At 45.6% G+C, this 72,089-nt stretch overlaps 1 protein-coding gene across 3 annotated transcripts; it reads right to left on the bottom strand.

Annotated features, from left to right (window-relative positions):
• Window positions 1-22,299: 22,299 nt before the first annotated feature.
• Window positions 22,300-66,635, bottom strand: GPR50 (G protein-coupled receptor 50). Of its 3 annotated transcripts, none has more exons than XM_063346629.1 (2): window positions 66,329-66,635; window positions 22,300-27,276 (listed from the first exon to the last, which is right to left on the bottom strand). In XM_063346629.1, exons 1-2 carry the CDS (start codon window positions 66,501-66,503, stop codon window positions 26,408-26,410), a joined length of 1,044 nt encoding a protein of 347 aa, XP_063202699.1. In that variant the 5' UTR covers window positions 66,504-66,635; the 3' UTR covers window positions 22,300-26,407. The 3 variants fall into 3 exon arrangements, with proteins under 3 accessions (XP_063202699.1, XP_063202698.1, XP_063202700.1); XM_063346628.1 differs by having other exon boundaries at window positions 65,873-66,457; XM_063346630.1 differs by lacking the exon at window positions 66,329-66,635 and adding an exon at window positions 61,073-61,346.
• Between the last annotated feature and the right edge of the window lie 5,454 nt (window positions 66,636-72,089).

The following is a 72,089-nucleotide window of genomic DNA, read 5'->3' as shown; positions in this document are numbered from 1 at the left end:
GAGTGAAGCTGCAGTGAAGAAACATAACTTCCATAACAACATTATTCCAATAAAGTTTCTTTTTCAGCATTAAAAGGAGGTTATTCTTTTCACAGTACTTGTATGCAGGCAGGCAAGCACTGCAGCCCAGATGGAGACAAGCCCCACGCCATTTCAACATCTTTATAAATGCACGGGAGCCATTTACTTACCCAGGACCTTGACAGGGGCTTGCTAAACAAGGGGAACAGCTTCACATGGTTCTCACCACCATCTGGCAGTTTTGGAAAGGCAGACACAAAGACCAAGTTTTGCAGGGCCCCAAGAGCAGCTGGCTTCAGAGCTGACCTTGGTGGAGATCTCCAGGAGTCAGCCCTCCCTCCACTGAGCTAATTCACCAATAAAGCATCCCAGCATCTACAAGGAGACTTCCAGCCCAAACCACCAAACACGCACAGGAGGTGCTCAGGCAGCCTCCCACTGTCTTGCCTAATTTCAGCTGATTGCAGTCATTTCACTGCTTTTCCTCAATTTTGTCATTCTCTGAGCCCACCTGCACTCTCCAGGTGCCGTTGCAGCACCCCAGACACCTCACACCTGCATGTGCCCACCAAGGCGAGGGGCTGCCCCAGGCCGCTCCTCTCCCCTCTCTGTCCTTCCATTTATTCCTCAAGTAACACATTCAAGTGAGAGCTGGGTTTATAGCCCTGGGTTTTTGCAAATGGGAAATGTAAGCTCTAATGAGGGAGAAGTAGGAATATTTTTGCATCAAACAGCAATTACTGAACACGCTGCCTTCTGAAGATTAAAAGGGTTTTTAAAAAATAATGAATACACCTGGGTCTGTGCATTCAGTTGAGTCTTAAAACTCAAAGAATCTGAATTAGCCTTATTTCCTCAGGGAAGATAATTTTTTAAATGTAGTTGATACATTTTAGAGACTCAATCTGTCACCTGCAGTGCTGTGAACCAACTCCAGAGACTTGCACACGAAAGGGTGGAAAAAAATATAAGCTAAGTGAAACATCCTTTCAATACCTCATTTCTGCTTGATTGCTCTTAGAACTCATTTCTGGTTGATTGCCCTTAGAAATACAGAAAGTAAAGAGGTGCAAAGAGGAAAGAAAAGCAAGAAAATCTTCATATGTCCACTCTTACTACATATGCACACATCAGTATTTCCTCACATGTACAACCTTCATTACTATTTGGATTTTAATTAGTTTCATGTGGTTAATTGCACAGTCAGTGAGGCACAGAACTCCATAGCATGCTGGTCATCAGAGACATTAACCCTAGGGTTATCTGAGAAAAGAGGTACTGAAAAAATATTCACCTACTAGCATTGCAATAAAAGTTATAAATAGGCTTTATCTGATGCAGAATCAAGCGCGAAAGAACAAACTCCTCTTACAACTAGAGGGACACCCTGTGCTGTGCACATGGAGCAGTCCCACGTATCTTATCCCTTGGCCTTGAAAGATCATTTCTTCCTAAAGAGATGTGCGTGCTGTAAGTCACCCTGCACCACCAACCCCACAGCCTCCCTGCCTCTCCTCTGCCACCTGACCCAGTTTTTAGGGTGCCACAATATCCAGAGCAAGGACATTGCTGTTTGCCATTACATGCTTTCTACACTTCAGTTCTCCTTTTGCAAACTGCAGACCCCCTGGCCCTGGACCACCCACACACCCCTAAAGGGGTTCTCTTCCTTACTGCAGCACCCACTGATCTTCCCCACGCTCCACCTGCAGGATTCGGTTCTGCCTCTGCCCCATCCCTGTAAGTGGCACAATTTTTGAAAGGTCAACTTTCCCGTGTCCAAACCATGACACGGAAGTATATAGCTGTCACTGCCATCTGCACTTTGAGCTTCAAGTAGTCTTAAGCATGGTGGGGTCAGGCCAAAAAGTATCCAGACTATAAAAGCCACAGACCCTAGGAAGTTTCCTCAACCCATGCACACAAGCCCAGTCTTACACCCAAGCCTGTTTGTAAGCTTCCCATCAGGACACTGTCTATTAGCTCAAACTTGAAAACTGGTAGAGAAAAGCATCACTGCTTTTCTGTCCAACCTCCCTCAAAAACCTTCTCTGCTCCAGCCCCCACTGCAGTTGAACTTCCCCAACTTTTCCCCAAGTTACTGGTTTACTTCCCAAAGCAGGTCCCACAGCCGAGGAGTGAGGCAGCACCAGCTTGCCTCAGGGACACCCCAACTCCTCAGCTCAAGCTTGCTGTTGCAGGGCAGGCTGGCACACTTGATAGCCTGTGCTCCTGACGAAGCTCGTGGCATCACATCAGAGTATGCTGCTGTGACCTTGCAGGGAGCAGAGAACAGCATGAAGAGCAGGGCCAAGCCACCACTTGCCAAGACATGTCTGGGTCTGGCAGGAGGCAATGCTGAGGAGCAGCCCTGGGCTTGATTTGGTGCTGCTACAGGTCACACATACTGAAACTCTCCAAACACCTCACTCGACAGGAAACCAGATGAAGACACCTAAACCAACAACAGCCACAGCTTAAAGTGCATTTTCTTTCGATGGGTTTAATAAAGCTCTATCATTTAGTTGTTTCAGTGGCTGAAAAGGCATCAGAAACATCACCTGGCCTGTCACAATACACAGCTGCTGTAATTACTGTGGGGTAAGTAGACAGAGGACTGCAGGTTCAAAAGAATCCTTGAAAGCTCTGCAAAACCCCAACACCACCAGATTTACAAAACCTACTTGCAGTCAGTGTTCTGATGCAGCCATTTCCCTAAGGTGCAGGCACCTATAAAAGCTGAGAAATGTTCACTTCTCCTATGACAGACAGAGATATGCAAGTTTGTGGTCTTAGCACAGCTTTTTCCAGGGAAACAGTGTTTTAATTTAAGGACCTTGGTTTTTTCATCCCACAAGCCCATATACTGTGCTGCAGGCAATTAACATTGGGAACCTCAGTTAGTAATGGGACACTTCTCTAGGTTACAGCACAGGAGCGCTGTGCAGCCGTCACAGCTGTGTCCATGGGACTGGGTGTACACACACACACTTTCCTTGCTCTCTCTTATAGCTAAGTACAATTTAAGCAAGGAAGCCCACCAACTGCTTTGTGGTTACACTACATCATCTCTGTGCTTTGGTCCAAACAGAGCCAAGTTACTTCACACAAGCTGAGCTGTGGTAACCACATGTACTTCTCTTACTCAAAGAAACATGAAAAGTCACTGTGTTGGGGAGAATTCCTCACAGAACCATGCCAGGATAAGATAGAGAAGCTGTAGCGAAGCTACAAGCTAATGCCAGATCTCCTTCCTCCCACTCTGATACTTTTAGCTGTAGGGCCATCTGGGAAGAGGAATATAAAGTGAATTTTAACTTGCACTCACAACACAAGCATGGTTGAAAACTAGATTAACTGTAGTCCATTTACATTCACCGGAGATGTATCAACTACTAAATTAGATTGATCACCACTCCATCTCCATCACTGCTGGTCTCTGGTTGAGCCCAGGGAAACAACCAGTAGAGCCAAATGGGAGAAAATTGAATGAAGTTTTGTTTGTATTTCTTCAATAATTTTTAAGGAACAGACCGAGAGACGAGGCCACACTCTGAGCTTCCAACCCCTTGTGGTGGAGAAGCTGCAGAGAATTAGTTTGGAGAAAGTTTGTCCAAAATTTTGAACCATGATTAAGATGATGATAACCTCATTAGCCCAGCCAACCAATTCCTACCAAGTCTGACCCTTAACTGCATTTCAGTAGAACACAAGGATCTTTTATTTAATCAGTCTCAAAACAAGACAGCCTGTACATTTCAGAAAACAACAATCATACATTCCCCAGATATCAGGTCCAGAGGATTTCCTTTACAGTCTTCCATATACATATTTTTCTTTTTTCACACGGCCAAGTTTTCCTGTGAGCAAGGTGAGGGTTCAGATTCCAGGTCTTGAAAACAGCACCAGGATCTTTATCTGAGACCTAAGCAGGATTTGCTGTTGGCCAACAATAGGCACAGCCATACATGTGCCATTAATTACCACAAGCAGTTAAAAGCCTTCAGAAGGGGTCTGTCTCTGCTCCTATGCTTGTTCCTGTCTATTTTGGGCTGAGATTGAGGCAAACTCCACAGAGAAATTGCTCAGGAGAAAACCTGCACAATGCCTGCCCCTCCTTCCACATACGCAGCCAGTAGCTGCCTTTGTCTGCTCTCTCAGCTGGCTTCCTCCACCACCATGAAGCTGGGTCCACACCTGAGAGCAAAGGCATTCGCCAGCCTCAGAGCACCCAGAGAAGGGTCTTCTCAAAGCTTCCCTGAGGATTAAACCTCACAAATCAAAAGCATAACTGTCACTGAAGGGAAGGAAGGGAGAAAAGACAATACTTCTTTTACTCATGGACTAAGTCACGCACACAACTGCACCAAAAACTGTTCAGAGATGTCTCAAGCCAAGAAGCCCACACTTTGTTCAGAAGTATCTGGTGAAAAAACTTTATGCAGATTTCCCAAGCCAGACTTAACTATCTCAGACACCTGGTGTGCAATCCCACAGTATGGGTCAGGTCAGAGCCCTCAACAGTTTGTGGGTGACCTTGTGCAAGTTGTTCAACCTCCTGCTTCACAGTCCCAAAAGAAAGAGAAGAATTTTCACACTGCTTTCTTCAGGTAAACTAATTCAAGCTTGTGTCTGACACATGGTGCCTGCGTGCACACATGCAATGGACGTACCCTACAAGGCATTCGCATACAAATTCTGCTCCTGTTACTGTTATTAAAAAGTTGTTTGATCTATATACGCTGTCTCTACCACACAGATCATGTGTACTCTGCAGAAAGAGATCCTGCAAAATTCCAGACAATGGACAAAGGTGATGCATGTTTGTGACGTTCAGATGCAGAACTGGCCAAAATAACATTTATTTCCACCACAACAGAAATGTATGTCTATGCTGACAACTACCATAAAAAAAACAGACCGCTTCCTGATGCTTAAATTCCTTGTAGAAGAACCAAGGGACAAAAAAGCAAAAATAGAACAACAAATTGTGTCACTGTTGATTTACACTAACCTCATTTTTGAATCACTAGGGCATGATCCTTCCCTGCTGAGCCCAACTTGATCAAAATGCAGTCTTTAAACCACCACTTCTAAATCAAATGTCCATAATCTAGCTGTGCAGCATGCAAGTGAATACTGTGTCCTTTGCTGAGTGATTCAGGGGTTAAATATGATGGGTCAGTGTAGCTTTCCTTCAGACACAGCTTTCTAGCATTAATAGCATTTCTCAGAAATATTTTGTTGATTATTTCTACATGTCTCTGACCCTCAGCCATATCTTTATTTTTCAACTGCCTTCCCCCTTGCTACTGCTCCATTTCCTTCCTAAGTTTTCAACTAAATCCAAGCTATTGACGTAATTCAGGCATTCAGAGGGCAAAACAAAACCCACCCTTGATCTTGATCCAGAAGTCTTTAAAAACCAAACTGAGGTCAAGCTGTCAGGATTGCTCGACTGGCCGGAGGACCATGTGGAAGGAGCAGCCAGGTGCTGAACAGTTTAGGACAGCAGTACTGTTTCTTAGACTACAACAGCTTCTGCAGCAGTACTAAGGGCCTCAGCAGCTGCCAGCACCAGTTGCTAAAGAAGCTTTCTCAGTCTAACATAGCAAAGAGGGATTTCACTTGTGTAGCACTTGTAGAGATGAGCAAGAATAAGAACTCAAATGCCTCCCACTTCAAAAATCTATGTGTGAATTGGCCTTAAAGGTTTAAGCTCTCCATTTCCAGACAATACTGTCCCCCCCTTCATTTAAAGCAAAAGAAAATCTACCCTCAGGGACCCCCCATTTGACATTTGTAAGATATCAGCACTACAGCCATAATCTAAACTGATGCTAGATTTTTGGTTCAAATACTGCTGGTCTCTGCTTGTGTCTTCTAGTTTTGAACTTTCAATATCTGGCTTCAGAAAGACACATCCCTGGTGTAAATATTAACAACATTCTACTTTGAACATGATTTGAGCTGTTACACAATGAAAGCTTGAGATGTCTGCCAGGAAAAACACCAGAGAGCAAGAAAAGCGGTAGCTAGTGTTAAGAGGGGATCAGAAAATTTGTAATTGAACAGTAGTTAAAAAATAACAGCACCCAACCCACATCATAACTACACACCCCAACTTGTAGAAGACGTCATGGTACAAAACGTTTAATATTTTCTTTACTAGCACAGTTACATATGCCAAGTTGTTTATAAAACAGCAGCATTTCAGTAGTCTCAGATGTCCAGTATTATTTGCAAATTATCTAAGCCTGCAATATTTTCTGTTTTAATAATCTGTCAGTCCTTGCTTCACTACCTTCAATAATCACATGCAACACCAGCAGAAATATTAACCTTGAAAGCTGCATGAAGTGCAAAAGTGGACTTGTATTTCAGCAATTTAACTCCACTTTACTCAATGCAGTTAAATAAGCTATGTGATTTCCATCTGCTTTGTGTGACTGGCAGGTAATGCTGGACAGATGTTAGAACAGATCTTTTCTGCATCTGGTAGATGGATTCCCTGTTCCACCCAGGCACGAACCAAGGTCCTAAACAAGGTGCCAGTACTTCTTTGGGAAAAAAAAAAGCTGATAGTAGGTAGGCTGAGCTCCGCTCAGCAGGAAGTAGAACTTCAGGAATGAATTGTATGCAGTTTTCAGGAATGACAATAATTCAGAAATTTCATAGATTAGGAAATTGAGCCAAGGAAAATGCTCTTATCTGCAATTCCATGGAAAAGGGACAGTTTCTCCTATGTATGTCTTAGCAGCATCTTCCAGTTACTTTTATTGAGGCTGCATAAACTAGCAATCCAAGATACACATTGAGCATGCTGTTAGCTGGCCATGTTACAGCCCATGGGACGCTTGCCAGTACTCGTTCAGAATAAAGCAGTCAGCGGACGCAGCTTCAGGCATATCTGTTTGCATCCCAGTATGACTTGTCAACTGGATTGCACTACCATGATGGGGTAAGAGATTGGAAAAAAATTGTCTCAGGAGAAAACAGTGGTCCCACAAAGTCCAGATATTACCTCCAGCATTCAGAGGACTAAAAGGCATCCAGGCCCTTTGGCTTGGTACAGAAGCGTTTAGCTCCCCACAGGTCACAGTTGGGCTGGAAGCAGTCAGCAGGGACAGGCAGCTTGTGGGAAAACCAGCCAGACCACAGCCTGCTCTGCCTCTGACACAGCAGCATCTCCCTCCATCAATCCCCCTGACTGGCATCGCCAACAGCTCCATTCATCATTTGCTTGCTCAGGCCAAATAGATCCCAACCTTGTACCATGTGAGAAACCAGTCCCTACTGTGTTCCTTACCCCAGCTCCAACCCAGATGATACTGAAAGGACAGAATTTTTGTCATAACTTTCACTTGAGATTTCACTCTTAATCAAAACAGGTTTCTCACCAGTTGGTTTTAATGTGATATTAATTGCTTTTATAGTAGTACAGGCTCACATCACACTCTTAACTGCTGCCAAAGCGTGAAAAGCACTTACTTCCCATTGATGAAACTAGGAAAATATGAATGGAAGATTGGAAGAACCGAGATAACTCCCTGAACTCTGTGCTCACCAGTTTCAAAGATGTAAAGCAGCAATCCTGCACTGTCACCAGGAAAAGTTTTTCCCCACTAAGTAAGGCTCAGGTCTTTACCAACGATTACAGATTGATATCACCAATCTCTTGGTGATCAGCAGCACAAAAGTCATTTGTTGTACTACTGTGATTCCCTAGAAATGGGTCCAAGTCATAGGTGGCTTCACTTAGGACTGAATGAGCTCCCTAAAAGTTACAAAGACTACATTTTTAGCAGGATTTTTTTTCTCATCAGCTCTGTACTCAACCAGTTTAATCTCCTACTGGTGCTGGAGCAGTTTGTCTGGTATGAGTATAGAGGCCATTGGGAAGATCCTTACAGAGCCATCAATCTGCTAATGTATGTTTCAGAGCTATTTTCTTTTTCTCCTGGTCCCCAGTGCCTTTTACCAAATATCTTACCCCATGAGGCTCAGTTGTAGCATTATGGTTATGCTCAAAGGGATGTGTGTTATTAAGTACCTAGACACCTCTTTCTGAATTTCATTGCTGCTTCTCAAGAGGCAAGAATGTGGATTCATGCTGGCTGACTTCAGATACTTCAGTTCTGCTTTTTCACAGCCCTGACAGCATCCGACACAGGTAACTTAGGTGGTGGCAACAGCAGTGACTCACCAGAACAGCCTAGATCCACTCTGGGTGCCTGCTGCACAACTAGACAAGCCTCATGTCCCAAGCAGAGGGCTCCTCCTGCAACTCCAGAGCTGGGACCTGATGTCCAGAGAGAGGACTGCAGATCAGTGTCCCCTGACATCTCCCACAGTCTAACTTTAGTCACTTCCTGGTCACCACTTTGCCTTTCGAGACATCCAATTTTCCACACGCCTCATTGTGACACATTTCACTGTTCCAGACCTAAACTTTAGGAACTTCGACTGGAACCAGCCCAGCCCTGCATCTGGCCTTCATTCCTCATTTGTAAAATGCAGATATCCTGTTCACACCACAGAAGTCCAGACACACAAAAAAATTGGGATCCATTATTTGCCTTAAGCAGATGGCCACAATAATGCCCTCTGAGTCTCATGCATCAAAATGGGTTACACCAGCCCGCTCCGCTGGAGTGTCATGGAGATTCTGTAAAGTGTTTTGTGCTCTGAAAGGCTTGTCTACAAGTGTTTTACTTTTAGCCCACAAGCATGAATTCTGTTTTAAAATTTACACAGATATTTGAAGTTCATTCTCAAGCTACAAAGCGCCAACCCATTTCAGCCACCACAATAAGCTACAAGGGTTCAGGAAGAAAGAAGGGTTTTAATCTTTAACTTTTTTTAAAGCCATAAAAAAAAATCAAAAGCCAGAAGAAGAGCAATGAATTTTTCCTGAGTAATACTCCATTATGCCAAGATGACAACAGGGTTTGATTTGGGGGGAGTAAAAGGTAATGGCTTTCTTTCCTAGCAGCCTTTACTTCCCAGGTAAACAGTGCTGGCAGTAGAATAAGAAAAGAAAAAACCACCCATTGACATAGGCAGTGTTCCAGCACTCAGTAACTCACTGGGCACTGTAGCTCACAGTGTTGGGTCCAGGGGTGGCTTAAAGAGCGATGGCCATGAGAAAGAACCAGGCTTTTGGAGAGCAGTAGAAGAGTCTTCCCAAGACATGGGGGGGGGGGGGGGGGGGGAATAATTTATAAATAGTAGCATCATTAGCAGTGAATACAGACTGAAAAGGAATACAAGGCATTAATAATCATACCACAAATGTTCTTTTAATACATGATCAGTGTATATTTAATATATCCTCATGTTTATAAAGGTAGATGCATGTTAGGGTTGCACTGAACACAAAATGTCTATTCACATAGGAAATAATTTTCTTCTTGGAATCTACTTGTCTCACCATCAAGCAAATGCACCTCATCAAATAAGTGTAGGCACTTCTTTTTGGGCCATTCAGCAGGAGTACACCATCAGCACAATACCAGGATGCACTGGAAATGGTGAAGTGCTCTGTGAGGGAAGAAAAACAGATTCAAACTGAAAAACTCCTTAGGTTTTTATGATAATTAGGTGCCTGAACCACCTTCTGCCTCTCAGGGAGGAAGGGAAAGAAATAATTATCAGCCATCCAAACTTCTTGCTATACAAAGAGGGCTCCCACACTACTGTCAACTATGACAACAGCCAGTACTCTGTGGGCAGCGCCTGTTTTATTCCCCTGCCAAAGAGCAACTGAAAGGGGCTGGTTTCACCAGTCTGCCTGTACTGGCATGGGCAGTGCTTATGTACATTACAAACTATGAGGCTCGAGCCAAGGCCCTCCTCCTGAGCAATCTCTAGAGCACTTTGGAGAGACAGAGCTGATGACTACCAGTCTCAATGCTTACATGTGCAATCTGTAAAGATCAGCTTGTGGGATCACATCTGGCCAAAGACAGTCTGCCAGCAGACACCCCTAAGCCATCTCTTGCCAGGTGTGGCACAGCAGCTTTGAAAGCAGGCTAGGAGGGTGGGATTGGTGTCCTTCCCCCATGGGCAACAGCTCTGCTCTCTGAAGCATGGGATGGCTGCCTCCTGCCTCAAGAAACAGCAAAAGCAGAACAGGAGTCTTCACTCTGTGCCCATAGATTTCAGTAACCAAGTTTCAGTCAACTTCAACCAGAATGGATTTATCTTAGTCAGGTTTTTTTTCCCCTCCAATTGAAATAGGTGACATCAATTTGACTTGTCAGTTTTAATTAGCATTTGCATTATGTTCTGCTCTGAAGAAGTTGTTCTGTTGTGACAGACAAGGGGAAAAAAGCCTAATACATAACTCAAACCTAGAATTTAGAATGTCAACATGAAAGGCAAAACTAATTAAGATGCTTCACAGGAGATCCCGGTGCTTCCCACAGACACCGGTGACATGATGCTTGAGACAGGCATTCTGTACATTCGTATATATACAAACACATCCAAACAGTCAGGGATTCACAAAATGAAAACTGACATCAGTTAGTACTAGCAATGGAACAGAGCCCAATACTTGCAGCTAAGTTCAAGCCTAATACTGGGTATTGTTGCAAGAATGCAGCAAGAATCAGTCCCTCTTTCAAATAACAGAATGTGGTGACCCAAGATAAATACGTGAAGAAAGCTTTATCAGGAGCATCTAACAAATGAAAAGCTGATGCAAAAGTACAGATTCCCCAGACCATATTTGGTTCATATCACCTGCTGTAGTCAGTCAGTATTACATACAGATACCTCCAGCGACACCAACAGAAATACAAGCATAGTTTTTAAAAAGTGTTAGACTTATTGGACATTTCAATTGACTCTGAAGCAAGATGACATCAATTGGTTTTTTTTTCAAGTTAGAGGCTTCAAAAAAAACTTACAGGCAAAGTGTGCAACCAGGGCAAACCCATGTGTAAGTGGCAATCATTTTGTTTAATATTTAGTGCCAGTTGTGATACTGCAGAGCATTGCTGGAAGCAAGAATGATGCAGAGCATCGAGGAGCATCACTGGAAGAGTCACTGTCAAAGCATGCTTGGGGGTTCTTCACAGGGCTTCTCCAATACTCAAGAGCCTCTCAGCTCTTACAGCAGGAAGAGACACAAAAGGTAGGAGCCATCTTCAGTCCTAGAGCAACATTCAAGGTTGCAGTTGGTGTTGGATTGTTTTTCCACTGACCATAATTTGTTTAGACATAGCAGCTTTATTGAAATACAACAGTGAGATAAACACATTGAAGATGAGAAAAAGCTACCCAAGATGAAGAACAGTGCAATAAAGACATTGACATATACAGGCAAGTTTCCATTTTGACTGGAAACCAAGAGAAGAACTAGAACAGCCTTTGCGGGGCTGGAAAAGGAACACCCTTTTTGGTTTTAAGACAGAGTTTGTTCTGCTTATGATAGTTTGTGTGACATAGCTGCCTGCAATTATGACCAGCGGGGACACAGACAGGATCCTCCATGACCAAGATTGTCCCTTACATGCTCCTCCTGCCAACGTCAACTGCTTGCTTGCACTATGCATAAGTTTTGGAAGGAGTGTTGGGGGAGGGAGAGGAAGAAGGAAGAGAAGGCATTAATATTTTTAAGACAATTCCTCTGTTTAGCAGGAAAACAGCTATTTATGTGTTTTACAGGTAAGTTACGAGGCTTTTGGGAATCAAGGTTTGTATTGAAGTACCAACTGGCCTTTGATTAGAGCAGTGTAAACACTGCGGCCGTAATAAATCACCAAAATCAAAGCTGAACTGTGCCATGAAGAGGAGATTTCAGAAAGGGGATTTGTTTTGTTTGGGTTTTGTTTTTTGAATAGCTGTGACCTGATCAGAATCAGATTAGCCAAAAAGCAATTTATTTTTTTCCTTAATATAACAGGGAGAAGTGTGCAGACAAGAAAGGTAACTCACAAAAAATTGAAGCATTTGGGTTAGAGAGGCTGGAGTATTTCAGTGGAAGAGACAAAGTGTTTTGGCACATCTTCCTCTTCTGTCACCATCTCTCCCCTCAACATCCCACTGTGTTAGGACCAGGGCTTGCCAGAGGGAAGGCACACTCAGTGACATTGCAGGGCTAAACCACCACAATTCCTTAGTGAAAGCTATCTGCCTACCTCAATGGACCTTGCCCCTGTAGAAACCACCAGGTTTTATGCCTCCTGCCTTTTCTGAAATGCTCTTTCCCTTTATCTAGATTTGATTACAGCGCTCACCAAACGAGTATTCAGGCCACTCCAGGGATTTAAATCTCTCCTCCACAGAGCTACAATAAACTACTCAAATTCAAATATAGACTTACAAGTTTGAACACAGTAGAGACAAGACAGGGACCATTAAGCATCTTTTGCTCATAGCCAGAGCAACCAGCTCCATCTCGTTTGTCAGATGGGGTCATGCAACCCTCCAAGATTAGACCCCAAAGATTAACAAGGCAAGGCCTCTGAATAACTCTGCTGGGCTACATGACCTGTATTCCGGTTTCCCTCTAGGTACCTACATTATTAGTAGTTGTGTGCACAAATACCTCAAAACGGAGTTGTCCATCACCGAGGATGGGATTTGCTTCAGCTTCCTACAAAGTTAACAGAAAGGCTTCCTACTGTGTCTCAACAGCTCCATGTCCCATGTCGTATTTACAAGAAGAATTTGCACCGTGATGAGGATCAAGCACAGCATGGTCCCATCATTTTGTTTTCAAGCTCTAACTGTGCAGAACAACTTCACATGAATCAGGTCCATGCTACCAGTCTATAGGTCTGTTTCCAGAGTTAAATTCTTTCCTTAACTCAACACAAAATAAAGGAGGCTTAAAAAAAAAAAATCTCACCAGGCTCACATGAACACATCTACTTCACCATGAAACATTGATGTTTATACAGAGCATGAATAATTTAGCTTTTCTGATCTTTTTGAAGAGTCTAATCTCACTGAATGTTACAGGACATATAATTTATATTATTTAAATAGTAGAGGAAATAAAAAATGGTTTCAACTCTTAACCTTATCTAATAGTCAGCCTTAAGAACAGCAAAGTACAGTAATTGCTATAATGGCAGTTTGCCCAAGTTAAGTCTTAATAACATTATAATTAAAAGGGTCTTTTTGGCTCTTATTTTTAAGATTGATTCACCCTAAAATGCAATTTTTCACCTCCTCACTCTAAATACCTGCTTGGTATTTCTCAACTTTTCTTGCACTCAGCTTTGGTGGAGGAGTCCCACAACAGCGAGTCACCTGGTCACTGATGCTCCAGGTACCCCCTCAATCCGGAACTGGACAGATACAGCCAGTGGGACAGAAGCATAGACAAGGAAAGACTGAAGCAGTAATCTTGGCACATTACAGTCTTTCCTCCAGACGCTTTAGTCCCCATTTCTGACCACTAGACTCCCAATCCTGTTTTTACCTGTCAAGAAGAGACCTAAAAATAAACATTGGATGAGCACTAACTTGTCTGGCTGACTACCAAAGCCTTTTCTACAGGTTTTCCCAAGCAGTGCTGTGCACTGCAAAGGACTCTGTGGCCAAAGTGCAACCCACAGGCCAAGCCATCTGTCTCAAGCCAGGGTGATGGTGCTTCTGGCATAAGTGACTGAAGAGCTCTGGACTGACCAAGCACGTAGATCCCATGACCAGGGAACCCTCAGAGCAATCACTGTTCATCTTCAGTTTTGCAGACTTTATTGATGTTACTTTTCCCTTTTGACTTATACTCTCCACTGTTAACAGAATAGAGGATATAAAACAGAATACCTTCATTTCACTTGATTTAATAGCTGATTTAACCAGCTTGTTACTAGAAATAAGTCAAATGAAAAACTGATTGCATTTCCCTTTACAGAAAGAAATACCATCACGTTAATTATTCTTTACTGGCATAGTGCTAATATTCCAATATCTCAGCTAGAGCCAAAGGCAGTGGGAGCCAGGCAGGTGCTCAAATATCCCCATATCCCCAGCTTAGTCCAGGACTGAGGTGGTCTCTTAACTCAGGCCCATGTTTCTCAGGGTTCTTGCCTTACTCCGTTGCAATATATCCTTTTAGGGCCATATTTGAGCACTGAAACCACCCGTGCCCCAGTGACAGGGTAATAGAGAAGCAGGTATCTAAGGCACATTGCAAAGAACCAGGGAAGTCACTACATGAGCTGCTTTCCTGAACCTGGAACTAATAAAGACCAGGCACAGGGATTAAGCAGAATTCCACACAGCTGACTACTGTCCTAAAAGCAGTTAAATCATTTAGGAAAGGATGGTTACAAATGCTCTAGATATCTTTCTGAATAATGAAACCCAGCAGGTAATATAACAAATATTTAATATCACAGTAGCTGTGAACTGTGTCTGCAAAATATTTACCCCTAATGTGTCCTGTCCCATCTACACAAAATCTATCCCAAGTGAATTACAAGCAGTAGGGATCTTGGTCTAGTTGACCAACTGAAGCACTGAATGCTATTTTACAACTAATTGTGACAAGTGATAAAATATTGTTCTAGAGCACAAGTTATTATACCTCACTTTTGACAGACTTTCACTCTAGGTTAAAATATGTGTTTTCTACAGAAATGCATCGCTAACTAGTTCACACAACCTCCTACGTTTCTTCAAATTGAAAGACTCCAGCAGTAGCAACAATATTACCTGTGTGTATATATATTAATGCAGAATCTCCAATTTCTCTCTCTGAATAGAGTCATCCATTAGATTTAAGAATATCCAATTCAGACACAATGTAGTCTGTAGTTTTGTAGAGTACAGAAATGAATTTTTAATACCAGAAGGAATCAGTATAGTGAGATAGACTGACCTCCAGCCTCTCCACAGGCTGTAACTCCTGCCTCGCCAGCCCTTTAAAGAGCTGCTGCTTCTGCACGTTAACTCCAGCTAAATCCTTAGACCCATGCCAGCTGAATATATTACTTCCCCACCCCACCCGAGACATCATGGATATTGTTAGTTTTGTCTGCACTTTAACTCTTGGAGCAATCTAAGATTGTTCTTTTATGTATTTATACTTGTACCATTGAATCACTTTTCACTTCCATTTTTTGTTCCCATTAATGTAACTTAGAAATTAGGAGTTGGAGTCTTTCTAACTGTTAAGAAAATCATACTGGATTTGGACCAGCTCTCCTCCTACACTAGTGTTACATTAGCATAAACACAGCTTTCAGTGGAATTAGTCCTGTTCACTCCTCTGGGAAACAAAAAGAAAAGGTCACTCCTACTGTTTTCTACCTACTAAACTTAGAGTAGGGGTTTAATCCACAAATACATATGTAGGACTCAAGCTCTGGAGGGAGAATTACTCAATGTGGCCAGATAGTATTGCAGCAAATCTGATAATGTTTCATTACGGCTAATCATTTTCACCAAAAAAAAATGGCTCTTAAGATACCACAATGCCTCCAATACACCAGAATTAGATAGTACACATTAATATGAACGACAAATAAACTAAAATAAAATCAATCCTACTTCTGCATTAAAACAACTCAACAAATACAATGAGAGAAATTATGAATTAGCTCAACTGGACTCCAATGTGCTGATCTTTAGACATTTAATCAAATAAAACATGGCACACAGATCTGGTCTGTCTTTCCCCCGCTGCTTTTGACTGTTCCCACAACACTTGCTCTGTGACAGACAAAAGGACCCTACTCCTTTTAAGGCTGAGCAGATCACAACCCCATTTGGGTACTTGGGGATGCTTTTGGCCACAGTGTTTGGCATCCAAGTGTCCTGCTAAAAACTTCCCCCTGTTGTTCACAGCTACTTTTGACAAGTTACCATCCTCCCAAGCAAACCCATATCCAACCTACACGTGAAGCATCAATAGCAAAGTGCACATATTCCTGCCTTTCATAGACCACATTCAGGGGGAAATCACGAGCTAGAAGATCAGATCAAAACTCAATTGTCCTTATTTCTTTGTTGTCAGTGGTTTTCCACCACATGGGGTTTGGGTTTGTTTTTTTTCCTCCTATCTCCACACACAGAGAAGCAAATCAGTAGAAAAAACTATCAGAGGACTGCAGCAGCGTAACAACCTGTTAGCCAGTACCCACGCATCCTGTGTTTCGTCTCAGGCCAATAAAATACAAGGAGGTCTGCAAAGCCTTGTTGCAGCTGACTTAACTCAGTCCTCTACACTTCTAAGAATGATGTTCACCTTTGATTTTCATTTCAAAGGTCCTGCTTCAGCAGGGTTAATGAGAAAGAAAGAAGTGATATAGCAAATTAAGGCTTAATCATTGTGCAATTCCCTTCGATAAATGTTAATTGTCCCATCCTCAGTGCTTTGCAGTGTAATTAACTATACCTCTGTACCAAAGGGAAAAAACATAGCATGCTTCATTTCAAGGTCACAAAACAAGTGAGAAAGAAGCAAGAACAGCGGCAAGATCTCCTGACTTGTCACCTCTACTCAGTCCCCTGCTTCAACCACTAGGCAGCATCCACTCTTCAAGTTGACACAAAAGATAGAAAACCAATGTCAATGCCAGGAACTAACTCAAAAGCTATGAGAACAGAGACTGGAAAAAGGGAGCCTTTCCACATTGATCATATGAAGGAACTGCAGTTTAAATCAGTGTTTGACATGCAATGTTTGACAAATAGGCTTGTATACAAAGTTATCTAGCTCTTTTTACATATGCTTCTAAAAACTACAGCAACTATGGACTTAAAGATTTAAGCACCACCTCTGAGCTCAGCTGTAAATTATTCTTTGCTGAGCTACTGCTTATCCTAATGTCCCTGCCAAAACAAAAATAAATTCTATTAGACATACCATTAACATATTTAGTATCAGTACGAGAGTGACACAATTCACTAAAACCAAAATACCTCAAAATGCTGGCTGCTACTACCCCTTTACAGCTACTAAAGTGCCTTAATGAAATTCTATCTGGCTGCAAAGGGAAAATATGGATGGATTTACACATTCTAGTCCATTTAATTAGCAGCTGGGAGGTTTAATGGCTAATAGTAATTTCTGTTAAACACTGAGCCATACCTCTCATATGAAATCTCTCAATTCAGACAGCTGCTTGTGATTCATTTTACTTCAAAGGCTCAAAGGTGAATTTCAGATGCAACTGTGCAGTGAAGTCTGAGTTATGACCAAATCAAGAGACAAACATCCAGAACTGAAGAGACCTATAAAAATTGTTACAAGAAGGCTATCCCAGTCTGTAATAAGTACTCCATGCTGCAGCCCCAGATGACAGCACAGTTTCAGAGAGCTACAATTTGTTCCTTATCTAAAAGCCCGATTATCACACTCCACAAAGCATGAAGATTGAGAGATTGTGCAACTACTATCCCAGCTATTATCACCAAACATGTTCTTCCAAGCTAACTTGGTGCACCTTCAAAGAGGTCGCTTGTATGTAACAGTAAGTCCTCAAACAACAATACCCACAAACATGCTCCAAGGCAAGCAACCAGCTACAAGCACTTGCAAGGTGCCGCCTCTTAGGGCAGGAGCGGTAAAAACTATTCTTTGCTTTCCAAAATTTCAGCATCAGAGAATGGAGTGGGAGAGAGGTCTGGCATCTGGAATGACACAGTCTGTCAGCCTGAGGACCCACAGCTACAAAAAAACCCTCTTTATTTCCTTCTTGGAGTAAAGCCTGCCCAAACATCTCCAGTTTACAGATGGGATCAGAAGGGGAGAAGCATCCCCATTTTTGATTTCTTACAGAGCGAGGTGCACGAAGGCACTGAGCAGTGCCTATTCCTGCTACAGAGCTGGACTCATACAGACCAGCCAGCAGGACTTGCCTTGCTTTTCATCTTCTACAAACTTCACATTTTAAACATGCTGAGCGCAGGAACCATTCAGTGTCTGTACTATCAACCCTCAAATTCTTTTTCTGTGCAGCCCTAAGAACATGCCAAAAATAAACTAAGGTTTCCATCACCTACTGAAAAAGCAAGGGAAAAGCACGTGCATAGCCGCTAAAGCAAAGCTCATATTACACCCTCCAGTCACTAATACACAAAGTGCAAATCCCTGTATTCCCTGATATTTCTTCAGTAAAAATAAAAATACCAGCCTTCCTCCACCTCCAGCACAAAAAAGACTTTTTCCTTGTTGCTTGTAGCTTATTGATTTTCAGTTCTTCAAGTATAAGTGAATCTGCGAGACTTCACCTCTAACCACCCTGCATGTGTTTTTATGTTATAGAGCAGTTTCAGGCAGTAAAATGTCAAAATAAACAAGATAAACAGGTAACTGTGACAAGTTTTCCCAAGGGCAGAAAAACATTATCAGCAGTTGCTGATTTTTCTATCTGTTCTGAAGTACTCAGGAGAAAAATCAGAACTTTCATATAGTCAATACTTCGTAAGTTATGATTGGTATTGATTCCTTTAGGAAAACCCAGGCTGTGCATGTGCGTGTATATATATATATATATATGTCTCTATACAATGAGGAGAGCAGTATAAGTAAGATCTATGCTGGAATTCAGGGGGCTTCAGGCCAAGGCACAGCTCATTTTCCTTCACCTGCCTATTCCTCTGTTTCAGTGTTGGCCCACAGGTAAGGGGCTGCTGACCTGGGCTCCTACAGATTAGCCCTCAGTATTGCTTGGAAGACAGAGAAGTGGCAATGGAGAAGGAAGGAAAAAGTTAATTTCTGGTGTAGGGCACAGCAGGGGAGAGTCTTGTGTGGAAGAAATTGCCCTCAGGGTTTGCAGATAAGGGCTGTTCCTGGCCCTGCCGCCATGTTCATGCATGGCTTGGTTACGACTGGCTGAAGTTGGGTTTAACCTGGCTCATTGCCTAAATATTTACAGTTTCTCACACATCCCAGGCTGAGCTGGGCATACTGGGGCTCAGTGTCTTTAGCACAATCACAAACACAGCAGCTCGGCAGGGCCAGTCAGGCCGTGCGGTGGGCACTGCCAACACAGGACAGCAGCAAGGACAGGTTTTTGCCACTGAAAAAAGCCCCTTGTTGTAGCCTTAATTCCTGCATCACCACCAGCAGGGTAGGTAAAACCACCGGAATAGAACAATCCCTGTTTTTCCACAGGAAACGTCTGCTTTCCAAAATGTGTTTTGACTTCCTAGCAAAAAGAGCTTTCTACCAAGAAAGCCAGCCTCCCCTGCCTCAGCACCCCCCCTCTCCCGGGGCAGGACAGCCCCCTCCTACCTCAGCAAGGTGTCTCTCATGGCCAGGTCTCACCAGTCCCCAATGCACACAGACGTGGGCCCAGTTTTGCAGCACCTTTGAGTGCTGAAGCTCTGCAGATCCTCAAGGGCCCTGCCAGCAGTCGGGGCAGGCACAGTGGCCCCAGCACAGCACCTTCCTCCTCTCCCAGCCATACTCTGCCAGGGGAGAAGGGAAGAACCTCTCCTGCGGGCAATTTAAGGCCGTGGAGCTGGGTGTGACACAGCCCTGCACAGGGGCAGCTCGTCAGCCCATCAGCCCCATCTAATCCCTGAGCAGCCCAGCTGTGCCCAGGTCACCATCCCTGCAGCTCAGGGCCCTCCAGACCAAACCAAACTGAACCGGTCTGGTCCTTCAGGAGCGTTTGACCGCAGTTTGTTGTGTTTACAACTAGATGACAGCTTGAGGAGGGGAAAGAGGGAAAATACTTTCTTCAAGATCTGTCTGTGAATTACATGCAGAGCCCCGCTCTCCTCAAGGCTCCTCGGGTGATCCCACCGAGGCGCTGAGGGGCTGCTGCGGTGGCGATGGCGGCCTTCTCAGCCTGAGACAGGCCCGAGCGTGGCCTAGGCCTGGGCTCCCGCACAAGCCGATGTGGTACTGCACCTCCCCGGCCTCCTGAAACGTTTTTTTCGACCCATTTCCAAGCAGGAGAAGCTGGAAAGGAATTATTTGTCCCCAGCTGTGCCAGGCCGGCATCGCAGGGAGCCAGGGTGCTGCGATGATGGTAGGACAAATACCCATAAAAAACGAGTGTTTAAGGTGACTGACAGTGTTTTGTAATATTTCAAAAGTGTCAGAAAAGGAAATGTTGTTTTTCTTTAAAACAAAAAAACAAACAAAAACAAAAAAGCAAAATCTTACATAACTCTTATCTTAACCACCAATACATTTGTGCATTTAATATTTTCAGACGTACACTCTGGTTTTCTCTAGATTTCCTTAGTTTTACCTGCTGTTTTGCCCTTTCCCATGCTCGTGCCGCAGGGGCTCCCACGGCCAGGCACGCAGCTCCACACGGGCTGTGCGCCCCAGCACCATAAAAATCCCTGGGTCATTTTTTATATTAACAGGTTCATTAACTTTATTGCCCTGGCCAGGTCCCAGTTTGAGTAAGTACAATCCCTCTCTTATTTCAACCACAAATGTCTCTTTCAATTTTTTTTCTTGCAAATTGTTTTGCGCTTTTTTCCATATTTTTTTTTTTTCTTCTAATTGGAAAACAGCTGTCACTTTTTACCCAGGGCACGTTTGTATTTTGATACCACATTAATACCTCTGTCCTAAACACTTATGAAAACCACTGGAAGCCTACCTGGAGGCAAAGCAACCTGCTTACAGGTGAGGAAACAATTTTACATCATGCTTCCAGGGAAATTCAGAAGTTTTGCTCACAGGAGGAGCACAATGCCGAAGGAAAGACATCACAATTTATTAAACGTGTTACCTGTAAAATATTCTACATATAAAATTAATTATGTTCTTCAACTGGACAGATTTATAAAATGGTTTGATGGCTTAGTCTATTTAAAAGACAATCTAAGCAAGCCATGACTGCACAGCCGTTGCCACTAATCTAAAAGACATTTAAGTTTCCCTGGCCTCTTAGAAGCTATTATTTGAGTTAAAAACCTTATTGGGAGACCATGCTTGGGAGAAAACATAGAAACATATTTCAGTTAATGGTTCAGACCCACTTTGTTTGCTCTGGAAACTGACCCCAGACTGTAAATTATCTCTCTGCTGTACAGGGCATTACTTATAGCATATGAGTAATGGATATTACAAACAAGCATTATAAAATGCAAATTCAGTAACTGAATATTACAGAGCTTCCATTCACAAACGTAGTTCATGAGTGATACAAATTTTATGGTTCTTATCACCAATGAAAAAATTTGCATATCCCATCACAGAGTTCTTGCAAGCACATTCTGCACTTCTTATCTCAGGGCTTTTATGGTAAGAAATATTGCATTAGGCCCAGTAATTTACATTTTTCCAATAAAATTCTAAATACGTATGCAGCAGCTCTTTACTGACTAGCTTCAAGTTATAAATTATAAGGTGGAAGTAAATACATTATGACAAATATTGATTTCTGAATAGTCACCATGAGCAAGATTTTATCCTGGTGTTGAATTATCACACCTCTTGTCTTTTATAGCTGTATCTTGTCTCCCAGCTACTATACTTTCTGGGAAGTAAGTAAATAAATAACACCACCTCACTTGTGACAGTTCAATTCAGTCAGTTCCACATGTCAGAAACAGCAGGTATGAGTCCATGCAAGGGTTTTCTAGCAACTCTACTCAGACAGACATTTTGGGACCTCCAACTATTATAAACACTACTTTCAGCCTGTCACATCACCAAGCATTGCAGGCTTTACTGTGGAAGGGGCAGATGAAGTCCAGTACCTGATGGAAAATATTAGCAAAAAAAGTAGCAGTACTGGTCTGGGATGTCATTGAATGGACAGTGCTTGTTCATTCATGCTCCATGGTTGTTCAGCAATTTTTTGTTTTAATGGATAATCTCAGTCTTTACTACCTTAACACCATGATTACACATGGCATCTGGTTAGGAAACAGGAACAAGGCGCTTGGTCTGCGTAAAAAATCAAATAGAGAGCTCAAGTTGCAGTTGTAACTGGACAACCCTCCATACTCCCATCACCCCTGCTTCAGAAGTGGCACTGAGACTCTGCAAAAAACAGAGACTCCAGTCAAGTCAGCATGGAAATACAGTTGTTGCAAGCCACGGGCAGAACCTATTGTCTGAAGAACTGCATGAATACAGCAAAATCTGCTCCAAAACAGAGATGGGGAAAAAAATAAAGAAAACCAGCAGTCCTCGATGCTCCTCACAAAGCTCCTCGATGGAGACCAAGTGTGTGGCAGCCCTCACTGTGCCTCCAGCCCAGGGGGACTCTCTCTGTCCCCAAACCTCCCCTACAACCCAAATGCCACCACGTGCCCTGACCTGTGACCACTGCCGCTCCCACACAGCTTGTCTGCGGTCTCCTTCCCAGCTGCAATGCTGTTTGTAGGGCAAGGAAACGGATGAGGCGCAGTCTTTGCTTCCATAGCACCCGATGGGTAGACGTAGAAAGGCAAAGGGCCTTGGAGGGACACACAGTGATTAGACCAATGGCAGCACAGAGAAAGTTTCTTCCCTCATGGGGAAGGCTGTAGTGCATCAGGCAGATGGGTCACGGGCAGGTGGAAGAAAAACATGTGAATTCAAGGAAATGTCTCAGACGCACTGGGTCATTCTCTTCCAAGTCTGAGCTGAGCAGCTGAGGTATGCCTGAATTCAATTATATTTGTCAATTCAATATGCTTGCTGGGAGTCAACAAAACCCAAGCTGTTGTTCCAAATATTTATTAAAAAATAAACGCAAGTGGAAAAAAAAAATCAATAAGCAGGCCAATGGCATATTTATTACAGTTTTAACAGGTAAGGAGAACGAATCTACTTTACGAACAAAAATAACAATAGGGAAGTATACTGAAGGATTCTTAATCAAATGATGAAATGGAAACAGCATATGCAATATATATTTATATATAAATTTATTGTTTACATTCTTCTTAAATAGATTAAACAACATTCATTAGCAACATCCAAAAGTATTTCTTAGTGGCAAGAGATTCCCCTTCCTTCACAGCAATACCACCTCTCCATAAGTTTATGTCCACTGTGATAATTTTAGAGTTTGGGGCTAGAATACGTATTCAACACCACCAGGTCAAATCCAGAGCAAGTGATCTAAAAGCAGTTTATAGGAGATCTCAATGTTATTTCTGTGACTTAAGGCCAGGTATGCAACAGGCAGAACTGGCAGAGCATGATTTAAGCTGTGGGATCTCCTTGAAAGCTCAAATTCGGATTAAAGATAAATTCCCATAGGGAAATTCTGACACTGCTCAGGATTCTGAGTTTAAGACACACTTCCCTTTTTTTGTAAACAAATGTTAACAAAATAAACTCTCTGTACCCTGTTAACCATTCCTTAACATAAAAATAAGGAGCTGCTTGGGTGGTCTTAAAATAAGCCAGTATAAAAATCTATCCTAAGAACTGTCTCTGTATCAAAGTGCTAGCAAATGGCACAGTGTTTTCTGCTTGGAGCCACGTTCCCTGCTTTTCACATTTCATATTGCAGACCTCAGCTCCAGCAGGACTGAGCTCAGGACTCCAACCATGGTGGCTGAATCATCCCAGCTCCAGGCTCACTCTTGGGCAGCCCTCACTTACACATGGACACCCAAAGCATTTCTGAATGGGTCATGCTAGGACAAGCTCTCTGTGTTGTTAGATGGATGGTGCCCATCGCAGACCCATCGCCATGCTGCGGGGCAGTGGCAGGGTCTCCACGTGCAGGGAACTGCTCAGGAACCACCCCAGCACAGCAGGCATTTAGCCTGGCTCCTGCAAAGACCTGGGCAGGAGTCGGGCTCAGACCCCTACAGCAGAAGACGAGCAGATCCCCCCATCACTTTGCATAGTTTGGTTCAGCAGGAACTCTCTGCGAGACCTGGGGAGATGCTCTATCATGCTCCTGCTGCCCCCCTTCCCACCAGGTGCTAGCAGAGACTCCCATGCTTGCCTGTTAGGGACCTCTTTGGCTTACTTGGTTTGGTTCAAATGCTCACTGGCTGCTACTTTGGAGCCTGAATAAGAAATAGTGCAAATACAAGCTTAAAGAAAAAAAAATACCACTTTAACTGAATGTTCAGTGAAGGCAAGAAGACACGGATCCATAAGATGAAACCCCATTTGTGGGGTATATTTGGCAAACCTGTACAAGATTCTTCATGATTGCCTTAAAGGAGTATATTTGGCTTGGTGCTAGATGCTTAAAATTATTTGCTAATGTGATTCTAACTAACACCGTTGTTGCTAATTGCAAACAACTTTAAAGACTAGTCACAGAACACATGACATCTCCTTGGTGCGATGGGACAAACACTTCCTGCAGTTATGGATTCCTTGGTGCTTTTCTTATCCAAGTTTGACTCAAAATGATTTTGTTTGCATGGAATGGCGTGAATTCATCCAGATTGGTTTTGCTGGAAGGCAAACGGACGACATTATTTCTGAGGGTCAAGATACCTTTATTTGGCCATGATTGGGCAGAAGAGGAGGCCAAAACAGAACACAGTTTGATTCCTATTATGGGAGGCTGTCTGTGGTGCATTTTAAAACAATAATAATCTGAAGTGGCTGAGATGTTCGAGTTTGAAACTTTGTGAAGTGCTAGGGTGCCCTATAAAAAGAGAGACCCCCCCTTACATTGCAGCAACCTTCACCACGTGGCAGCACGCATGCTGCAGTCCTCACAGAAGCAATGCACCATGCAATGTTTCTTGACCCACATCATAAAGGGGCTTAATTTCTATCAACTCCTTTTCCCCCCCAAAAATCAGCAGAGGGGACATTCAGCAATAAGTTTGCCTTCAGCAAGCAATGAACAAATGGCTTGTGAACTTCACTAAGGATTAGGCACTTAGTCTGCTCAGGGTTTTTGTAAATCCTACGTACCTCCATCTCTAGGCACCCACATGCTATTATTGCAAAGTCTGGTTCTCAGTGTTTCAGGGCTCAGCCCTGGGAACTAGTCCTGCTTTGACTATGATCAAAGAGAGAAGACTGCACTCTCTGATCAGGAGCAGGGCTGATTGCTGTCCTCATTAGACCCACGGGGCTCAGACCTGCTCCTCTCCATCACACAGCTCCCACCATGCCTCTCAGTACACCAGCATCAAGCCAGGTTTGCTAGCTTGAGGACAGAGTTGCACTGGGGGAGTTTTACCCGTGATTTTATGGGACTGTTTCAAAGCAGGATCCACACATTTAAAACCATAAGGAGATGAATTCACCATGAAGCTAAGGAAAAAAAACAAGTCATATTTACAGACAGCTGCCGTCACCCCCCTTACACTCCATTAAAGAAACAGCCTTATCTGTGTCCATGTGCTTGCTTCTAATGTGATAGCCCTTCCCAGCACTTCAGGACATTGTTTCCAATGACAAAGATAACAGAGTTTGGGCTTTAACTGAGAACTGATGCGTGAATGTGTTTAAGTAGCTTTCCTCTCCCGGCTCCATGAATTAATTACAGCTTTGTACATGAATAAAATGGAAAAAAATTATCTGCTTTTTTTTTTTTCTCCCCCATCATATTCATGTTATGTGGTGAGCAAAAGGAGAGATGTTTGGAACAAACACTTCCTTCCCCTTCTCCCTTTGTCTGCAAGTGTAAATATTACTGGAACTTGAAAACCGGCATCTGCATTAAACAGATGGGACTCCGCTATGTTTATCTTTTTTATGATGTTCATGTAGCAGGGACTTCTGAAAGATGTTTGGCATGAATGCTGGCCATGACAGGAAACTGCCTAAATTAGAATCAGGCTCCAAGTATCTTCCTGCAATTAGATTATGTCACATGTTATACTCTTACTCGTGGCCTGGGAAGGATAGTGCAAGGGTACTTAATGTCTGTAGATATTGAATTAAAATGAGTACATCAGACACTCACTAGGTCTGGCTTTTGCTTGCCTCACATCTAGCCCAGACTAGCTTCTAAACCTTAAGAGAAAAGAAAAAGGAAAACAAACGTACGCAACAGTGGAAGTCATCATGCCCATATGTACGCCTGCTGGCTAATACTGTTACCTAACTGAAAAGGTAAAAAGTCATGCAGTTCACACGTTGTTTGCTATAGTTTGGATTATGTTAATGCTAAAAAATATTATTCACAGGGAGGGGAGAAAGGTTGGTTTGTAATACATGGCAATTTTGCCAGCTCTTGAAGGTTGCATTTCAATCATAACTGCATTTCTCTGTGCGCTCTGAACGCTTCCCTTTTCAAGGGTATTGGCATGCTTATGGCAAAAGCAACCAAACCAATTAATTAGGCACATGGTGAAAGTTAAAAAGAAAACAGAACAAAGACAAAAGTCAGTCATTTCCATTCTGAAAATCCTTATTCAAAGCCTCAATGTCACAGCGATAAGCTAAGCATGAAAGGTAGCAGACTCCTTCCTTGCATGAGGGGCCCAGCAACACCAGCTGTGAAATGCACACATAGAAAGCCTCTTCTATATTATATATACAACTGTAATCCAGAATAAATAGTACTCTTCTGAATCATAAGTGTATTTCAGCTTGGTTGTTGTTGTTTGTCACGGCTGGAGATGGCTTGCTTTTCATCCCTTCTGTCCCACCCTTGGACACATCAATGAACAGCAGCCTGGGAGTCCGGAGTGTCAGCAGTATCCTTTTGTACTCCTTCCGGAAATTCTGGTTAAGAAGCCCATAGATCACAGCATTGAGGCAGCTGTTAAAATAGGCCATAAAATAGCTCAGGACAAAAAGCCATTCTGGAATGTGTGGCTGCACTTTTGAAGGGTTAATTGAAACAGCAAGGCCAATAAAGTTTAACGGTCCCCAGCAAACAGCAAAAAGGACAAAAACCACAAACATAGTCAAGAAATTCCGGATGTCAGCTGCCCTGAGCTTCTGCTTGCAGTCTTGTCTCACCCGGTGTTTGACTTGAATTACCAAAATCCAGATCCGTAGGTAGCAAAACGTCACGATGGACAGTGGGACAATGAAGTGAACCACCACCACTGTGATGGTGTATGAGGTACTCACCGTCTGGGCAAAGGTACAGGAGTAAATCCGGGGGTCATACTGCAAGGAGCCAACAAAGAAGTTTGGCACAATTGCCACCACTGTAAGTATCCAGGTCAGGCAGAGATAGCAGCAGGTGTTCTTCAAGTTGAAGAGCTTATCGTACCGAAGGCTGTGGCAGATGTAGCAGTAGCGGTTGATTGCGATTGCCGTGATGTTGAAAATGGACCCGATGACACTTAAGCCCATCAGGAAGCCACTTATCTGGCAGTGAACGTTTCCCATGGTCCATCCATTATGGAAAATGGCACTCAAGATCAGAGGGTATGGATAAACTGCAACTACAAGGTCTGCGACAGACAAACTGACAACAAAGATGTTGCCTACAAAAAAACCAGAAGAGATGGTGAGAGGTTAGTGTAGGTCCAGATAGACAACTTGCAACTTACAATTCCTCTTTAGGCCTAACTCTTCTCACGGCCTTCACTCTACCCTCCATTTGGAATTTGAAACCCTAGAAAATAAGACTTTGCTCTACTAGTGACAGCAATGGAGAGTAACTAGGCACGATTAACCTGCATATTCCTTCTTAAGAGATTCCTAAACTGTAAGTATTACCCTTAACTCAGCTCTAGCTGTGAGTCAGGTCCCTGTATTCCTCCAAGCTATGTAGGAGGGAAGGATCTTGCTCTCCTTGTTAATCAGCCAGCACAGCTGTAGTGACCAGGCAGCCACCTTGCATTCACTGTCCTGCAGAGAACTTCATTCCTTTAAATACCATATAGGACACACAACTTCCTATAACATCACATAGTGGCGCTTTACATAACCTCTGTCCATCGTGGGCCAAAGAATTGGGACAGTGGTTTTCAGTGTTTTAGTCATTGCACTGACAGCAGTTGCACTGGAAAGGTCTTTTTTGGTCTCTTGCACATGAATAGGTACATTTTCACCAGACTTTCTGCAGCGTTCATGCTAAGGAGCATGTGTTCTTCCAGGAGCCATGGTGCTTTTTTTGCTTATCTTATTTGGTATGTTTTTCTGTCCCTTTAATATTAAAGTTGTCCAATGCAATATGGAAGGTGAATCACTCCTACACCATCTGGGCCTGGTCAAGGAATATGATTAATAAGCTGCTGCCAGACATCTCTGCAGACTATATGCTGCAGGTTGTCCATTTATGCTCTAAAACAAAGACGGGTGAGACTCTGTGCAAATATAAAATAATTTAAGCTTTGCTGGATTGCAAATGGCACATTGCGTGGGACACCACCTGTCAAGGCCACTGTGAGGAGCAGCCTCTGATGACCCAGGCAACCAGTGACTTCCTAACAGCAGTCACTGCTCATTTTATGAGTCTGGTGTGTTTTTAGGTAGGCAAAAAGCCTTTCTGTTCAGTTTGCCAGTCAGAGTAGAAGAGTGCACTAAGAAAGGGACCTTGAGGTCTTTCGGGAACTCGCGTAACTACAGGACCAGCTATAATCTTGAAAAGGACATTTGTCAATATTCAGTTTTTTGATGACTAGACAAATTGTCGTTTCAGGAGGAGCTCAACATTACAGTTAGAAGACAGCACATTAGAAAAAGTAGGGTTTTTTCCTAACTCTGCTACCTTCATGTATATCTGCAGTGGCAGGAAGGAAAATATTACTGAAGTACCAGTAATATTGTAACACCTTATGTTACAAGGTTTAACACAAATGTTTAACACATTTAAGGTGTTAACACCTCTCCCCCTATGTGTTTCGGGCAACATCCTACCCTGCTGATCACACCTACACCTTCTCTTCCAACTCCCATATCCTACTGTCTACCAGATTATATGAAAATAACACTAAAAAGAAGTCCTTTTCTGTAGCATCCATGAAAGGACTCTCTGAGATCTCAGTTCATCTGAGTCACCAGCTTCAGTATTCGGAAAATACACCTAAGGGCTGGCAGAAATCATGGCCGCATTGCCATTGCAGTTGGCTCATTGCTACGTTTGTTGCCAACAAAAACTACCGGGACAAGTCAACAGTTCATATCAGACAACAGAGTCCACTTCACGCTGACTCAAAAACAGTCCAGACTTGAGAATAGCCCACGGCAGTGCGGGGCTGAGACAGCTGACACAGAGCGTCATTTTAAAATAAATATTAGCAGAGGTCATGTGAAGTGCTGAAATCCTTTTAGAAAGAGATTTCACATATACAGGTTTACCACAGCACACAACTTCTGTGGCTGCTATGCCTCAGTGCTGCTTTTTTGATGATTTAATATCTTACTTAGAGCTTTTTAAAATGCAGTCGCTGAACCTGGTCCCCATATAAATAACTCTATTTATGCCCACTGTCAAAGACAGAACCACCTGTGGTCAGGCTTAGCAGGCACCCTAGAGAGGGAATGCACTTTTACAGCAAAACGTTTATTCGTTCTATCAAAAATATGTCACTTCAACAAAAAGCAAAATGTATCCCCAGCACCAGAATTGGTGTTTGTAAAGATTTTCCAAAACAATGCTCAAGACAGCAAGATAGAGAGGTATCAGCAACCCGATTTAGGCAACTCTCAGAGGATGCTGGAGACAGACTCCACTGATGGGACCACAACCCTCCTCTTCACTGGACCTGTCCCACTTGGATACACATTTATATACACAGGCAGTTGGAGAGCGAATCTCTGCATTTGCTGGGGATGAAAGACAGACACTTTCAACCCCCATTTCTGAATCAGGCAAAGGAGAACAAAGCTGGGTACTCCCTACTTAAGACAGCACATCAGTGGATTTAATCCAAAGCTTAGCAAAATCATAAGGAAAATTCTTAGCCTCACATCACTGCCAGCTGCTGGGACAAATGAACAGTCTCTGTCAGTCTTTCTTCACTAACTGGGATAGCTGGGAGGAAGTAAAAATATAGGGGTAAAAAAAAATCTATAAAATTAATATTCCCAGGATGGACTAATAGCTTGGATTCAATCCAACAGCACAGTACTGCGTGTTTTATTTTGACACCACTTCATTGCATGTTGCTCCATCAGGGAGAAAATGAGACTGTTTTATCAAGACAAGAGCTAATAATCTCCTCCTTTACTTGGAGAGCAAACCTGCCATCCTGTGCTCTGTGCTTTGGCTTGCAGCCTTGGCTCTCCTCTCAGCAAGAAGGGCTATTGCCCCAGCAGGGTGTCGGGTCCCTGAAAATAAGGTCAGAAAGGTTCACTTGGTACTATTTCACAGAAACAAACCCGTCTTCCATTTTATTTGGCAATGTGGTCAACCTCATACTTTTCTTCCGGTGAGATGAACACGAAGGTCAGACCCTTGTAATAGCCGCTCACCAATCAGTCCTGAAAATCAGTGCATTTTTAACCACTGAGTACTGAAAAGAGGGGACACATTGCATGCCTCTAAACCTGCAGAACACGCCCTTCAAAGTATGGGAATTGTCTGCTGGCTAATTATTAAAATAATTTTGAGTAACTTGAGTTAAACATTGCTTCAGCCTCGCAATCCCTGGTTTGCTATGAGACGACCATGTACTGGGCCCTGTGGCCAAAGGCTCGCGTGCTTGTCCTCTGTAGGATGAGATCAGACCCTCATTCCCAAAACCATTGCAGAATGGGAAGCCATCTAATGTGTGGCTTTTAGGGAAGGTAAAAAGCAGTCTCCCGCCAATGATAATCACTACTGTATTTTTTTTACATTTTTCCACTATAAAACAAAGGAGCCCTGCCCATAAATAATACCAGCAGGACTTTATCTCAAATTTAGTTATCTGCTTCTGTGACACTATTTTCAGATGTATCTTTTTGTTGGCATGTGACTATATTTCCTTATTAGCTTTCACATTTTCCATCCTGTTTTTAACTTCTACTTAGTATAAATTGGTTCGTGTGCCGCTCTGCTCTATCCCCCAGCTACAAAGGCATACATGAAGAAGCAGAAATGGTGGAGAAAGGCAAGTCTGTCACAAGCATACTGGCAATACAGACTTGGCAACCTTTTCAGAGAAGCTTTAAATCTTTCTACATTACAGATGTCCAACACAAAGCTATGCATTATAAAGGTACGATACACTGTTCACTGTTTTTTTTGAAAAAAAAACAACGAACCAACCACAAAACAACCTGAAGCCCAGCAGCAGAGCACATTATAAGCATGTGCAAGTAATACAAAAGGGAATTTATCCCAGAACATCTTTCTGCCCTAGTACTCCTGCCTTTGAGCTCCCTCCCTCCCATACTCCTATAATCCTGTCTCTGCTCACTCCAACAGCCTGCTCCTGTATTCCAGCAGTTCCCTGCCTCTCATTTTGCCTGGATTATCCAACAACACAAGTTATCTGGGGACTTATTGTCAAGTCCTGGTGCTAGGAGACGTGTAAAATACCACATTGAGTTCTGCAAATCAATAAACCACATACGTAAAGGTCTTCAATGGCAGGCTGCCTGAACAGCACCTGACTTGCATACAAAGGGACATCATTCTTCTATAGAGATTAACGGAGCATCGCTGTACAAATACAAGGGTCATTGGCTCTGCCTGCCTCAAGAGGCCATTGGAAATCCCTCGGTGCCCAAGCTCTGGCTGCAGAGACATAGCGTCTCCCTGCTGCTCCCACACAGCAGCTGTGGGCTGCCCTTTAGGACACATGGGCTGTTTTAGGTACCCTGAACCTAGAAGTGGGGTTAAAAGGCAGGGGGAGAAGGGGAAAAGAGGTAAAATAGTTTTCTGAAAACTGGCTATTTTTCTACATCTCGAAATGTCCAAAGCATGCACCCAAAACTCTTGTTCTCTGTTTTCCATATTAAGCTCTCTTACACTCAACTTTCCTTGCTGAAATATTACAGAGCTGTTTGCCTCAGGTTAACAGAACACAGATGCTCAATGCAGCCTGAAGTTAACACTGTTATCTGTAAACCTAATGCTGAAATTGAAATGTCCTGAGCAACAGGAGTTGCACCAAAGCAAAGAGACAGTTTTGCGGATCAACTTCTGCTCGCCTGGTAGAGTCCAGCTCCAGCTGAGGAGGAAAGAGGGCTTTGCTGTCCAGGCTGCCCCTTCCTGCCAGCCACCTTGCAGGCATCTGAGTTGCTCTCGAATAGCCGGTGCCCAGCATAGCATTTTTGGGCAAAAACCCCCACATACAACAGCCTCAAGCCCAGCAGGTGAGAAGCTGACCCATGCGCATGATGGACACGAGTGCCATGGGGGCTCACTGCATGACCAGTCCCCCCACTGTCCCAACCTCTTCCCAGGAGCGAGATCAGATCCTGGTGCCTCTCCAGCTGCAGCCAGAATAACTGACAGTTGAAGAACAGCAGGTATAAAAACCTGTTGAGAAAAATGTGCTAAGATACACAATGACACAATGCTAAAAGTTTCCTGGAGTGACTGGTATGTTTGTGGTGACACCTTACTATTTATGACTTATAACAAAGTCTTAAACTTTATATTTGTCCTTTCAGGTTTTATGAAAAACTCAACAGACTCATGTCTACAAGGAGATAAACTGGAATGAAGACTCACATCAACCCCACAGAGATATAACAAGGTTCAGTAAACAATTTAAACCATGATTGTAAAGGAAGACTCTGATGACCACTTACCATAACCTAATACTCTCTATTTAACCTTCCAAAGCTTATGCTCACTGCAAAACAGAAACAAAATGTACCGTTTGCCCCAAGCTAAAAGATAAAGTCATAAAAGCTTTATTGAGCATGCAACAGGACTCTTTATTGGCTTTGATAGCCTCCTTTTCTTGTTTGTTTTTACTTGCCACTCGTGCATTTGCTTGTATGTCACTAACCTCCAGTCTGCAGACATGAAATGTGCCCTTGGTTCTGCAAACTAAGTGGCAGTTCATAGAAAACACTTTCAGACCAATTTCATTCTTTTTATAATATAAAGATAACCATTGAGCATGTGCAATCATATTGATCATATAGCGATGTAAATTTAGACAGATAATAACACTGTGGCATCGGGGGATCCTGATCCTGCAGCCCTCACCGACAAGCATTTCTTACATCACAAATTCTAAAGATTGCTCCAGGGAAGACAGTGTCTGCCCTATCAAAGAGCATTAAAAACCATCCTTCTATAGGGACCTACAGCCCACGTCACTGCTCCATCCAAGCTCTTGGCTTCCAGGGCACAATGAACAGCGCACACGCAGCAAGAAAACGGCACATGAGAAATCCCAGATTGTTAATTGTTGTCTCTTTTTAGCATTCTGATAAGCACTGATGCATCTGACGTGCCCATACAACAGCCCAGCGTGTACTTACCTATTTTGACAACCGAAAACGTTTGACAGGGGAGCAGAAGTGAAAATCAGAGAAATTCTCCCCGAGATCCAGGCAACAGGAAAAAAAAAATTAAAAAAAATCTGTTGTTCCATTCATTAATCCACAAATTTTAACTGAGGATTTTAATTGTGTATTTAGGGAGTCTGTTCAAAGAGATTAATAAAAAAAAAAAAGAAAGGAAAAAGCATTCAATCAGTTATCTGTTATCATTACTTCATCCAGATTCAGAGGGGGATAAAGCATGGTTTCCTGCAGTTAAACAGGCAACGCAGTTGGGCTGCCAGCTGGTGTCAAATTCTGACTGAGCTGCATAAAATGATACAGAGAGTAATGAACAGACAGGAGAGGAGGTATTGCCAGCCCACAGCATCCTTAGGATGTAAGGTTAGAGAACGTGGAAGTATCCAATTTAAGGACACCATTAGGGACACCTAGACAAAAGCAAAAAGCTCCAGAATAATTTAACTTTTTCCTGGCAAAAGTCCTTTGAGACCTCTCAGCACAATAGTGAAGCCAGAGAACAGCAATCTGCTCTGGGCTACGAACAGTTACCTGGTTTACTGGCATCATTCCCTACGGGAAAACTGTGAGGACTTAGTGTTGTTCCCTGCCTTGTGCCAGCCCTGCATCCCTGCAAGATCAAGGCCAAGGCAGAGCGGGAGGCAGGCTGCGAAGCCAGCCCTCAGCCTCCTCCTGCACCCTTCCGTGACCAGACGTTTCGGCATCACGACCGCAAGCTTCATTAGCCATCTCATCAGTATGTTGTCACGGTTGCGTGAAAGCTGCCTTTCCCTCTGGACCTGTGAGAAAGACTTGCTTCCAGGAGGAGGAGAAAAACCTCACACTATTTACTGAAGGAGAAAGGACCAGCTCCCAAGCACTTCAATTATATTTATTTTGTTACACGCCATGTATTATTTTGTCTGATGGTTAAAGAAAGGAATTGCTTACACTGCCAGGTGGAGGACTGGATTACTGGATTTTAGGCTGGCTTTTAGGTCATGACCTTTTAATTGTATTGCTGTCAAAAACATATTTGAGCCATGCCTTCAGCTGCAGTGAAAGGCAATCATTTGCTGTGTTCACACCCCAGAGATTCGTAACTCCCATTTGGCTAAAGTCAGACAGATTCAAAGTCATATCTGAGCTCAGAAGTCTATGGAAATTCACTGGAAATAAGAGACCAGCCCTGCTTGTATGATTTCATATCTTTCCTTACATCAGTTACCGTTACATTGCACACAATGCAAAGGAGGTGATGTTTCCCTTGGTCTGACGCAGACAGTATCTGGCTATTCACTCTTGACTGAATAAAAATTGGTTTAATTACCTCTTCTTCTGGACCTTTAAAAAGGGGTCGGCCCTCTTTTGGTACCAGTGCAGAGTGACTTCCCCATTCTCAGAGTTTCAGATATTTTAAAAATTAAGTTTTTAGACCATCCCAGAGAAATGCTGTTTAGAAAGCTTCCCCCTGTTAATCCACATTAATCCTAACACGTCCTGCCCGGTTTAGGCACACCCTCCCAAAAAGGTGATATGAAGACATTAGAAAGAAAGGGGAAACTATGTAAAGTTGACATTTTACCTACCTCCAAAAGCTTCCAGCTTTTTAAAAATACCATTTTCTGTTCATTTACGGGCCTTTTAATGACTTCTTCCTGTGTTTTCCTGGAAGTTCTGACCCTTCACAAGAGGGTAAACCATGATGCTGCAATTCTTCTGGATTTCTAAACTTAGCTCTTGTTAGTGTGATGTTTTCCCTGGATGCAATTATGGCAACTGGATCTGCTAGTAATGGAGGAGGAATAAGTGCTGGTCTTGATCTCTCTCTTAATACATACAAAGAAAGTGCTAAAAGGTACCCCTACTTCTTATGTGCCCCAGACTCCTGTCATTTAACTGTTACATCCACCAGACTCACAGACTGCAGTACGGCTATGAGATGGCAAGCCAATCAACTTAAAAACTTGGATCTTCCCTGTATCACTTCCAAATGCTTGGCGTAAAGATGGGCTCGGAAACACCGTCTGCCTTTACAGCACATCCAGCAAGGCTGATGGAGAGGGAGTGTCAGGGGCAGGAGGCCCTTAAGGCCAGTCTCCAAGTTCACCAAGCGAGAGGAAGCCTCAGCACCTCCCTCAGTGCCAGCTGAGCCTGCGGGGCACTGGCTGCAGTGTCTCACTCTGCAAGGACAGCATGGCTGATGGCTACGTATTCCCTATGGCAAATTCTCATGGGAGATGGCGGGTCTTTGGGAAGACACTAAATAAAACCTCTCACAGCTGTAGGAGAGTGCCCTGGTGCCCAAATTCCCACTTGACACCCCTGGCTGCCAGTGCCACCCTCTGAATTCCAGCTCTTTACCCTCCTTTTCTGCCCGAAATCCCTGCGGAGTGGTACTATGCGATTTTAAGCAGCTGCCTAATTCCCATCCAGGCTGCGTAGGGAGTGCAGGCTGATGCCCTTATGTTTACCCTCACACACTGGCCACACGAGCACAGAGACGAGGTCTACCAGCCCACGTTAACTCCAAACCCATTATTTATCAACTGGTTTGTAAAGTGCTCTGAAAGAGGAAAGGCCCTGGATAAATATAAATGTGAATTACTGACAGCATTCATTGAACTGACAAACCAGCATCCATCCTCTCCTGGTCCCAGCAGCTGTACTGCCACCATTTGCCATCTGTTACTATTCTAAAATAAAATCTGTGAACTCAGGCTTAATAGACTTAATAATGCTCTTTTGCTATTGGTGTAGGTCAAATTGTGCTCCTGGCCTGGAAAGGAGCTTCGTGCAAGGAACCGATTCCTAGGCAGCTGAGAGGCAGAGCATACAGTCAGATCTGAATACGCAGCTGATTTTAGTGATAAAAATCAAGTCTGACTGCCCTGGTGAGCCCTGCCGAACTGACACAGCTGAGCCCAGGAGCTGGCTCCTGCTCCTCCTTGTGCTTCACCAGCACGGTTTGTTGACTGAACCTTAGTGACAGCACCAGTCACTACCCCCACGGACCTCCCCTGCAAGGAGCAGATGATACCCTGCCACAGATAAGAGCTTGGCTTGGCCTCCCAGCCCTGCAATCCCAGGGATGAGTCTCTCTCCCGTGAGAACAGTGTTTCCCAGAACATCAGCAAAAGTTTCACTCCAGATATTCCACAGGGTTTACAGGACTCATGTCAAGGCTGGGTACAGGCAACAAGAAACCATCAATGATATGAGAAACTCAGACTACGGAGTCCCAAATGTATTGCTGGCAGGCATCTGCTTCTTATTTTTTCCTAATGACTTATGAAACTTAATCATCTTTGAAGTGCAATGTGTGGGTATATTAAAAGAGAAAAGATGTTTTTGCAGTAAAGTCCACAGTAAACATGTTCCAACATGAGCCTGTGTGAACAAATGGTTCAAATGGATGTGCTCTAAAACTGATTTCAATAGGGAGTCTAATGGTGGCTAATATCCAACTGGCTTGAAGGAGAATAAGATTTCATGGGACCATAACACCTAAATTACTGGAGGAACCTCTTGAAGTAAGTAGCTATACTGGTAGGCAGCAATACACACATCAAAAGGGAGATCTTGCACTTGTGGATCGTAACTGATGAGGCTGGCAGACACCTCTGCCGTTGACAGCTTCCAGTACAAAAGCATCACTGGATTCTGCTCTTCCGCAAATAATGTTTTGCCCTCAGCAAAAAACACCAGAAAGAATAAAAGATGCTGAAATAAAGGCCATCCGTATAAACCAAAGAAATTTTGAGGTACTTAGCTCAATTGCCTAATCCTGAAATACCCCCAGGTCTGACTTTCTCGTCTGTAATGATAAGGGCAGGCCTACTTTTAGAGTTGTATAATCACCATCAAGTGATGGTGCTTTTAGTCTCCCCTTAAACTTTCCCCCCCTTCCCCTCTTTATCTCCATTGAACTTTTCTCAGCAAGAAATAAATCACAGAGATGTTTCTTCTCTCTGAAACTACATAACATCCATACCAGGATACCTGAAAGTGGTAACGTGTAAGTTGAGCCTTATGAGCCAGAGAGGGCTACATGCCACCCTTTAAATGCTAACCCCGAGAGGACCTCTTAAGCCCATCAGTGGTTAGGAAGGGAGACTCTGTTTGCTCCTTCAGTGTTGGTATAGCCAAGGGAAACCCATCAGGGAAAATGGAGCTGGAAGGGACCCTAGGAGGTCAGCTGACCATTCCCCTCAGGCACAGCGTCTCTTCCTAAAAATTACTGACAAGAGGGAGCGTTTCTAGATCAAGGACTTTGCCCTTACTCAAATCCAAGCTGCCTCCTACTCTGCTTGCTACAAAAAGAGGCTTTAGACATGTGCTGGTTGAGCAAGCTCAGAAAAAAAGGAATAACTCAACAGCACCTTAAGTCAGCGTGAGACCTACCCCCAGGCAGGGACAAAACAGAGGGAGAGCTACGGCTTTTCACACTGCCTTGTGCTCCCGAAACGTTGGAATTTCTATCAGTCTTAGAGGACACACTTTTGTTTGCCATCCTCTCCAAAGACAAGAGAAATGGTCAAGATTACTAAATTGCTAAAAGAAAAACCTCACTTGCTCTCTGCAGTTTCTGAAAAGCCCTCTTCCCCAGTCCTAGGTTTCTTTATCTAACAGCAGCATTTTTTAAAGACCTGTCACTCATTACGCATAAGATACTTCCTTCTGCCTCCCAGTCTCTTCAGAACCATTTGTGACTCTCCATTTCCTCTCCTTAGGAGGATTCACTGATATTTTTCATTTAATTGCCGAAATCCCATGTTGTTATCTGTCCCCAGTGAAGTATTTTTGTTTATCAAGAAACTCCAAAGTAACAGAATATTTAAGGATGAAACGAAGCATGAGCTTAATACTGAGGCTTCTTGTGAGAAGTGCTTGCGTCTAAGTGCACACAGAGATGTCATACATTCATCCTGAAATCTTAAGGGTATTTGCAATACCACATATCATTAAAAATACCTTCCTGAGAGGGGAAATTTGACAGGGTTAGAAAGGATGAGAATTTCTAGTCCTCAGCGGGAATGTAACACACGCATATCAAGGTAGGCCAACAACAATTCACAGCGTGTTGCCCACCTTCTTCATAGGGAGCCCCAAAAGCAAGCTGTTAGAAACACAGAGAGGACAGGGAGACCTAAGGCAAGCTTAGCGTGCGCTGCACAGGGCTTTGCAGAAATTCTGTCAAAAAAATTTGCTTGGCGCATTGCCGGCAACGGCTGAGAGCTTTGCACATTAATGAGAAACTGAGGGGAGTCCAGCAAACGCTCTCTGCTTTCTGAGTGGAGCCGGCAGCCCGGCGTGATATGGAGTGTATTTCCCTGTCAGGCACGTGAACACACCGACATGGGTTGTACATTCAGTTGGGCAGCTCAAGAAACACCTCTGAGAGCAAGGAGGTCGTCTTCAGTCCTTGCGCAACTGTGTGAAGTTTTTAACACACTGAAATATCTCAGTCAAGTATCCGTATATATTCTCAGGAATCCAGGGAGTTATTTGCAACATCCGAGCTAGAAGGAAGCAGGATTTGCAGCTTCAGTAACAGATTTACACAGGATAACAGAGACCAGCTCTTGCAGCGAACTCTCCAGCCTGAGCCACCCGAGAACCTCCCCAGGGGCACAGCCTGCCCAGGGTGTCACCGACACCCAGCTCCGGCTGCCACATCGCCCCGGATCCAGGATGGGGAAGATGCACCCCAAGGAGGATGGACCCATGTCTGTCAGCTCAGCAGGTGTAACAGCCTTCATTTGGGAGCACGGTGGAGAAACACGTGGTGTCGACAGCACCACAATGTAAAGCAAACCTGGAGCGACTGGCGAAAGCCAGCTCCTCAGCGCCAGGAGGGCAGGACGTGGAGTTTAACTGCTAATTAGGACAAGGCAGTAGCAAAGGGTGGAAGAGGGGAAGAGGTCGGCTTTGGTTCCCCTGGGGTTCAAAGTCTTTCCCAATTTCAGCTACATAACGCATCCTTCAGAAGGAGAGCGATGGCTTTTTCTACGTTTAGCAACAAAGCAGAAACTCTCATGCCGGCACTGCCTTCTGATACTAACCGTCCTTTTATCATTTATTCAGGAATAAAACTGTAACAAGGCAGATTTATATCAAATGACAAATAACAGCTGTGGGGAAAAGAAAAAAAGTGTCGCACTTCATTAGAACTCTGTAAGACTCTGACAGCCGGAAACACACCACCAAAGCGGCAAATACAGCCGAAAAGACAAGACAGAACTCACAGCATCTGTTAAACCAAATGGGAACTTGTTAAAACTACGGGCCATTTTCCCCCTTTCATATTTAGTCTCAAAACACCACGTAAAGAAATTCAACCTCTTATAAAGACAGGCTCAGTCACTAGTGCAGAAGTGACATGAGACCCTTGCAAAGATTTCAGATTAAAAGGTAACAGTTAATACCCAAGCAGTTCCTAAAGCCCTATGAATATGTTAATCTGGTATCAGCTGCAATCCTCTGATATTAAAGTAATAAATCTTACCAGACTGAATTTTATCGTTATTCACTTGGTGTTTTGATATTCCTTAAAAATATGCAAGCTTTCAACATGAATGACGCCGATGGGTCTGTAGCATCAATACCTATGCCATCCTGGACCAGGCTACAGGTTTCCTTCTTCCCAGCTAACTTGAGGCCATACCTGCCCCTGAGTATCAGCACCCCCAAATTCTCTACACCAGCAGGCACTGGTTTCACCCACGAAGGCTGCTGGGATTGCTGGGAGGGAACAGGAGTGCACAAGGCTTACATGAGCCACACCTGGAGTTGATTTTGTAGCGGTACCACAACAACCACCGAGAGACACTCAGGACTGAAACGTGTCCTGCAAGCCAAGCTATAGATTTTGCCTGAAGGATACTGATTTCCAAAGGGGACGGGATGATTCTGCTTCAATCACGCCCAAAATAAACATTGAAAAATGAAACTAATGAAGCACCTAGCCAGCCAGCCCCAGATTATCCCACAGCGTGAGGGTGCAGAGCTGACAGGTTTTGTTCTGTATTTCTTTAGAGGGCAGGAGGTGATGGCACTGTGTAGTTCTGCAATTAATTAGTCAAAGCTAGTCTCATATTGGAGAACTGACTGTAAGGACAAACGAGACCCATTCTTCTTTCGAGCAAGGACTTTCCCAGTTAATTGCCACGTAGCCTTGCGCAGACCACTGCCTTGGCATGTTTCAGCTTCCTGCTCTGCCAGAAGATCTCCCTTCCCTCCATCCACTGATGTTTAAAAGTACAAGGACGTCATTCAGTGGAAGGCAGAATAGAAACAGAAATTACAATATTTCTGATGTGCTCACCTTTTGGCTCTTGGGCAGTTCTCCCAAACTGAACACTTCATTTTGAACAGCCCTGTGCAGAGCAGTCTCGGGAGGCTGCCATACGCAAGAATAACTGAAAGAAGTGGGATAAAGCCAGCAGAAGCATGGCCCTATTTACCTGTCCTGGCATTCCCCTCGGTCCCCCAAACTGAGAGGGGTTTAGATGAGAAATGCTGAAATGCAGCACATGCAACTGTAAATTCAGTAACGACAGTCTTCCCACTCAGCTAGACGGAATCGTTACCCCAACACAGTACCAGAAGCGCATTTTGCTGCTAGAGGTGACATGACTGGAGCTGCTGGGACCGGGAAAGGACAGAGCTAGCTGGGTTAATAAACATCACTAGGGATTCATCACGATAGGAGTCTGAACAAGAAGAGCCCTTGACTAACTCCTAACTTGGACTGCTGCATCCAGCAGTTATCCTGCAGTTTCCACTTGATTTGGAAATCTTTCATGCTCTAAGCTGGATGCAATTGAATATGGTCATGATCCATTCCTGGACTGTCAACGCTTCCATGCTTGCAGCCTGTGTCAAAGTGCCTGAAGATCTCTTCCAAAGAAACCTCACTGGCTGATTTCCAGGGGATAATTGGGAAGATCCGTTGTAAATCACACTGCACAAGAACAAACACACTGTTGTCCTTCTGGCACAGGGTAGAAGCTGCCCATGGCCTTGCAGGTCAGTGTTGGAGAAAGCAGTGATGCGGCTCACGGGTAAACTATGAGTGTTGCTTGTTTAATTTGTGCCTGGTTTGGAACAGAGGTGGTCTCACACGGCCTGCAGACAATTCCCTCTTTGTAACCAGAACCCAAAGCTAATCCCTTGTTCCCAGAGACCACGGCCTCAGGAACTGACATCCAGCCTTGGTTTCCCCTTCGGGCTCCTGCTGCTTACACATCTCCCGGTGGGTCTCACTTAACAAAAAGCTCACACATACCTCTTGGCTTCCCAAGACAGAACACTTGCTCATGTGCCAGGAAAAAGAGCTTTGCCGTCTACGTACAACAGCGTGGCTTTGTAACCCTGGCCATAACAATAGCACTGTGTAATAGCCAAGAAGACTGAAGCAGCTAAAACTACCAGCAATTCTACAATATGTTGCAGTCATATAGCAACATCCGCTCAGGAGAGGAACATGCGAAGGATGCTGAAGTACTAAGAGCAAAAGCAATGACATTTTCATCAAAAGAACAAAATGCCCCCTATGGCTCCTGATACGCACACAGAGCACAACACGCTGCAGGACCCTGTTCCCGGGGCTCAGTGTGGGAACCTTTAAGCACATGGGGCAGAGATTCAAAAGTGATGTGTCTCCGTGGAAGCGATATCTACTAGAACGTCTGCGAAGAAGCCTTTGCACCAGGAGCAGCTACAGCTGCACTATGGGCCTTGGCATGCTCTTTGGCAGGAGCACACCTATTCTCTTTACTCTGCTTTATTATTTGGGTTTCTGTATCAGCACCTTCTGGGCAATCCTCAGACAGCCCAGTAATTATGGAAGACAGGGCACTGCGAATCATTATTATGGTAAATGCTACAAGTTTCTCGGACTGCCTGAAAGACAGGCATGGGCGGAAGCATTCGCAGAGACTACTTTGGGATAACGGCAGCATTTACAACCATGTCAGCTTCCAGCAAGTCAATTCCAGTAATCACAGAATCACATAAAGCAGGGCTGTCGCCTTCCTCCTCGGGAGACAGGGAAATATCAATAATAAAGATGCATGCCATGGAGACTCCAGACACCAACAAGCTGTTTCTCACAGGCTCAAGCAACTAAACCCTCCTGAACCTTCACACAACCACCCTGACTGTCCCCTAAAAGGCCCTGCGTTGAGGTGCATATGAAGTTGCTGCTACATCATTACTAGATAAACCATAAATTACAAATATTCCCAACACATGAAGATGGCTTTCACAGTAAAAGGACCTTACCACCAACAGCTGGCTATGAATACACTCTTCCCTCACAGGTATAAACCTCAGAATATCAGTGCTGCCCTTCTCCATTTTTCACCCCAGTTGCCTGGAGAAATGAAGTGTGTCTGGTCATACAGCCTGCCTTTCCCTGGTAATTTTTGTTCCTGAAGGCCAACTTCATACACATCTTATAGAAGGTTGGATGACTCATTTAAAAAAAGGAGTTTCTACACAATGGAAACTTGTCCCTATCAGAGCAGGGGTATTGTGAGTGATTGCACTCATTAAAAAAGGTATAGGGTGACCTCAAGTTTTCCAGGAAACCGGGTAATTCAGTTGTTACAAAACCACAGACCGGGATGAGTTTCAGTCAAGTTCATATTCACACAATGCAGAACCAGCCTATAGGAAAACTGGCTTCATTTTGACGTTCAATGTTTAACTCATCTTGTGTACGAATGGTGCAAAAGACCAAGAAAATCAGATGTAACATCACCATACTGTTGAGAGGTTGCTGCTGGCTTCAAGTCAAACTAACTCATCTTCCATGTCTCAGCCTAGAAGAGGAAAGCTGAATATCTCATGGTGGGCAAGGGGTTATTAGTAGAAGTCTCCTCTAAATGAAGACTTTTCCCTGAAGTCCTGACTCCTTCAGCAAGACTAACAAAGGCAGGGATAACAGTCGGCGTACATGTTTCTTGGCAGAACTTGCAAAACCCAAGACCAGGAAATTGGCAAAGAATCCACAAAAGACAGGCACGTTATAAATATCCCAAAGGCAGAAGAAGTCTCTGTCAGAGGTTAGACTTCAACTGACACCAGAACCTCGGTCCATGAGGCTCCAATCCTCCCATCATTAGGAAAGTAAAATGAGGAAAACAAAGACTGGTGAGACAACAACACGCAGGCCCACCATGGAGCCCAGGAACAGGTCTCCTGAAAGGAAGCTCAAAGCTGACACCGAATAATAATGGACACATACACATGTGCAATTAATAGAGGCAACTTCTTCGTTGCAGGCATGTTCTGCAGTGGCCTCCAATTATTAGGATTGCATATTCCCAGAAATGAAGTCCCATGAGTTTTCAAAGAAACGGTACATTCCCAGAAGAAAAAGCTGCCATGAAAAAAAGATAAAAATAAGCTAAATCTGCTTAAAAAACATTAAGAGGTCAGTAAACCTAGTTTTAAGCAGAACAACCACCACGTAACGCTGCAATACAGTGGTGAGATTGTGGGTTACCTAACCTGCCACCCAAGGAAAAAAAAAAAAAAAAAGGCAAGTCAAAGAGGCTGAAATGGTGTTAGCCAACATAAGTAAATTGCTTCACTAATGGATTTGATGCTGACTTAATTGTCTTACTTGGCAGTGCCCCGAAAAGCTTGCTCTTTTTGCCTTCCCTTACCTAAATGAAATTAACCTATTCCAGAAAATTAAGAACAATTTATCAGGCCACTGAAGGCAGACTGCTTGTTGGATCTAGATCTGTGTTATTCCATCCAAGATCCCAGAGAAGCTTTGTAATTTAAAAAAAAAAAAAAAAAAAAAACCAAACTAAAAATAGGAGGGTCAGCAAAGTGTCGCCTCTGGAGCCTCACTGCTCCTCTCTCGCATGCTTTCTGGCTGCCGGGCACACTCCAGCACACAGGTTGTACAAACAACCATTTGTTTGGAACAGGAGCGTTTGGCTCCTGCTACAACATAATTTGTTCTTCAGTACTTCAGAAAATGTAACTTCCAGGGCATCAACCAAGAAGAAATTTCTGAATGAACAAAATGGGACCAGAATATTTCACTGTGATTTCGAGCTCTTTTACTTTCTTGATAAAAACCAAAGCGGGTTTTTTTCCAAGAAGTTTTACATGGAAACCTTCTTTTCTGAAGACGTCAAAACCACTATTTTATTCTTCCTTATAACGTAATTGTTTTTTGCAAAACTAATCCAGGAAACGGATGACTTCATTTTTCACCAACAAGGCTTTCTACTGTAAAACATTACCATCTTGTGCTCATTTGAGCACATGCAGTCGTGCCATCGCCCACTCTCTGGAAGGAAACACATAAACACCTGCATCTCAATATTACAGAAGTCTCACGGATTTGAAAACCAACAGGGGAAAACCGAAGGAGGGCATCTTTTCTTCCAGTATTAACCGGTCATATTCTGAAACGAAGGCTGAGAAAGAAAATTTAGCTAAAGAATTGACGGGAGCCAGAATGCTCTATCAAGAAGGATGCCCTCTCAGGCAGAACTGCAGTTTGGTGCATCTTTACTCTCAACCTTTGAGCTCTGCCTGCGGGAAATAGTAAAAATAAGCAGTTATTTGTCAAACCCTTAATGTTGATCTTTAAATTTTTCATTCTTGGGAGATGAAGTAGGGCAGGAGGAAACACATTCAAGAATAACAATAAGACGACATAAGGGCTTTAAGTGAGAAAAAGCTTGAGGAAAACACTACTGCTGGGATGCACTAAGTACCTACAGCAATACAACTTGTCTGAATGGATTTCCTACTCTCTTGCGGTACTGACAGATGTGACTGCAAAGGCTGGCATCACAGATGAAAGCAATGGGAGCTGATGATTACAGCATCCCCTCCTACTGTACTGCCTTCCTGCTGCACTGTCAGCAGGACGATTCCATCTCTAACATGAGGTTGTGTTCAATGAATAGAGAAAAATCAGGAGCAAGAGCAGGATGATGCTTAGAACTGCCGCTAGTTCATTTTAAATTCAGAAGCCACCCTCAAATTCATTCTGTCATGGACATGAGAGCAGGAGCACAGTGCTCCCACCCTGGTGGGATGGCTCCAGCCTGCAGAGCTGGAAAAAGGAAAACGATACCCCCTCCCATTTCTTTGACTGTTGTTTGCATATAGGATTGGGCTAAAGGAAGTTTGCTGTTTCTTGGAAGTGTCAGGTCCAGCGCCTTTGGGCACACGATGAGAAAGATGTTTTGTGCCTTACCTCACCGCGGTGCATCCTACTACACGTTCATGGGTGACGTGTCCGTGTCACATTCCCACTAGCTTCAGGCTGTGAGAGTACTTTTTCTTCTTTAAATATTTACCCTCGCTCACTTATGCATTCTCCTGAAATGTGCAAATGGTTTAAAAAGATGATATTGGGATTTAGTGGGATTATTATCCACGTACAGGGTTCTGTTGTAAAGGAAGGTAAAGCTGGCCCTTCTCTGTGCTATGAAGAAAAGTGAAAATGTGTCGGGAAGGTAACGGTTCTGCTGACACTATTTAAAGTCCTACTTAGCGTACATCAAAGTCTTCTGATCATTTACAGATTTCTTTCCATGGATGTGGTCTTGTGTTTACATCAATATTTGCAACAGCTGCAACAGTCACGCAAACATTGAGAGGACACAAATTCAAAAGCTCAAAAAAAGAGATATGCCTATAATTATGACTAATGTTCATCGCAAATCATCCAAGAACTCTTCCAATCCCTAACACAGGGCAAAACAGAATTCAGAATTTCCCAATATACTGGAAAGCTATTTTGGAAATTTGAATGACATAGTGTGGATTACCCAAATAATACCCAAGACAAAACTAGATGTTAGAAAAAAATCGAGGTTAGAAGCCACAAATTTCTTCAACTCTGTAGCTCACATGGCATGCAGTCTTTTAGATAATTACACAGATTTTGACTGGCACACAATATCATGTGAATGTTTACTTATCTACACTCATTTTCCAGAGATACAGTCACAGAAGCCTTAATGGAGGACACCACACAACCTCATCTGGAAAAAAACCACAACAAACACACTTCATCTTCACAAGAGATTGTTGAGGCACTGAAAGGATGTGGAAAATTGGAAATAGCATCCATGCTGAGAGCATAAATGATCCTTCTCTTTAGCAGAACAGAATTGGACTACTGCTTCTCACTAGGAAAAGAACGAAAACATTTGCAAACATGAGTCCTGTTATGAGAGCCACAAATGTACCTCTCACAGTCTAGGGAGTCCTTCATGTCCTTACAATTCTCTTATCATTTCTACCTCACTGCCTTGGTGCTTTCTTCTATTTTTCAGCAAAGGACAAGGAAAAGAAAGTGTGGTGGCACACCTGATATCGCTGTAGGCAAACCCACCCAGCTTGGTACTTCCCTTCTCAGTCCTGACAAGTCTCAAGGGTAAATCCCCTCTTTCACCTTTTTTTGCTACTTGGAAGGTTCCTGGCAGGGCTGTTCCTGGTGTACTGAAGTGAGCACGGATGCTCTCACTGCTTCTGTGGCAACATCATCAGGAGCATCACTTCAAAAAAGGATTTTGAAGGATGAAGGGGGTTTTAGGCAACATTGCAAGTTAAGAAGTTGTTTCTGGTGCTGTTCTATTCTTCAAACTCCACCTTATCCCATCCCAAGGCATGAATTGTTGTGTTTTCAAGTTTTAGGACAATAAAGAGCATCACGCACCATAAAAAATAAAACCTGCAGAAAGTACTTGCTCATAAAGTAATTTTTAAATTCTCTCTCTTGATTGGGAGCATACTTGTATACATCTACAACGGATTAAATCAAATATTTATTTACAATATAATAAATAACAGGCTTCCCCAGAAATGGCATAGAGCACTAAGTAAGGGGTCGCAATATACGGTATCTTGGATAAGCTGTAGAAAGCTTAAATTTTAATTGTTTTTCTTTTGCTTCAGTTCCCTGTGTTTTCAGCTCTCTATATAAATAATGTCATGGACTTTCTGAGTGCCACTAGAAGTGAAAAGTGTTCAGAAAGCCAGGTAAATGACATCAATATTTACCACCTTGAAATACTCCACAGATGTCCGTTAAAGTAGTGCTTTCTCATACTTCATGGAGACCAAAGGGTTGGTGAACGCTCTCAGCACAAGAACAGCCACATCAAAGCTGACCTGAGCGTCATCTGGTCCCGCGCCCCATTGTCAACAGCTGCCAGAAGGAGCTGCCTCAGAGAAAAGTTCAAGGAAACGCATATTGGGCAACAGGGAGATAACATGCCTTAAGGGACCGCTCCTCCCTGACATGCAGCCAAGCACAGCAGTGTCATTTATAATATTTATAAAACATAGCACCTTTTCTTTTACACCCTACTACAGTGAATCTGTAAGAAAATCTTACAAGACAGTTGAGGCACAAAGCTTTCACTTAACAAGTTACCTAAATGGCGAAGAAAATATGCCAGGAAGCCATGGCTGAGGCTAGGCAGGAAGGGAAGATGCTGTGCCTGGCATGAGCTGACGCTATAGGAGCCCACACTTGAACAGTGGCCAGAAAAGATTTAGGACATATTCACAGAAAATACATGCCTGCAAGTCTGACAGATCTTTACAAGTCTCCTCCAAGATAAGCCTGCATCATTTAAGCCTAACATCCCGGTTAGCTCAGCGATCTCCAAGAAAGCCACATTGTCTCTCTGGGTGAGGGCGGCACCGGGCCCAAGGCTCCCACAGGTGACAAACAGCAGAACGGGTGGAAGAAGCCACCCATACTTGAAGGAGACCTGGTTACCCAGATGAGATGCACTTCTCGTCTAAAGCAAAGCCTCCACAATTTATAGAATGATTCCTTGTACAAGACATTATGTAAGAAAAAAAGGTCACCTCTGTGCTTCCTGCCCAATCCCGGCCAGCCACTCCTCCCACGGACGAGCGTTGCATCCCTAAGGCATGGCTGCCTATGGGCTGAAGGAGCTGTGGCCCCATGGGCAGAGCTGGGGACCCAGAGGCTCAGGTCCTAACGGTGGAGCCTTCAGGAACGCTTTTTCAAAGGCTGTGTTCTCTATCAAGTAAAGAAAAATCCAAAAATATTCATGGGAAACACACTGATATTCGGACAGAGTTTTCAGTAGCAAATGACGAAAGGAATTAGCTTGATAGGTAAACGTGCTTCAGCTTACTTCATCTCAGTTTATCTGTATGCTAATATTCAATTTTACCTTATATGCACACATAGATGTTTTCGTATTTCAGCAGTAACCAAGTCTTTTGACAAGCTGGAATCAACCTTCTTCAGTCTACAGGGAATTATGACGTTTTGTTCCAATTCCAAACACCAAAACCCAAATCTGGACATGGCAATTCCCCATAGAAGAGAAACTAAGAGTCAAAGCCTTTCTCTTCCTAAAACAATATGCAAGGCCAAATTTGTAATCTTTCTTTGACTTTCCCGACTCAGCAGAGGGGAATAATTCCACAACGGCACGTGTCCAATACAATTGATAAGGAGAAATTAGAGGCTTACATCTAGAGAAGTATAAATCCTGCATTTACTAAGGTTTCCTCGGCTGCAAGGGAAAGAAACATTGCCTCCTGGTGATTAAGAATGTAATTATTATTATTAATTCTGAAACACTTTGAATTACATGGTACATTTTCTTTAAATGGGCACTATCGTTAGTGCAAGCTGATGTGAACCAATGATTTATTCATGGCTTAATAGCCCTGCTTGTTTCATACGCTCAGCACATTTTGCTGAGTATATTGTATTATTGGCTGGTTGCTATAAACAGCCCATTTAAACTTGGACAGAAGCTTTTGGAAAAGTTCTATTTAGAACAGATACGTGAATTAAAACACCAACTACATTGATCAGTAACTACTGGTTTCTTCCAAACTCTTAACAAATATATATGTGTGTGCATTAAGATCTCAAGAATCTTAAGAATCTCAAGATTCACAAGAAACGTATAGTTGAAGTTCACATTCAAACAAAGCTTTCTACTCGGAACGATCCTAATATCCAGCCATTTGAAAATCAAGAGGAAGTCTGCCAAAAAGCACTGCCAAATTGTGAAATTTCTGCAAATAAATCAGAATCGGGCTTCCCCCATGGTGTTAATAAAATACTTCCAGCCTTGCTGATTAATCTGCAGTACCTTCCTCTACTTTCTCAAGCAAAAAAGCCTGGCTTTACTGGCTTCGTTGCAAAGGTCTAAAACAAAACTAGCCATGGAAGAAAAGAAAAAAGCCTTTACAATTTGGCCAGATACACTTCTGACGAGAAATAATACCTTTTGAACTGCTAAGTAATTACAACGTACTTTTCTTACTGAAACTCCCCCAAAGTTTTGGCTTGAAGGTGTTGGATGCTGAGCAAAACCGGATTGCACCATCGATGATGTACACAGCTGTACAACCAGCTCCTCTTGGGCTACTTCATGTTTGAATTTTTAAAGACATCTCCAGGAACTAAGTCCAGTTGTTTTGTTTTCCACAGCTGCTACAGCCCTTTATAAGGGCCACATGCTTTTCCCTCTCCTAATATTTCCATGTTGCAGTTTCTTAATCCGTCATCATTTTGAGGATGACAGTTCTTATTTGGCTCTTTGGAGAAGGAAACATTCCTAAAAGGAGCATGATAGCCAAGAATGTGTAAAGTTGGCATGAGTAATACCTGCTCCCTATTATACGCCTTTTATCTAACTCGGAGCAGGAGATGAAGCCGCGTGTAAAAGTGAAGAGGCGTTGCCCGACTTCCAACCTGCTCTGTGCAACCCTGCAAGACAGCGGGTTCCAGTGAGTCTATAGAAAATGTAACCCACTAGTTATCTTGCTTTGCTAATTAGATGAGGAATAAGATTGTAGAGGGCTGGGCCGCTAGAGTCAACAAGTGCGCAGCTTTCCATAGTCTTTCCTGCTCCTTGTTCAGGGAAGTTTTCTGAACAGTGGGAGAAATTAGAATCTAAATCAAAAGTTGAATTAGATAAAGCCATGAGCTAGGATGATGTACTGGCATCCTACGGGTGCAATTTTTTGTTTCTTTAACCAGCAGATTTCAAGAAAGCATCTGGATATGAATCGGCAAGAAGTCCACTGTTCAGCTCAGGCTAAAGGGACGGAGCAGGGATGCACGTTCATACAAATCCCTGCACCTCCCCGGGTGCCGCTTTGCAGAACAGATGTCCCAGAGCTGGGCTGCAAACCGGACACACACCCCAGAGCTTTCCTTTCCACGACTACCTAAAAAGGTTGTGTAGTTCTCAGATAAGACTCCACACGCTTAACTCCTTACAGACAATTCTACTTTCGCTCAAATACTTGGGAAGTCTTGAACACAGGGTGTGGTTTGGCTGCTTCCCCCCAACTCCAAAACAGAAAAAGGGTTGGTTTTGTCTGTGTTTTTTAAACACACACTACATTCCTGACTTCAAACAATGGCAAATAAAAATCCATCTTTTAACGTAAGTGAAAGAGAATCAAAGTCATATGAGCAAATAGAATCTTCGTTCCAATTTGGTCATAATTATAGGAGAGATTATGCATGGAGATGTTCAGAGATTAAGGAAAAGGAAGGAGAAGGCTGGCAGAAGAGAGCAAATATTTTCCATGCTGTGAAACCCTGCTCGTTGGCTTTACATCGCTTCCCAGTGTGAAGCTGTCTTGGCCCACTTCCAAGGGAGCGCCACAGGAAGACTGGGAGGATGGCGGTAGAGGTGACCCCAAAAGACAGTGTGTCCTCATCACAAGGCCAACCCAAGCGCCGCACTTCGTGTCACTCTTTCCTTTTAAAGCCTATCCAAATCCGTTCACATGGAAAAAGGGTTATTTTTCTGCACAGCGATTCAGAACACAGACCTTAAGTTAGAAGGCTCCAAGCCGCCTCACAAAATCATTTTGGACTCATTTTGTCTATTTCTGTCTTTTTGCTGCTTACATATAGATGTGTTTCATTGCTCACCTGAACCGTTTCAGTGCAGGTCATTTACTGCTCACAGGGAAGGGAAAAGGACAGAGCAGCTTTCGAAACAGAGGTGTTTGATCTCTTTTAGGTGCAATTCTGCAGCACTTTCGAATTCCATATCGAGATTGCCTTGCCCTGCTTTGACTTTTAGCTGGCTTCTTACTCCTCAAGATACTCCCCACACAATTGTAGGCAGACACTGTTAATCACTGAAGCAATTAATACAGCATGATTGTGAGGAAGCCGGGGAAACACAAGAGGCATAAGGAACAGATCTGACGCATTAGCAGACACGTACGTTCTGAATTCATAGAATTAATATATTTAAACAACCAATAAATGCTTGAAAACTTAGGTGTTACTGGAATAATGAATTATAAAACACTTGTTGATAGAGAATGCAGAAGTATTGTATTCTCTGCGGTGGAGGTTGAGAGTTTCTGAATGTCCGTAGCTTTCTACAGCTTGGAAAAGCACTTAAAAGTAAAATAACTTTAAAAGAGGGGAGAAGGAATAAGGCAGAGAAACTAATGCAATGCGGGCGAAACCACAGCTCCACGGGCAGCTGATCTATCGGTCTCACGTCCCAACACCAGCAGTACTCCAGAGGAAGAAGCGTTATCCCTGATGCATCTGTCAAAACGCAAACTAGGCATTTCTGACAGAAATAAAGTAAACCTGATGACGGGACGGACACAGCTCTAACTCCCCTTGTCTCAGACAGAGAAAGCAGCACATAGTGGGTCTGAAATGTGTTCGCCCAGCAGCGTTTCCCTGGAAAGGATGCGCCTGTTACAGTCCACAGCTTGTCACCACGCTAAAGAAATCACATCTTCTGTCTTACTTTCCCAAGTGTGAAGGATAAGAATCAAAGTTGCCAGGCACGGTTTGGTGGCAGGAATATCAATAGCATTGGGTTTTATTTCCAGCTTCCCAGAAAGCCAGCACAAGAGCTTTCTAACTACTGACGCCCCCCACAACAGGAAACTGAAAACCGTTTTTGACAAATGCACAGCCATAAAGATCACAGGCAGAGGTATAAGAAAGGGGCTGTATTCAAGTAAAAGCTACTTTCGTCTCTTTTGCAACTGAATGACATTTCAGCTCCAGGCTCTCCTTTTACCAACTTTGCAGGGAATTTCCACTCCAGTTTCCCCTGTTGCTATTCCTGTGCCACTCCAAGGCCACTCCAGCAGATACCTCGCCTGCCTTGAAGTCGGCACCAGTCCAAAGGACAAAAGGTGCCAAATCAGAAGTCTTTTATCTTTTTAGCACGATTGCAAAGTACCTATCTTCCCATTACAGGAAAGATGTTCAAGTATTTTGAGCTCTAGGATGCTCAGGAGGGAGAGAGTCATTCTCCTTCCTGAATCCACCCTGTTTTCCCCCAACTCTCCTTCCCCACAGGAAGGAGAACAGGACAAGGCTCAATACCCTATACACGGACATCACACACGTTACGTGCATCGTCTTGCACTCCCGACAGCGACGTGCCAAGCTCTGCAGCCCCCGTCAGCGTGGCAGCTCATACGTTGGTGCTCCAGCACAGCGGCACTCCAGCCTTCAGCCGCAGGGCTGCCAATTCAAAACCCACCCACTTACTTTAAAAAGGATTCGGCGCACACCGAGAACCCTGCTTTGAGGAAAGTCCAAGACCCATCAGAACAAAAAAGGCCGCTGGGTTTCCAAAGACAGAAGTGCAATATGCTGCCAGGCACCCACCTGCGCTGGCATCCTCACCCTGCAGTCAGCAACCAAACGCATTTAGATGCCCCAGACCTTTCACAGGTCCTTTCACCCCTTCTTGGTTTCCCCAGAGAAAGAGCAGTCTCAGCAGAACTAGAGGTGTGTGGAGGGACACGCACAAAATTTGTGCTTTGCAGGAATTGGCTTGTCTGTTTCTTCTCCTTTAAAAAAAGAAGTGCTTTTCTTGGGTTACGCGGTGCAGAATAACCGGTCGGCTTTCTATTTCAAAATGAACTCATCTTAGACGGCAGAAAGCTAAACCAGCTAAAGGGCTGCGCTCAGCAATTCGTCTTCATTGACGTGCTGTATCCTTCCACCCCAGTTTGGGGGGGGCATTTTACCACAGCTCAGGACAGCCCATGGCTAAGGGCTTGGCACAACAGCTCGCCAGCTTTGCAGTAAGGACCCGTGCAACACGGGGGTATCGCCCAAGGCCTACAGCCATACGGCAACAAACACAGGACCACAGTGCACAACAACTTGGCAGCACAACCACCCTCCCCAAAACTACCTTCCTGCCTGACACCTCTCTGCCAGCTGTTGCCTTCTGTGAGTACAAACCATTGAAACCTCATGAAACCTCATAAGCGTGTCCAGAGAAGGGCTACAAAGCTGGTGAGGGGCCTGGAGGACAAACCTTATGAGGAACGACTGAGGGAGCTGGGGTTGTTTAGCCTGGAGAAGAGGAGGCTGAGGGGAGACCTTATCACCCTCTACAACTACCTGAAAGGAGGTTGTAGAGAGATGGGGGCTGACCTCTTCTCCCTGGTGACAAGTGATAGGACGAGGGGAAACGGGTTCAAGTTACGTCAGGGGAGGTTTAGATTAGATATTAGGAGACATTTTTTCACTGAAAGGGTTATTAAACATTGGAATAGGCTGCCCAGGGAGGTGGTGGATTCACCATCTCTGGAGGTGTTTAAAAAAAGGGTAGATGGGGCACTGAGGGACATGGTTTAGAAGTGGCTCTTGTCAGGGTAGGCTAAAGGTTGGACTCGATGATCTTAAAGGTCCCTTCCAACCTCAACAATTCTATGATTCTATGATTCTATGATTCTATGAGCAAACCTCACCAGTGAGACATATACACGGGTGCACACCCGTTATTAAACCATAGGGTAAAATCTGCTTGGAGGGGTCCATTCGACAGTTTTGCTGGTTGCTGGGAACTGAAACTCATTTGAAAACAGGGGAGAGGAAAATAGAAGAGTTGATTACAAACCCGGATCACATTCCGGGAAAAAAGTGTCAGCGTTTGATCATTTGTCTTCCTTCCACTCGGGAGGAAAAGTGGTTGTCTTTCCACATTTGTTGCAAATGGGCAAAAGAACCACTTTCAAAGGTAAGAAAAAATGGTGAAAAACTGGTTTATCTAAGCAATAGGAACAGTCCAGTGGCAGCAACTGGTTTTGTAAAGCTAACAATCAATCAGAAGAAATCCAGCCTCTCCTGGGAGAAATTTGCCTCAAAAAAGAAACAACAAACGAGAGAACAGCAGTCAAAATACCAGTAAGGAAGAACAGATGCTGCCACGGGAAGGCTGAAACAGTCCAGCTCCTTGTAAGCCCTGTTTGTAGCTTGCCCGCTGCTGTTTCCATATCTGTATAATTTATTCCAAAGCAAATTTATTATTTTAAAGACTCCGTGGAGAAGGTGGAGAAGGCTGTGTGTCAGCTAAGGGACACCAATGCTGGTGTTCATCCAGTGGTTATTTCTTGCTCCCACACTAACGTCAAAGGCTTTGTCTAGCCTGGGATTTAGCAAGACTTTTAATTAATGGCTTCCGATGGTACATCCACACTGGTAAGGCTTCTCTCATTAGCTAATTAGTCTATTGTCCTAATGAAGCAGGGCAAGCCAGTTTTACTCCCTCTTGCCTTGCGCAGGAAACCCTACTTTTCCCACCTTGGTCTTGCCTCGAGTCAGTTCCCAGCTCCTCTGTCCTGACTTGCCTTTTAGGAGGACTCAGCTGGGAGAGAAGTGCCCTGAAAGAGGGCACCGTGCAGCAGGCTGTGTTCGTCGAGATTAGCGTCAAGCTATCAAAGCCTCCCACTAAACAAGTCCTTCCTTCTCCCATCGCACGTGCCTTTTTCTGCAAGCCCTTGCACCACACTTCTGCCTTCCCTACAGAAATTCCCATGGACGAGCACGGGAGAGGCAGAGCTTGCAATCCATACTGCACTACCTGATCATCTCAGTGCCTATCAACTACACCTACTCTTAAAGGGTTTTGTCGGCAAGCTTTCAACTTAGTCCAATTAGTTTCGCCTAATCAGTTCTGATTAGTAGAAAGACATAAGACCTAAGACATAAAGGCAGAGCTTGCCGCTGACTTAACACTCACAACTTAGGTACAGTAGAAAAGGTTTCCTTCATTTCTAGTCTTCCCTTGGAAAAGCCAAGATACAATCTCTGACTTGACGACATCTACCTCTGCATAAAAGGGAACAGTTTACTTTATACTAGCTTAATTCCTCCCTGCAAAGCAGAGCACTGGAAAGCCTGGAGATGGTGCCAATATTTTTGGAAAGGCCAGAAAGAAAACAGGCAGAGCTAGCGACGGAAAGCAGAGGACAGATAACTCTTTAACTCATCTTCGTCTTTGCTGCTGCTGTTCATTGAGACACTGAGATCACACTGGCCATTTGTAACTAAGCTAATGGTGCAAGCCGCAGAGGAGACAGATATATTTTCAGTCAGATATTAACAGACACTGTTAGCGTGAGCATGACCTGCCCTCCACCAGGAGTCAGAAGAGTGGAGGTTGGGAGGGGGGTGTTAGAGAGGACAATGTTGAGTGTGAGAAAAAACCAGGAACATTAACTTTGCCGACTCCAGACTACACCAAATGCTACTGGAAGCCTCTGCCAGGGATATTTTATCTTGTCATGCCTTGCTTTTAGTCTCTGTACCAGGAACTGGAAAGGGTGTTTACTGTACTTGAGATAAAGTTAATGCACCTTATGCCCATGCCTTCATGGCACCATTGGCCAGACTTGTCCTGAATTGCAGCTCTGACCTCCTCCCCCACCACACAGAAAAGCCACAGGCTTGGCCTGGGGGTGCCATAAGGCTGGGCTGCTTCACTTGGCTGAGGAATCAATACCAGGGGCTGGGGTTTGCTTTTATTTGGGCTAGCAGAGAAGACACCAGGCCAGCGTCGAGAGACTTCCACCGCCTTCCTTGTTCTCCACAACTGAGGCAACTTCCAGAAAGTTCTAGAGCATGTCAAAGTAAAGGATGAGGACCTTGACATGTAGAGACTGAAGAACAAATTGACCTGGGAAAGGTGCAGTCGTAAAGGAAGGACACACAGTCACTCAGCCCTGGCTCTGCTCCCCAGGGCACCTCTGTAGCTATGTCGACACAGAGATATGACCCAGGAAACTTTGGTGAAAAGCTATAGGTAGTGAATGGTACGATGCACAGCCATTGTCCTCAGACAGCACAGGGCCAAAGCTACTGACACAGGCTATTGTTCGCCCCTTCTATTTAGAAGGGCAATGACTTGCATGAACGTTGGTTTTGGAGTACGTGCTTGGCAACCCCAGCAGATAGACAGCATTTCCATGGAATACCATAAGGTTCTAAAAGAAATACGTTTAAGTTATTTTCGCAATATTATTAAATCCAGGAGTGAATATTTTGAATACGGTATAATCCATTTTCCTAGGAACCAGCCAAGAACAACACTAGGTTTTGCTTGGAAACAGACAGCAGTGCAGGGGAAGTGCTGCGGCACTGCCATCCCTGCCTCACCATTCCCTCTGGGACAGGGGAGCCCTGCACGCCTCCCTCAACGTCCCCAGCTCTTCCCTCCTCTGTCAGCATGCCTTGAACAGAGCTCCCATCAGCTCTTCCCCCGCCCACCACATGGGCGAGCCCCGATTCCTCCTGCCCATGCTGGCGTGACTCATCTCTCCTCCGAGCCAGGGACTCTCCATTGGCCCCAGCAAGCCCCAAAGCTGAGTGCTGACAAACACATTGGGAGGGCAAATGCACAGCACTAAAAAGGCCAGGCAAGAATATTTCAGCAGCCTGCAGACGGGACTCAGGGCCAAAGAAGAAGTGGGAGGATGGTGAGATCTGGATGGCTCCTGCCATTGAAACTGGCCAGCAGACACAAACAGAATAAGTAGGTGGATTGGGTAGGTACAGAAGAACCATCCCTGAGCACAGATCATCTCCCGGTCTCCAGCAGTTCCGTCCTAAAAGCAGAGCCCAAACCCATTCCCATGCACTAGGACCCCAGTCTTTTATTCCCTCTTACCTTCTCTGCCTGCTGCCCACTCCACAAACCCTCTTATGCCATCTTCAGATGCAAGTCCCAGGGCTGGCTTAAGTTTCTGTGGTCACCTGAATTAATAGGCTCTCCTCACCACGCAGCACATAGGAAAGCAAGTTAGTCACCCTGCACAAGTCACTGGAAAATCCTGGAGCACCTGGAGAACATCTCCTTTTCCTAAATCCCTCTTTGTGAATCTCCGCACATGTAGGACAGAGCTAAAACCAGAGGAGAGCCCCGTTCCCCCCATCTTGGCTCATGGGGGCAGCCCGTGCCCTGGCTTCTGGGCCAGGGCTCCCGTTCCTAATGGATCCAAACGGGACTCTGCTGTGCTTTTCACCCACCCCATTAATATTCAATTTGCTCTACTTTCTACTGCAATATCTGCAGAAATAAAACTCACAGCTGAGATCTGAAGGCCAGACACAGGGCCAGGAGTACGATGAAATACAGTAGACTCCATTTAACTTACGGCTCGCAGAGCCCATGGGAACTGCAGGCTGCGTGCCAACTCGGCACCCAGGGGGCCAGCTACATTCCCTCCCAGAAGACATCAGGTTCTCTTGAGCCCACCTGCTCTCACTGTCAAAGATAAATGTCTGCAACAGGCAGAGATGCCTCTTCTCCCCACCTTTCCCCTCAGGACGGGGAAGAGGAGCAGCTCCATGAGTCTGAGCATCCTCCCGCCCGCCCTTGCTCTCTTTGGCTGGGGTTGGCACATCCTGCCACCGCTCCTCCCACTGTGCTTGGATTCCCACCACTCCATCAGCATTCCCACCTATCCCCACCACCACCGCCGCCTCCCACTCCTTCTGCACATCCTCCTGCCCCAGGCCTCACCAAACCCACGTCTACCTGGATCCTTTCTTGCTGGCCCAGGATCCACAGCCGTGACACACTCATTCTTGGGCAGTTGCACCTGAACTTCACCCAGGACCAAGCCCAGGACTGCAAGTGTTGCATCTAAGACAAGCAGGGATTCACGGCAGGTCAGACCCTGGGCTGCTGGACCTCAGTCCCCCACGGCCATCGCAGCATTTGTCAACATGACATCTGAAAGTGACGCTGGGGATGGTTCAACAAAGCAAGATCTGAGGTCTCTCAACAGGAGACATCAAGTGGACGGTCTCAGAAGACAGGGACTCACTGGTTCTCACCCCAACTTTCAGGAATGAGAATAGTTAAACATGACAAAGCTACACAACAGGTTTCCTTCTATATCTTCCACAAAGAGCAGTCCTGTCAGACCAGGGCGTCGGGGACCCGAGTGTCCTGGGACTGTGGCGCAGTCTTCTGCTTGCCAGCCAGCCCAAAGGACGGTCCTGTTCTCCTCTGCCCCTGCTCTCTGCTGTGGGATGGACTTGGAGGGGATTAAACGTCTTGTACAGAGAAAGAAAAGCAAACAAATTGCAAGGAAAATGAAAAAAAAAAGCAAACAAAAAAAGTTTCTGAATTAATTTCCATTTTATTTATAGGCCATCATGTGATAGTTGTCTTTTAAAGCCTTTTAATTCGTCACTCCACAAGTCACACAGGGTACAGCTACTTTGAGCACGTATGCCCACCTTCCCTCTTCCCGAAAGACGTTCCAGCCTGTGCTGAAGGACTGGCTGTAAGGTAATCAATTATTCGCTATTATCTGAATCTCTCTATCTCTCCAGATCTTGCAGGAACATCAAGTCCTGGGGCAGTAATGCACTTTGGGGCTGAAAGGAAAAAACGAAAAGCCTTTGCTAGAGGCAAAGAAGGGCAAAGGGGGGGGAAGGATTCAGAGAGGGAGAAAGGGAGCTCAGCATCAGGCTGCACCTGGCTTGCTAACACTTGTCGAGGTCCACAGGGTGGCCCCCCCAGGGAGGCAGGGTGTTGTTTTGCATTATACAAGACGCAGATCTTCCTGATCAGAGGATTTTTGTTTGAACTAATTTGAGGGTAACTGTATAGAGACCTGCACCAACACGTAACAAAACTTTTGTTGAACACTTTGCAAAGACAAATATTCCTTATTTCAGAAATGCCAGAGTTACTGTTTCTAGTGGAAACCTGATTCATTTATCTCAAATCATGTATTTATGGTATAATCACTCACTTGACCACATACCATCTGGCTATCAAACCACCGGTACGCCTGAAGTGCATGCCGAGCACCGCTGACTTACAGAGTGACTAACAGTACTTTCATTCCCTTCCCCAGCCGCACATCCGCAACCTACGGTGCTGTGTTCAAGCCCTGCTCCAAACGGGGGTTGTCCCAAAACCCAGCGTGTGGGAGTGGGGGGAGTGGAGATTTCTGCTGAAAGTGCCGCAAAGTCTCACGAAAGGGCTTCTGAGAGCCAGCACTCTTAAAAATACTCACATCTATATGAACTGTAAGGAAGTTGGGGTTTTTTTCCTGAAAAAAATAGCAAAAAAAAAAAAGCAAAAATAAAAATTGGTGGCTTTGACCTCACACAGTTGATAGTATGGAATCCCCTCGGGATCCCCTATGGAGCTGTACAAATGACCAATTTAGAAATATTTCTGAAGTTACTGTATTCCCCCCAAAAAAAAAAACAACTTAGGAGCTGCTCATGCCTGAGCGAGCTGCCGGCTCCTCCAGAGCTCCCAAAGCACAGCATGGGAGCAGCACAGCGCGGGGCCACGAACGCCACTCCGAGCAGAACAACAGCTCTGAGCCCCCTCCTCAGCACTCCGGGCACCTTCCAGCTCCCGCAGCCCAGGAGGAGCCCAGCGCAGCACTGCTGGGAGGAGAGATGTGCGAGGGTCCAGGTGGGAACACGACCTGAACCCCCACCAAAGCTGGAGCACATGAAGGCGATGCTGTCAGAGACCTCTCCAAATCAGCGTGGCCACGGGGCTGTGCCATGGACCAAGCAAAGCACCATTCTTCCGTGTCTCACTGGGCAAATCACCCTCTAGGAAAAAACAGATAAAGACTGTCCTCCACTTTACACTACTATTACACTTAAAGCTCACGCTTTCATAGAATCATAGAATAGTTTGGGTTGGAAGGGACCTTAAAGATCATCTAGTTCACCCCTTCGGCCCTGGGCAGGGACACCTCCCACTGGACCAGGCTGCTCAAAGCCCCATCCAGCCTGGCCTTGAACACTTCCAGGGATGGGGCAGCCACAGCTTCTCTGGGCAACCTGTTCCAGTGCCTCACCACCCTCACTGTAAATAATTTCTTCCTAATGTCTAATGTAAATCTACCCTCTTTCAGTTCAAAACCGTTCCCCTTCTCCCTATGGCTCCCCTCCCTGATCCAGAGTCTCTCCCCAGCTTTCCTGGAGCCCCTTTGGGGACTTGGAAGGGGCTCTAAGGTCTCCCTGGAGCCTTCTCTTCTCCAGGCTGAACAACCCCAACTCTCTCGGCCTGTCCTGATATGAGAAGGTGCTCCAGCCCTCTCATCATGCCCCTCCTCTGGACTCGCTTTAATCCAAATTAATATTCTCACAAATTTTATCCTGCTGTCACTCCCACTTCTCCCACCTCCGGCAGCCAGTGGCCCTGCTCCAGCACCCCCCTGCAGAGCCACAGGGGCAGGGGGCTGCAGAAGAGAGATGCAGCGAGGGACCAAGACATCCCCGCCAGCACGCCTGCTCCACCAGGTACACCCCCGCTGCCCACACAACCAACCACTTCCAACAACTGCACCAACCGTACAGCCCGTGCCGTTACCATGCCAAGCCCCAGCCAGGCTCCCCCGGAGCAGCCCCATCGCTGCAGCTGACATTCCCATGGCTGATGGCACAGGGAGCATCGCTAGCAGGCAGCTTGATAGGGCAAATTCATCACCGTCCAGTTGAGCGAGTCCATAACGAAGCTAAAAGCAAACACTGTCATGGATTATTCCCCCCCAACAGCGGAGAAGCAACAGCAAGCCCATCTGCCAGCAGCTCACCCATTTGATGTCACAGGCATCCATCCCCGTTGGGGAGCAAGGGGGTGCTCAGCGCCACCCTTCCGCATTAAACAACCCAGGGAGCGGGGACAGGGGTGCAGCTCCGGGGTCCCCTAGAGTCCTAGCAACCTCCAAACTGTTTCATCGACAACCAGCACGTTTCCCTCAACGGAACCCAGCAGAAAGGACGGACACCTGCTGCAGAGTCCTCGGCATTTCGGAGGGCCAGAGGCTGGGAAAATCAGAAGGGCTGGTGGGAGTTGCCCACAGACAAATGAATCAGCCGAACAGATGAGCAGATCATGGAAGCATCTACCCGCAACGTACAGAAAGAAAAGATGTCATTTCAGGCTTGTGGCAGATGCTGGAGGGTTTGTGGTCCTAAAAATAAAATTTAAAAAAATTTTAAAAAAAAAAGTAAATCTCAACACACCTACATATAACGGATAGCTTTCTAGGACAAGGAAATCCTGCAATAGCTGTAAGAAAATGAATCACAGCTCTCAACTGCATCTGAGATAAGGAAACAGAACACGATTCAATGCAATGTCTCTAAAAGGTCAGTTTCCCAAAACTGGAAACAATCAGACACAAAAATAACTGAGAGAAAACACCTAAATATAAGCACATGGGACACTGCTCCCTGGGAGATGTTTAAAGATGCCTTAGTGGAGCCCGCATTTCCCCCCTCCCCCCCAAAAAAAGCAATACTATATTCAAAAAAGTTTATTTTGTTTAAAATAAGAATTTTTTTAAGACAAGAGCCAAAGTAGGAAACAAATAAAATACATAACAAATAGAAAACACACTATAAAATTAGTAGCTGGAAATCGTGACATTTTATAAAGAAAGCTAAAAGGTAACATGAAACTAATGGCAACAGCTATGTCAGGAAAAAGGCAACACTCAATCAACACAATAGGCTTGATGCTAAAAAATATGGTGAAATTATCCTGATACAGAAGATGTAGAAAGTACAAGCATTTATTTTTCTGTTTGCAGATAAGGATGACTTATATCTCTGCTGTAACAAGATTCTCTGAATTGCAGCAGCGAGCTGGGACAACACCCCCACCGTCCGCTAACCATTCCTCACATCTGTAACTAGAAAACCTGCAGGTCAGAGCGGATGAAGGAGCCCACCAAATCCCTAACGTTGACTTTTAAATATAACAACGAATAGAAACATGTCCCAGGCCAGCCAGGAAGTTCCAGAGGTCTTGGAACAATAAATAAAAAACCCCACTCAAGCAAACAAAAACTTTGCCTTGTGCCAATATTTTCCGAGGGCAAACGGCCTGACCCAGGAAGCGCAGGCTGGTTGCCCTCCCTGCGGTACCCGGCAGAGGCAGAGTATTAGGGGACAGAAACACCATTAGTGCTCGTCAACACAGCTTTCTGGTCGGAGGGCTTGTCAAACTGATCTGGTATTTCTTCCAAGAGTACGCATTTGGCTGACAAAGGTAACCGTGTTGACATAATACAGGCAGACTTGTGTGTGATGCTTGACTTTGGCTGCTGTGACAGTCTAAGAACAAAATCCCCCGCGCTATGCAAACATCAGCGTATAGTGTACATCCAGAGGATTAAAAGCCGGTTGAGCCCGGTGACCTCATTAGAGCTATACCTGCGCCGCCTGCCCCCACGGTGGTTTCGGCTCCCCGGAGAGACGACGTTTCCAGGAGGGCAAGGGACCCTCGAGGCGGCAGAAATCGCTCTCTGCACGGGAAGCTCCAAGGCAGCGCTGGTGGGAGACGTGGGTTTTCAGGGAACGCACGTTTTGGCCGCGTGCCTAAGTTTGCAGCAAGTTGAGGAGAGCTAGAGACGGGTCTTTGAAGACCCTCTGCCCAAAGAGCAGGCTAAACTCATTGCCAAATATCGGCTGGTTTCAGCGTAGGTTTTCACACTCGTAAAGCCAGCAGGACCCACAAATGTAAAACGATGAACTCAGCCATGTCAGCAGCCTTCGGTTGGTCATGCTTCTGCACCAGCACCAGCTCATTCATACTATCTCCTACATGGGCCTTAATCTGTGCTCAGCGCTCTGAGCACCTTCCAGTAACAACACGGCACAGACCAACACCCACCCGCCATTCATTACTCCTCCCAGAGGGAAAGAGTAGTGGAGTGATTTCTCTTGGAAAGTTTTAGAGGTCAGGCCTTTTGCTTTTAAACTCCACCAGTGCTGGGACAGCAGGGTGGCCAGATTTGTGAAGGCTTTCAGCTGCCAAAAAAGTTCACCCCTTCTCACCTGCCTCCCACAAAGTCATACAGACGTCTCTCCTGCCAGAGGAGCAGAGAGTTATTCTCTATGCCCTTTACCCTCAACCATTTAAATTTAGTGTCCTGCAATTTAAGTGTCCTGCACTCTGGACATAGGGACCAAAGCCCAGAGCTTTGTTTGAAGCTCTCAGACTGTACAGGCAGCTCCGAGTGTCCGGGTAGCTGGACATTACTGTAGGAAAGCTTAAGGCCAGCGGTTCTCCAGTATGACTGACTGAACAACCAACTGTGGACGTGAAGTGTCCACCGCGGAGGAAGCCTGAGGCTTTCAGTGAATCCGGATTTCCTCTGCCCACAGGCATCACTCACCTCCTTCCGCTCACTCAGCTCGGGGCAACTGCTGATGTTCTCCAGGCAGTTGATCACACCGGTGAGAGTACCCCTTGTGAGACACGAGGGTCTTGACAGCCACACTCATTCTCTCTGCCCACTGCAGCTACAGGCTGCGCAGCGGTGCTGAGGCGTGCCAAGTACTGCAGAGAGGCCCAGGGTGATGGACCACAAACTCCATCCCCACAAGAGCGATCACCCACCACAGCTACTGAAGCAGTGCCAGTGTCACATCCCCGCCTGAATCCAGCGGGTACAGTTTTAGCTCCAGCTGGACGACCTCGTAGTTGGGCTCACGCTATCTTCCCTGTGAGCTTGCTCCAGGAAGAGGGCTTGGCACTTCCAGGATTTGGCAAGAGCTGACACATCCATAACGCATGTTCTTTTCATTTATTGTACTGGCTTAAGGTAGGTTTGAACATGAGCAGAGAAACTCTTTGTCCAAAGGATTTCCACCTGGCTGCTGTGCTCCAGGTGCTGCTCGCGTGTCAGGAGGAGCACGAGCTGAGCTGAGCCCCCTGGTTTCTCATTCCGCACCCAGGGAGGCAAAGAGCCCACTTGCTTCCCAACATGGACAGATGCAGGGTATTGTCTGACCATCCTAAACACACACAATGTTTTCAGCAAGACAAGATGACAACAGTTAGATGCTGGTTAGAGGTTTTACCTTACTTAACTTCAGTCCACCACCATCTGTCTGACCACCTTGCTTTCCTGCTGCTGAACCCCTCTAGTGACTTGGCAAAGGCATTCCCAGTTTAGGCTGCTGATGGAAAGAGGAACGATGCTCAGGTCAACAAAGCAGGACGGGTCTCTTGACACCTACCACCACTTCAAAGCACATACCGCTGAACTCCCCACTAATCACACCTGAGTTCTGTGTGCAACGAGAGCCACCTCCCCTCAAATCAGGGAGGTTAACAAAGATTTCACATGTGTTGGGGGTTTTTTTTGTGTGTTGGAGCAAACAGCAAGCTACTGACAAGGATTAAGATTTTGAAAATATCTCCACGGTCACTTCAAGAGAAAGCTGTCCTTTTTCACTTTCCCAGGAACTTTAACTCAACTCACAGCAGAGGCAGCCTTAAGACATGAAATGCATTCACGTGATTAACAATTTGAAAGGTGATAAAAGTAGCTAAATAGGTTCAAATCTGCTTGCTGCCCAACCAGCCAGATAACATAAACCACTAGTTATCTTGAGGAGAAGGGAAGGGTGTCTCTATTTTTCTTTTCCAGAACCACTGATCACAAGCTCACAGCACTCACATTTTAAAGCAAAGCTGAAGAGAGTGGAAAATACCTTTCCTAACTATATTGAAGTTCTCATAAACCCAGTACAGCCTGTTTGTGCATTGTGGCTACTATGAGCCGCATTCCTTGTGCCAGTTAGAGAGCAACTCAGTGGTCGAAGTCACTGCGTCCAATGCCTGCCCAAGCCAATAGCCATTTGTGTGATGTCATTAACAACACAACCAAATGTTAAAAGTACTGGAAGGGAATCATCCCGTCAGCCTTACTCATCAGCTACTTTTACTGAACTCTGTGGAGTTACTCCATACTTACAGAAGACCGAGAGAGACAGAGAGACATCAGCACCTCCAAAATGCTTACAACTTTGTCTTACACACCGTAAACACTGGAGATATTTCATCAAAACCATTTTACAAGCTGAAAAACCGAAGCTCGTTTTATGTCTTTCGCTGTAAAAGTGGACAGCAGCGTAGTCCTTCGCTAAACGCTCTGCGGTACGTTTTAAGCAGCACTACACTGACTAGCCGAAACTCCTTACAGAGCAATTTATATCCAGTGCTATTTCTTTGCTAAGATTTATATCCAGTGTTATTTCTTTGCTAAAATAACAAGACTCTAAAGGTAAAAAAAAAGAAAAATTACACCTCAAAAATACAGCCTTTTTAAAAGTGGTTAATATCAGTATCAACTTAACAATCTTCCTAGATTAATTCATTAGGGAGGTCAATACCTAAGGCTCCAAAGCAGACTTTCAAATTACCCATGGAAAATACATGGAAAATCTTCACTCTGCTTTCAGTTGGCCATCTAAAGCACAGCCGCCGTATGTTGAAAATGCTAAAACACATGCAAGCACACAAAAGCAAGCGTCCAGCGTTGTAACGGGCTCGTCTTCAAGATACGAGCAGCCTTCCTCTGCACCTGACCCCGCACCTGGAGTGTTCCTGAGCGGCGCCTGCTCTCCTGGCTCTCTCCCAGCAGGCTGAAGGAACGCGGGCTCTACCTGCGCCGCGACGGGACCCCGGGCTCCTCCATCCGCAGCTGCCTCCGGCACAGAGAAGTTCCGAGAAGTTGGCGGACGGAAGGCGCGGTACGGGACAGACAGCGAGTAACCCCGGCGGCGGCTCGGGTGGCCGGCGAGTAGAGACGAGCGGGTGCTGCTCTGGCTCATCGGCAACTCGCCACCCCTTCACCGGGGGCAGAGCTGCCCCTTCCCGCCCCGGTGTTAGGGAGAGGGGCTGCGGTCCTGCCCCCGCCGACCCCCGCCGGCTCCCACCGGGCGGGCAGCGCTGCCGTACCGCAGGTGCGGGGGCCGCTCCGCTCCGCTCCGCCCGCCGCCAAGTTGGCAGCGCGGCCGCGCCGCCCCCCGCGCCCGCCCCGCGCCCTCACCGGCGTTGCGGAGCTTCTTGTTCCTCATCACCGAGAGGATGACCAGCGCGTTGCCCAGCACGTCCACCACGATGGTGAAGATGAGCACGGCCGCCAGGGCGGTGCCGGCCCGCGCCGACGGACGCCCCTCCAGCCGGCAGCCCGGGCAGCTCCCGTTGCTCCCCGGCCGCTCCATGCGCGCCTCTGCCCCCCGCCGCCACCGGGGCCCTTCCTCCTCCTCCTCCTCCTCCTCCTCCCGCCCCGACGGCAGCCCCCCGGGCCGCCACCGCGCCGCGGGGAGGAGCGCGGCTCGGCACCCGTCCCGGGGGGCGCGGGCCGCCCCCTCCCCGCCGGTGCCACCGCCCTGCCCGGGGCGGGGCGGGGGTTGTGGGGGGAGCGGGGGCGGGGGGGGGGGGGGGTGCTGCCCGGTGCGCGGCGCGGGGCACCCGCAGCGCTCTCCGGTGCGATGGCGCCACCGCGCGGCGGCGGTGGGGAGCGGCGGGGAGAGGCGTGGCCACCGGCCCGGGCTAGCGCCGGGGCCGGCCCGGCAGCCGGTGCCGGGGGTGGGCAAGGGGCTCAGCCCCGCGGCGAGCAGCCGGTGGCAGCACGGCCCCTGCACCAGCGTGAGCCGGCAACGTGCGCTCGGAGCCCAGAAAGCCAACCTGGGCTGCGTCAAAAGCAGCGTGGCCAGCAGGGCGAGGGAGGGGATTCTGCCCCTCTGCTCCGCTCCCGTGAGACCCCACCTGCAGTACCGTGTCCAGCTCTGGAGTCCTCAGCACAGGAAAGCCATGAACCTGTTGGAGCGGGTCCAGAGGAGGCCCTGAAGATGCTCAGAGGGCTGGAAGCCCCTCTGCTGCGAGGACAGGCTGAGAGAGTTGGGGGTGTTCAGCCTGGAGAAGAAAAAGCTCCGGGCAGACCTTATAACCGCTTCCAGTACTTAAAGGGGGCCTATAGGAGAGATGGGGAGGGACTCTTTATCAGGGAGTGTAGGGATAGGACGAGGGGTAATGGTTTCAAACTGAGAGAGGGTAGATTTAGATTAGATATTGAGAAGAAAATTTTCGCTATGGGGGTGATGAGACACTGGCACAGGTTGCCCAGAGAAGTTGTGGCTGCCCCATCCCTGGAAGTGCTCAAGGCCAGACTGGATGGGGCTTTGAGCAACCTGGTCCAGTGGGAGGTGTCCCTGCCCAGGGCAGAAGTGGTAGAACTAGATGATCTTTAAGGTCCCTTCCAACCCAAACCATTCTATAATCACACACATCCCTGCCTGATCTACAGAGCTTTTACCTCCTTCCTCTCCCTCACAGCTGGTTGCAGCCAGCAGCACCACACTGAGGGGGAAACCAAGTCAAGGTGAAGGATTTCATTTTTTGTCCAAGGAAGAGGTGATGGGCAGCGGCTCCAGCTTGTACAGCCTCCGCCGGCACAAAGCGATGCTTTAAAGAAGCCCCCAGGAGACAGCTGGCGGTGATCACCTTCACTGCCCCACAGCCCCTCCAGCCTGCACAGCTGCTGGGGAGACTCACATGGCTCCTGCCCCCGGACAGGGGTACCAAGAGGGGAGGAATCATAAGGTGAGGTTTCACATATTTTCCGTGTCGCAAGCGTTTTCTTTGCCTTTGTTTCCCACCGCAAACACTGCCCCGTGGCTCTGCAGCCTGTGTGCCACCTGTCACAGCCAGCCACCTTTGAGCCAAACCCATCCTCACAAGAACTTTTTCAACCAGTTATGTCGGAGCAAAACTATTTGCTTTCATTTAAATGCTTTTTACTTATTCTAGCGTGTGCAATGCAGGAGCCCCAGCAATAATTTCAACTTTAGCAGCACACTTGCATGATTCTCAGCCACAGGAGAGCGGCGTTCCGCAGGGATTTCCCCCTCCCTCAGCCCAGCCTCGGGGCTGAGGCTTCCAGGCACCTTTTGGGTTTCGCTCCACACCAGCACGAGCAAGCGGAGACCAAGCTCCTGTGGTCAGACTGTGGCTGCAATACAGCAACCACATGAATTCTCAGCTTTATTTAGAAAATAAACCTGGAAAATATTTTTTTTTATGGGCTGTGGAGCCCAGACGTGATGCTGTGCTATGGCCTGGGTAGGGGCAGAGACACGCCGAGGCTGCCCGTCTCCCACGGCTTTGGGCCAAAGCCACTTCTCTGTGTGCAGGTCAAAGTGCCCGAGCAAACATAACGGCTGCATCACAACCCGGCCTGGGGGTTCTACAACTGCCCAGTCGAGTGAGTCGATAGCAAAGCTACAATCAAACACTTTGGTGGCTTACTCCCCGCCAGCAGCGCACAAGCAGCAGTGGGGCACAGCCGAAACGAGCAGCAAACAGGGTCCCTCCCAGCCTGGTGGCACAGGGTCAAAGCCAGCGCCGCATCTGCACTCGGACCTTGGCTGAGTCAAGCTGTTTTAGCAGGTTTTTACCCTTTCCCCATAACCGTAGAGCACTCAGTTTTGAACGAATATGTGGTTTTTTTTAAGATAATGACCAAAATAATGCATTTTCAAATTGTCAAAAAGAGCATTTTGGTATGAAGTTTGATTTCTCTAGGCTTCTCAGTTGACACTGCACTGAATTCTGCACAGTTTTGTAAATATTTGCTCTGTGTTAACCAAACAATCTTGTTGACAGACTTTCGGCTGGTCTATGTTCAGGACGTACCTGCGGCACAGGAGCAGCTCGCGTGGACGCATCCTCTCAGCACCTTTCGCCTTCGTGCCGCTCTGCTCTGGCAGCTGTTTGCACCATTTTTAAGAGGTTCTCAGACGTATTTCAGACGTGGAGAACTGGGATGAGAGTTCAGAGGACCTGAAGTTTACACGCAGGTGTCTTGGACTTGCTAGTAGAAAAGTGGTTTGAAACTAATGAAGATGGTGTTTGAAGTCAAGGAAAAAGCTGCCTGAGAACTTTGCCTAAAGGTGCGCGCAATGCTATCTCTTCTCCCCCCACTCTGGAGGCTTTCAAGAACCCCAGCAAACCCCCACCCAGAACAATTATCTTCTGCTAGCACCAAACCTGCCTGTGGTCTCTTCCAGCCACTTCCACCAGGGAGGCTGCCGAGCTGGGATATCCCACAGGGAACTGGTTTTGCCAGTTGTGTTGGGTTGGAAGGGACTTTTAAAGGTCATCTAGTCCAACCCCCCTGCAGTAAGCAGGGACATCTTTAACTAGACCAGGTTGCTCAGAGCCTCATCAAGCCTGGCCTTGAATGTCTCCAAGAATAGGGCCTCCCCCACCTCTCTGGGCAACCTGTTCTGGTGTCTCACCACCCTCACTGTAGAGAACTTCTTCCTAATGTCTAATCTAAACCTACCCTGCTCTAGTTTAAAACCATTGCCCCTCACCCTATTGCTACATGCCCTCGCAAACAGCCCCTCCCCAGCTTTCTTGTAGACCCCCTTCAGGTACTGGAAGGCCGGTATAAGGTCTCCCCGGAACCTTCTCTTCTCCAGGCTGAAAAACCCCAACTCTCTCAGCCTGTCAATAATGGGAACAGCATTAATGCACATTCTGCTGACCCCCCCGACCTTCGCCAGCTGCAGGGCAGGGGTGGTTGTGATGGTGCCGTCTGGGACAAGAGCACTGATGGGAGCCCCAAAGCCGCCCAATGAAGATTTTGGCCTCGCTTATACTTACAACTTGCTAGTTTTAAGTTAAAACGGCAGAGTGAGGTAGAGGGGGTTGCATTTTGTGAAACTGCTGCAACTGGAAAAATGCAAGAAATGGCTTTTAATCTTTTTGCTCTTCTTCTGGTGCATAATTTATACCTGCAAAAAGCAGTCTCCTTTCCACAGCCCCGTGCAGCTGCCCTGGATGGGAAGGTCTGCACGGTTATAACAACTAATCTCTCATAAGACTCTTAGAAGAAATTATGATAGATGTAGCGAGCAACTGTTTTCATCAGTGGAGTGATTTAGATGAATGGTTTTCAGGCTGTTTCCTCCCACCTTCCTGCTAAATGGACTCTTCACTGCTTCAATTAAGAAGCGGCTCGCACTCTAGGAAGCAGTGGCAAGGAAAAAAAAATGAAGGTAGAGTTATCAATAAGACCTTTTTAATTACGCTTTACCGGAACCTCTGATGTAAATCATACTGAAATAAAAATATCCCCAGTGTGTTAGAAGAATTTAGGCTCATTTGATTGTGCAAGGACCATGAACGTGATCACGGGAGAATGCAACTGAAATAGGGTCGGGAACCAGAGCCCTTCGGCACCCAAACCGCACCGGGGAGAGTACGTACACGCAGACAAACAGGAAGACCAAGCAGAATGCAATCAGCCCAAAATATTCTAGCGTCATCAATGCTTTTCAAACACTCCTTTTGCAAAAATGTAATAGGTTTGCTAACGGCGAGGCTGAGAGGGGCAGTGCCTGGCTCCCATCGCAGCAGCCACATGCGGAGAATGGCCCGTCCCTTGCTGGGACACGTCCAGCGGCACCAAACGTCCCCCCCTTCCCCACCCCACCTACCGAAGCACGCCGCTTAGTAAGAGTTAATCCAGGTATACTATAATAAATGAAAGCTTGCATAATTGAAAAGTAGCTGAGGCATTAATCTTCCTTCTCGGTACCTTGAGTCCTCTTTAAAAAGATTATTTTGTCTTCAGAGACAGCTTTAATGCTACTTAATGAATCGCTTATAAATGAAGGATTTTTTTTTTCCCCCTATACAGGGACAGGCTGACTACTACACCAATTTTGTCAGCGAGACAATTAACTTTTGTCAAATACACGAAGATAATGGCTGTTCCCCACAAATACTACTACACTGAATTCGGCGTATTTAAGGCCAATTTGCCTTGTCATTTTGACTGAGCTGACAGTGATGTACCCCTTCCCTTGAGCTGGACCTGGGGAAATCTTCACGTGTACCAAAATGACTAGCGGCCCCCTGAGCACCCCCAGGAACAGGTAGGTTAGTGCTGGATAAGGAATACCAGGCTGGGAAATTCAGAATCCCAACCCGAGCTCATTCAAAGGTGTTTTGGCGTCTAGCTTCAAAGACTAGAAACATAGAAAACTGGGGCACCAGGAAACCTTCCCCTGAACTTCTACAGCGAGTGTCTCAGTCGCACACGGCTCGCAGGCGAGTTTTCTTTGAACTGTAACTCCCGCCCTGCAAAAGCAGACACCAGGGGGTGGGTTACTTGTTTCCCCACCGCAAATAACTCCCAGTGAGCGGCAAAGGCAAGTTTGTAGCACGACGTCATTCCTAACGTGGAGATCCCCAAGCAGAAACGCTCAGTTGTCTCCTTTGCCTGTGTCCCACGGGGCACCTGCTCTGTTCCCCGGATCCACACACACAGCGCAAAGATGCTGAATGAAGCCAAATCCCTCCCCTCCCACCACACCGGCGGGGCTGAGTACTCGTATTTATTTCCAGCGAGAACAACAGGCAATAAAAGTTGTAATTCCTCGACAAGTGGGCCTTCCGACCCAAGCAACTGCCTTTGGGAGAGACACATAAGTAGATGCAAAAACGGGGGTAATAAATCCTTTGCTGCGTGGGCTGCTCCCACGCCATTTAGCCCCGGACAGGACACGGAGGAGCCCTGCAGGGCTGCTCCCGGAGATGGGCAGAGGAGGTTTCCTCCACCCCTGAGCAGACCAGATGAGGGTTTAGAGGTGTCTCCTGCCTCCCGTATGGATTCCAGCAGCCTGCGGTGGTTTAACAGCACCAGGATGCGGTGTTCAGCCGCTGGAGACCTTCAGCACATGCCTTTCCAGCACAGTCTGTTTTCCTTGTTTGAGATTCTGGTCTAGACCCCAGAC

This window comes from Chroicocephalus ridibundus, chromosome 9, assembly GCF_963924245.1.
Source record: "Chroicocephalus ridibundus chromosome 9, bChrRid1.1, whole genome shotgun sequence".
In the NCBI taxonomy this organism is placed as follows: Eukaryota; Metazoa; Chordata; class Aves; order Charadriiformes; family Laridae; genus Chroicocephalus; species Chroicocephalus ridibundus.
This window is presented reverse-complemented; position numbering and strand designations above follow the sequence as displayed.

What these genes read in the sequence shown, in the direction of transcription:
- GPR50 (XM_063346628.1), bottom strand. Translation starts at nt 66,110, where the DNA reads ATGAGCCAGAGCAGCACCCGCTCGTCTCTACTCGCCGGCCACCCGAGC. An exon ending in GCCGCTCAGGAACACTCCAG is followed by an intron (nt 27,277 to 65,872) that starts GTGCGGGGTCAG and finishes GTTTTTTTGTAG; the next exon opens with GCAACATCTTTGTTGTCAGT.